General features: G+C 37.8%; 4 protein-coding genes across 9 annotated transcripts; 1 reads left to right on the top strand and 3 right to left on the bottom strand.

Moving 5' to 3' along the window:
• Nucleotides 1-19730: 19730 nt before the first annotated feature.
• Nucleotides 19731-30783, bottom strand: LOC121989518. Of its 3 annotated transcripts, none has more exons than XM_042543614.1 (18): nucleotides 30360-30783; nucleotides 28310-28491; nucleotides 27838-27945; nucleotides 27654-27728; nucleotides 27416-27563; nucleotides 25889-25971; nucleotides 25745-25800; nucleotides 24067-24203; nucleotides 23870-23960; nucleotides 23597-23662; nucleotides 23283-23505; nucleotides 21832-21933; nucleotides 21477-21562; nucleotides 21269-21391; nucleotides 20403-20472; nucleotides 20218-20309; nucleotides 20022-20126; nucleotides 19731-19955 (listed from the first exon to the last, which is right to left on the bottom strand). In XM_042543614.1, the coding sequence occupies exons 1-18, from the start codon at nucleotides 30686-30688 to the stop codon at nucleotides 19839-19841; spliced, it is 2193 nt and encodes a 730-aa protein (XP_042399548.1). In that variant the 5' UTR covers nucleotides 30689-30783; the 3' UTR covers nucleotides 19731-19838. The 3 variants fall into 3 exon arrangements, with proteins under 3 accessions (XP_042399548.1, XP_042399549.1, XP_042399550.1); XM_042543615.1 differs by having other exon boundaries at nucleotides 27838-27942; XM_042543616.1 differs by lacking the exon at nucleotides 30360-30783 and adding an exon at nucleotides 28902-29591.
• A 179-nt stretch (nucleotides 30784-30962) lies between these two features.
• On the bottom strand, nucleotides 30963-40742 carry LOC121989517 (peptidyl-prolyl cis-trans isomerase CYP40-like). 4 transcript variants are annotated; one of them, XM_042543610.1, is made up of 10 exons: nucleotides 40379-40742; nucleotides 36071-36571; nucleotides 35714-35801; nucleotides 35558-35610; nucleotides 32633-32737; nucleotides 31847-31922; nucleotides 31698-31735; nucleotides 31539-31630; nucleotides 31326-31429; nucleotides 30963-31260 (listed from the first exon to the last, which is right to left on the bottom strand). In XM_042543610.1, the coding sequence occupies exons 1-9, from the start codon at nucleotides 40595-40597 to the stop codon at nucleotides 31336-31338; spliced, it is 1266 nt and encodes a 421-aa protein (XP_042399544.1). In that variant the 5' UTR covers nucleotides 40598-40742; the 3' UTR covers nucleotides 30963-31260; nucleotides 31326-31335. The 4 variants fall into 4 exon arrangements, with proteins under 4 accessions (XP_042399544.1, XP_042399543.1, XP_042399546.1 ...); XM_042543609.1 differs by having other exon boundaries at nucleotides 30963-31257; XM_042543612.1 differs by having other exon boundaries at nucleotides 31550-31630; nucleotides 40379-40741.
• A 1043-nt stretch (nucleotides 40743-41785) lies between these two features.
• Nucleotides 41786-45943, bottom strand: LOC121989516 (60S ribosomal protein L7a-2-like). The gene is made up of 7 exons (XM_042543608.1): nucleotides 45825-45943; nucleotides 45687-45734; nucleotides 45398-45599; nucleotides 42656-42825; nucleotides 42425-42553; nucleotides 42254-42346; nucleotides 41786-42171 (listed from the first exon to the last, which is right to left on the bottom strand). The coding sequence occupies exons 1-7, from the start codon at nucleotides 45825-45827 to the stop codon at nucleotides 42040-42042; spliced, it is 777 nt and encodes a 258-aa protein (XP_042399542.1). The 5' UTR covers nucleotides 45828-45943; the 3' UTR covers nucleotides 41786-42039.
• An 851-nt stretch (nucleotides 45944-46794) lies between these two features.
• Nucleotides 46795-48560, top strand: LOC121991530. The gene is made up of 7 exons (XM_042545523.1): nucleotides 46795-46950; nucleotides 47037-47123; nucleotides 47188-47403; nucleotides 47480-47650; nucleotides 47745-47798; nucleotides 47883-48026; nucleotides 48103-48560. The coding sequence occupies exons 1-7, from the start codon at nucleotides 46795-46797 to the stop codon at nucleotides 48493-48495; spliced, it is 1221 nt and encodes a 406-aa protein (XP_042401457.1). The 3' UTR covers nucleotides 48496-48560.
• The last annotated feature ends 23377 nt before the right edge of the window (nucleotides 48561-71937 follow it).

Here is a 71937-nt window from a genome sequence, read left to right as displayed (position 1 = left end):
GAGGTCGTTTCTTTTATACTGATTTTATAAAGAAACAAAGACCTCGGTTATTATGGAAGTGTATGCTCTTAATCCTAATATAATAACAAGCACATATATTTGATATTTATTTCTTTAATTTATCAATGGGTGAGATTTAGTTCGATGAATCAATAAGCCCGATAAGTTGGGAAATGGTATCACTTATAGTGTGTGTTGTTGATTATAGAAGGAAGCGTGTCCTAGAGATACTAGGTTGATAATGTCCTCAAGAGGAGCTCATAAGGATTGTCATGTTAAACCCTGCAGGTGGACCTAGTCCGACATGATGATAAGGTTGAGTGGTACTACTCTTGGACTAAGATATTAATTAAATGAGTTGTCAGTAACTCACTTAATTAGTGGACATTCGATATCTTAAACATAGGGAGACTAACACACTCATGATAAGAAGGAGCCCAAAATGTAATTTGGGATTGGTGCGGTAGTTCAATAATAGTTCTCTAGTGGAATGAATTATTATTGATAAAATTAAGTTGTGTGTTCGGGACAAGCACGGGATGCTTAATTTTATCGGGAGACCAAAACCAATTCCTCCTCTCGGTCCCTATCGTAGCCTCTTGTATATAGAGATTTATACCCACCACATACCCACCTTCTTACCCAACCAATAGGGGTCGGCCAAGCTAAGCTTGAAGCTCAAGCTTAGGGCCGGCCAAGCCTAAAGGTTGGCCTTAAGGTGGCCGGCCAATAGCTTGGAGCCCAAGCTTAGGTGGCCGGCCACATCATATTAAAAAGGATTTTTTATTAAAATTATTTCTTATGTGGATATCATAGTTTTAAAAGAGAGTTTAAAAATTAAATCTTTCCTTTTAAAGCTTTCTACAAAAGATTAAGAAAAGATTTGAAATCTTTCATTATTTGTAGATTGAAAGGAGATTTTATTTTTAAGAAAAACTTTCCTTTTTAACCATGATAATAATTTAAAAGAGAAGTTTAAAAATTAAATATTCTCTTTTATTAGTTTCTACAAAAGATTAAGAAAAGATTTGATATCTTTCCTTATTTGTAAATTAAGAGAGATTTTAATTTTTTAGAGATAACTTTCTTTTTATCCACATGTTTAAAAGAAAGATTTTAATTTATTAAATTTCCTTTAACCACCATGAAGGGAAAAATTATTTGAGAAATTTTTATAAATTTCCGAAAGCAAATAAGGAAGTTTTAATTCTTGTGTGAATTAAAATTTCCTTGATTAAAGGGATTAAGGTGGCCGGCCATTACAAATAGAAAAGAAAATTTATTTTTAATTAAATAAAATTTCCTTTTTAATGGAAAAAGAATTAAGGAAGTTTTTAATTAAATTTCCTTATTTGCCAAGACCAAGGATTATAAAAGAGGGGGTAGAGGTGCCTTCATGGGTGATCAACTCTATTTTATTCTTCCTCTCTTTTCCTCCTTGGTGGCCGGCCCTAGATTCTTTCTCTTCTCTTCTTCTTGTGGCCGGTGGCAATCCCTCTTGGAGCTCTTGATGGTGGCCGGTTCTAGCTAGAAGAAGAAAGAGAGAAAGGAGGTTTTGTTTCTTGCATCCCTTGGAGCTTGGTGGTGGTGGTCGGACCTCTACTTCTCTTGGAGAATTTTGGTGGCCGAAACCTAGAAGGAAGAAGAAGGTGCTTGGTGGTTCTCATCTCGGAAGATCGTTGCCCACACAACGTCCGAGGTTAGAAGAGGAATACGGTAGAAGATCAAGAGGTCTTTCTAGAAGGTATAACTAGTATTTTTTCTTTCCGCATCATACTAGTTATTTTTGGAAATAATACCAAATACAAGAGGCTTACGTTCTAGTATTTCGAATATGTTTTTCGAAGTTGTGTTCTTTTGTTTTTTTTTCCTTGTGATTTGATTGTTCTCTTTGGTTAACCTAAAGTTATTTTAGGAAATTAAATATTAGCTTTCTATTAAAGGTTTTGTCTAGTCGGTGGTGGTTGCTCCCATATCCAAGAAGGCCATGTGCCTCGCCACGTCAGTACTGGGAACCTTTTATGGAAATTAATATTTAATGGAATTAATAACTTAAGGAGACTTGGGTCGAACGTGTTAAGTTCCGCAGGAGATCCAAGTCAAAACCTAAAAGAACAAATAGATTAAGTTTTGGATCAAACGTGTTAAGTTCAGCAGGCGATCCAAAATTTAATTTAAAAGAACACATGGTAGCTAGGAAAAGGTTCAGACCTTTGTACAAAATTTTTGTACAGTGGAACCTCTAGGTTTTCCGAGTAGCAACCAACAATTGGTATCAGAGCTAGGGTTTTGCCTCTGTGTATTTGGTATTAGTTTAATTATGCACATGTCATACATAATTTAGGCAGGATAATAGTAGGATGTGCTAACTTTGTGGATGCAGGATCCAACTATTATGACTTATAGTTTTATGTGTGTGATTGGACCCTTGGACATGTCAAGGGCATTTATATGTGTGTGCATGATTGTATTATAAAATACAGCAGGAACTGTATTTAGTTTTATTAGGATTTTATTTTGATCTAGATACATGTACATTCCTTTTATGGAATATAGGATCAAAATTGTAAAATTCTATTTATGTCGCGGATCGAATCTTGCAAAGCGTGGAACCTTCTAAGGACCAGAGGCGCAGCGGAACAAGGAGCAAGATGGATGCGACAGCTAGACCCGGTGGCGGTGGCCAAATATGGCAGCAGCTTGGGATGACAACACACGGAGGACAACTAGAGATAAAAGCCATAATAGTTGAAAATTACATTTTCTATTTATTGCTTTTATATTGTGTTGTGTGTGCATGTTAGTTTACAAGTTTAGTAGGCTAGCATAGTTAAAATTCCTCATTAATAAATAACTAAGTGGGAGAGGGATTTTTAAGTAAATCCCATGGTCTCCATTACTGGTTTGTAAGTGATGAAAACAAGCTTGCGCGTTGGCTCTGAGTGCCTTCCTCCATAACGGATGAGCTTGTTTGCGGATCACTAGAACAGACTTCCATTTTTGGATGACTATAGGAAGTTAATTAAGAGCGTGTGATCTTCCCCAACGGAAGGGGCATAATCTTATTAATGGACTTAGTGTCAAGTAATGGTATACACTTAGACACATCTAATAGTATCCTCCCATCGGAGTCACTGCTATTATTTGTGTGACCAAATGAAACCAACTATTAATTTGTCATAAAACTAGGTTGACAAGATAATAAAATTAAAGGGTTAAAACCCCTCTTACAAATGATTGATTTTGTATACGTCCACACTAACGTGGCATACAAAATTAACGGTATTTGAGATAATTTTATTTGTCATAAAGTTACGTTGACAAGATAGTTAATGGGTAAAACCCTCCTCTTACAAATGTTGATTTTGTATACGTCCACACTAACGTGGCATGCAAAATTCACGGTGTTTTGAGGTGTTGGTAAATTTAAATAGTATTGTTAGAGGAATCAATATTATTTTAAATTTAGAGTCTTGACCAAATATTTGATTAAAGATAGACCAACTATTAATTTTATTCGTCATAAAGTAAGGTTGACGAGATAATAAAATTAAATGATAAAATTTCCTCTTTGAATTTGTATACGTCCACACTAACGTGGCATACAAAATTCATGGGGATTTTTAAGGAGTTGGTCTTAACCAAATATTTTTGTGATTCTTAGGAAGATGGTCAATCCCTAGCTGATATACTTTAGGATAGACTTAGTGGTCCCAATTATAATTGATTGGAAATAGGATTTGGACATTAAGGTAGACTGTCCTCTTAGAACTAAGAAAATATAAGTGTATTTAATTCATTAGTTGAAATATGTTTAGTGGTGTTATCTACCAGAACCTGGAGTGTAGATACAGATGCCATTAATCATGTCCGCAATTCATTGCAGGGTTCCAAGAAACCAGACAACTAAATGAAAATAAAAACACCGTCCACATGGGCACTGCTGTAAAAGTGGCAGCTGTTGCAGTGGGAGATGTTTATCCTTTAATAGGAATAAAATATGAATTATTAGAAATTGTCTTTACATACTAAGTTTAGAAAGAACCTGATTTCAGTTTCTAAACTATTATAGAATAGATATTGTGACTATTTTGATAACAAAGCTGTTATCAAGAAAAATAGAGAAGTTATCTATTCTGGTATGTTGGTTGATAATTTATAATCCAATAACTCCCACGATGCAATAAAAGGAAATTAATAACACATCTTCTAACTTAAGAGAAAGCAACCTTCAAAATGAACCAATTATATCTTTGACATCTAAGGCTAGGTTGTATTAACTTAAGGAGGATTCATTGGTAGCTGATGAACTTTTGGGTTCATTAGGAGTGTAATTCTTTCGAACCTGCGAGTCTTACTTGGAAGGAAAGTACCCAAGAAGCGTTTAAGTCCAAGGGTATGGAGTCAAAGATATGTTGAAATCGGTTCATTCTGATTTATGTGATCCTATGACTATCCGGACAAGAGGTAGTATTGAATATTTCATCTATTTTATAGACAACTATTCAAGATACAAATAAATTTACTTAATGTACCGCAAGACTAAGTACTTTGATTAGTTCAAAGAGTACAAGGCTGATGCGGAGAAATGTTAAAGTAAATGTCACTATGGTAAGATCATAGTGGCAAGTACCTCTTGAGAGATTTTAGGAGTCACTTATCAGTAGTTGGATTTCAACCCCAACTAACTGCACCTGGTACACCCCAACAAGGATGGTGTAGTAGAAAGAAGGTAAAAGACTCTTATGAAATAATTAGATAGATGATGAGTTATTCAGAAAATTACCAAATTTGTTTTAAGGATAAACTCTGATAACGAAAGTGAACATAGTACCTTCCAAGTTAGAACTCTCTACTCATATAGAATTGCTGAATAGGTGAAAACCTATTTTGAAGCATATTCGGATTCGGGTAATCCATCACATATGTTAAAGAGAGACAATGATAAGTTGGATAGGAGTTCACTTGTTTGTAAGTTATCCTAGATAAACAAAAGTAGGTTTATAGTCTTAAAAATCAGAAGGTCATTGTTAGCATCAATGACCGATTTTTAGAAAAGACTATATAATGAACCACGTGCTCATAAGTAAATTTGTTCTTAAGGAAATAATAAAGGACATGTCTAACCTAGTACCAACTGTACAAGATGAGATACCACAAGAAAACTGCAACACGTATCACAAATTGATACACAATTACAGAAAGTGTCTTGTTGTAGTGGGAGGGTTGTTATGAAACCTAAATAGGTTCATGTTTTGGGAGAGTTTTTAGACTCGATCCCTGGAGGACATGAACCTGATCTCCGGTCATATGATGAAACACTCCAAGATAAAGATGCAGCATCTTGGCAAAGAGTAATGAATAAAAGAATTAGAATATATGTATTCTAATAAAATCTGGAAGCTTGTAGAATCACCAAATGGTGTAAAAGCCGTTGGGTGTAAAAAGGTCTATAATAGGAAAAGAGGGATAGACAGGAAGGTAGTAACTTTCAAAGCAAGGCTTGATGAAAAAGGAAACTTTTTCACTGGTAGTCATGCTTAAGTCTATCCGGATTCTTTTATCTATTTGGCAAGTGGATGTCAAGACAGCATTCCTTAATGGAAGTCTTGAAGAAAACATCCATATAAAGCAACCAGAAGGGTTCATTGCAAAGGGCTAAGAGCATCTTGTGTAAGCTCAATCAGTCTATGGACTGAGGCAAAGCTTCAAGGTCTTGGAATATCCGGTTTATCAAAGTAATCCAGATCTATGGATTTAGTAACCGGATAAGTCTTGTGTATACAAAAGATGTGATGGAAACGTGGTGGTATTTTTTGTACTATACTTAGATAACATTTTTGGTAGTTGGAAACAATATCAAAATGTTGTCAGAAGTAAGGGTATGGTTGTCCAAACAATTCGATATAAAGGACTTGGGAGAATGTATATATTCTTGAGATCAAAGTAATAAGGGATCGCAAGAAAAGAATATTTTACTTATCCCAAGCTTCATACATCGGAAAAAAAAATCCTTGTTCGTTTTAAGCATACAAAACTCCAAGAAAGGTTTCTTACCTTTTCAGGATGGAGTAACTTTATCTAAAGATATGTCTCCATAGACATCAAAGGAGATAAAGGAAATATAGGCAGTTCTTTATGCTACTACTGTTGAAAGCCTAATGTATGCTATGCACGAGATCATGTTTTGCCAAAGGCATAGTTAGCAGATATCAAAGTAACCCTGGACAAGGACAGTGGACTGCAGTAAAGCATATATTGTAGTACCTTAGAGGCACTAGAGATTATATGCTAGCTTACAAGACAATTAATTTGGTCCTTGTGGGTTGCATGGATTTTGACTTCCAATCGGATAGGGACAATAATAAGTCAACCTCGGGGTTTTGTGTTTACTTTAGGAGGTAAAGTCATAACTATGGAAGAGTGATAAGCATAGGTGTTTTTCTGGACTCCACCATAGAAGCTTAGTATATGGCAAGCCTCTGAGGTAGCTATAAAAGCTGAATGACTCAATAATCTCAAGATAGACTTAGATATGATTTCTTATTTGTCCAAAGATTATTACAATTTATTGTAATAATATTGGTGCAGTAGCAAACTCGAAGAAACCATAAGTCTATAAAGGCAAGTAAACACAAAAGAGCGCAAGTACCACCCAATACGAGAAATCGTATAAACGAGGAGAAGTTGTTGCTATCTAGATTGCATCAGGTGATGACCTATAGATCCTTCCACCGAGGTCCTTAAGGTAAAAGCTTTTGATGGACATGTTGAAGGGTTAGGAATCAGATGTATGACAGTAGATATGGCAGCTTAGTCTTTTAGTATAAGTGGGAGATTGTTAGGGTGTATACTAAATGCCTAGCTTTTGGTATAAACATTTATTTAGTAATAAGAATCACATTGGTCAAATGTCTACATTTATGATAAATGTAGTTGTTCAATTAATTTATATTGTAGATAACATGGTGTGTGGTGTCACACACAGAGGATCATGTTATCAGTACCTTATAAATTATAAATAGTAGCTCACGACCAAAATGGAAAGGAACAAACCATTAGAAGGTCGTAGTGTAATTAGGTATCAGTTTATTTTGACTGTATAATTACACTAGTACACTTAGAGTGTATTGAGTAGGACCATTTGAGGTCGTTTCTTTTATACTGATTTTATAAAGAAACAAAGACCTCGGTTATTATGGAAGTGTGTGCTCTTAATCCTAATATAATAACAAGCACATATATTTGATATTTATTTCTTTAATTTATCAATGGGTGAGATTTAGTTCGATGAATCAATAAGCCCGATAAGTTGGGAAATGGTATCACTTATAGTGTGTGTTGTTGATTATAGAAGGAAACTGTGTCCTAGAGATACTAGGTTGATAATGTCCTCAAGAGGAGCTCATAAGGATTGTCATGTTAAACCCTGCAGGTGGACCTAGTCCGACATGATGATAAGGTTGAGTGATACTACTCTTGGACTAAGATATTAATTAAATGAGTTGTCAGTAACTCACTTAATTAGTGGACATTCGATATCTTAAACACAGGGAGACTAACACACTCATGATAAGAAGGAGCCCAAAATGTAATTTGGGATTGGTGCGGTAGTTCAATAATAGTTCTTTAGTGGAATGAATTATTATTGATAAAATTAAGTTGTGTGTTCGGGACGAGCACGGGATGCTTAATTTTATCGGGAGACCAAAACCAATTCCTCCTCTCGGTCCCTATCGTAGCCTCTTGTATATAGAGATTTATACCCACCACATACCCACCTTCTTACCCAACCAATAGGGGTCGGCCAAGCTAAGCTTGAAGCTTAAAGGTTGGCCTTAAGGTGGCTGGCCAATAGCTTGGAGCCCAAGCTTAGGTGGCCGGCCACATCATATTAAAAAGGATTTTTATTAAAATTATTTCTTATATGGATATCATAGTTTTAAAAGAGAGTTTAAAATTAAATCTTTCCTTTTAAAGCTTTCTACAAAAGATTAAGAAAAGATTTGAAATCTTTCCTTATTTGTAGATTGAAAGGAGATTTTATTTTAAGAAAAACTTTCCTTTTTAACCATGATAATAATTTAAAAGAGAAGTTTAAAAATTAAATATTCTCTTTTATTAGTTTCTACAAAAGATTAAGAAAAGATTTGATATCTTTCCTTATTTGTAGATTAAAAGAGATTTTAATTTTTTAGAGATAACTTTCTTTTTATCCACATGTTTAAAAGAAAGATTTTAATTTATTAAATTTCCTTTTATTAACCACCATGAAGGGAAAATTATTTGAGAAATTTTATAAATTGAAAATAAGGAAGTTTTAATTCTTGTGAATTAAAATTTCCTTGATTAAAGATTAAGGTGGGGCCATTACAAATAGAAAAGAAAATTATTTTTAATTAAATAAAATTTCCTTTTTAATGGCAAAAGAATTAAGGAAGTTTTTAATTAAATTTCCTTATTTGCCAAGACCAAGGATTATAAAAGAGGGGGTAGAGGTGCCTTCATGGGTGATCAACTCTATTTTATTCTTCCTCTCTTTTCCTCCTTGGTGGCCGGCCCTAGATTCTTTCTCTTCTCTTCTTCTTGTGGCCGGTGGCAATCCCTCTTGGAGCTCTTGATGGTGGCCGGTTCTAGCTAGAAGAAGAAAGAGAGAAAGGAGGTTTTGTTTCTTGCATCCCTTGGAGCTTGGTGGTGGTGGCCGGACCTCTACTTCTCTTGGAGAATTTTGGTGGCCGAAACCTAGAAGGAAGAAGAAGGTGCTTGGTGGTTCTCATCTCGGAAGATCGTTGCCCACACAACGTCCGAGGTTAGAAGAGGAATACGGTAGAAGATCAAGAGGTCTTTCTAGAAGGTATAACTAGTATTTTTTCTTTCCGCATCATACTAGTTATTTTTGGAAATAATACCAAATACAAGAGGCTTACGTTCTAGTATTTCAAATATGTTTTTCGAAGTTGTGTTCTTTTGTTTTCTTTCTTTTCCTTGTGATTTGATTGTTCTCTTTGGTTAACCTAAAGTTATTTTAGGAAATTAAATATTAGCTTTCTATTAAAGGTTTTGTCTAGTCGGTGGTGGTTGCTCCCATATCCAAGAAGGCCATGTGCCTCGCCACGTCAGTACTGGGAACCTTTTATGGAAATTAATATTTAATGGAATTAATAACTTAAGGAGACTTGGGTCGAACGTGTTAAGTTCCGCAGGAGATCCAAGTCAAAACCTAAAAGAACAAATAGATTAAGTTTTGGATCAAACGTGTTAAGTTCCGCAGGCGATCCAAAATTTAATTTAAAAGAACACATGGTAGCTAGGAAAAGGTTCAGACCTTTGTACAAAATTTTTGTACAGTGGAACCTCTAGGTTTTTCGAGTAGCAACCAACACCCATACCGCGCATGCTTCGGCTTAATGAAGAGGATTTGCGTGATTTTCGAGAAGATTTAGACAAGCAAACATCCACGTTGAGCGACAAGACAACCAAAACGAAGAGCCGAGCGGCTGAATTTGGCATAAGGGCCGAACGGCTCAAGGGATATTATAAGGCGACGACCGCCCGCTCGGACACATAGTCCAGTCAGTCGGACTCACTGCCTCCTTCGACTAAACTTGAAGGGAAGGCAAGTGATCCGGCGGTAAGAATGGGGGACCCACTTCCTGAAGGGTCCCAGCTTGAGGACAGATGGAGGGCTGACTAAGCGGTTAATGGCCGCGCCGAGCAGTTGAGTAGGTCCGAGCGGAGCCAAAGATAACCCAGCCATGGGCTTGGGTTTCCGACGCCAAGGCGGGAAGACTGAATGACCAAGCGGGTGTCCGCCCGGCTGGGACCGAAGGGCCGAGCGGGTGGTCCGCTCGGCCAGGATAAGGGCAAGGATACAAAGATTAGCCGAGCGGCCTATTCGTTCGGCTCAGGATATGGGATGTCAGCAAAGGCATGTCTGATGATTACGCCGTACACAAGAGTGCACGATGGAGGATCTCGCCGTCACATCATGGAGAGGTTGATACAGTAGCGGTATGGCCTTATGAATGCCCTTCTGACAAACCCATACCTGAGCATGGTCGAAAGCAGGTGATTGCTTTGATTGGCGCGCCCAGGCTCCTTCAAGAGGTCTATATAAGGCCTCCATTTCTTCATCGGAGGTACGCGGGTCTTAATCTCTGAAGCCACCTCTTTGTTATTCCTCGCCTGACTTGAGCGTCGGAGGGCCGTCGCCGGGACACCCCTCCCGGCTCGGTTTGTTGCAGGTTCACCGAAGCACTCGAGGATCCAGCAGGGAGCGCCACGTCCCCAGCGTCCGTTGACTTCTGATTCGGACAGGATCATCAGTCTTTCTCTTAAAGACCCACTTGCACCGAATGAGTTTTACCCCTTCAGGTGGATCAACCAAAGTCCATACTTGGTTGGTGTACATGGATTCCATCTCGGATCTCATGGCTTCTAGCCATTTCTTGGAATCTGGTCTCATCACAGCTTCTTGATAGGTGGTAGGCTCATTCTCTATGAGCACAATGTCATCTTGGTCAGACAAGAGAAAAGAGTATCTCTCAGGCTGACGACGTACCCTATCAGACCTGCGAAGAGGTATGTCTACTTGAACTGGTTATTGTTCCTCAACTCCTTGTGGAACATCATCCACAACACTTTGTGGTTCCAGTTCAATTTCCATCGAGGCATCAGTGCTATTGTTCGCATCTTGAACTTCTTCAAGATCGAACGTGCTCCCACTAGTCTTTCTAGAAACAAAGTCCCTTTCTAGAAAGACTCCAGTCTTTGCCACAGTGCTGACTGGGAGTGTAGAAGTAATATCCCTTAGTTTCCTTGGGATATCCGATGAAATAGCACTTGTCGGATTTGGGTCCTAATTTGTCTGAGACTTGACGTCGTACGTAAGCCTCACAGCCCCAAATCCTCATGAAAGACACCTGGGCATCTCTCCCAGTCCATATCCTATATGGTGTCTTTATCACGGCCTTGGATGGAACTCGGTTGAGAATGAAAGCTGCCGTGTCTAGAGCATAGCCCCAAAGGTATGTCGGAAGATCTGTGTGACTCATCATAGATCGTACCATATCTAATAAGGTACGATTCCTCCTTTCGGATACACCATTCCACTGTGGTGTTCCAGGAGGAGTGAGTTGGGATAGAATCCCACACTCAGCTAAATAGTCACGAAACTCATGGCTTAAGTATTCACCACCTCGATCTGATCGAAGTATCTTAATACTCTTGCCAAGCTGGTTCTGTACTTCATTCTTGAATTCTTTGAACTTTTCAAAGGATTCCGACTTATGTGTCATCAAGTACACATAACCGTATCTACTGAAATCATCAGTAAATGTGATGAAGTACCTATAACCGCCTCTAGCAGCGACATTGAAAGGGCCACATACATCACTATGTATGAGTCCTAACAGATCAGTCGCTCTCTCGCTGTGCCCACTAAAGGGAGTCTTGGTCATCTTGCCTCGTAGGCATGACTCGCATATCTCATATGATTCTAAATCAAATGAGTCCAGCAAACCATCCTTATGGAGCTGGGATAAGCGCTTGTCATTTATATGACCTAAGCGACAGTGCCAGAGATAGGTGTGGTTCATATCGTTCGATTTGAACCTCTTAGTACTAACGTTATAGATAGAGCTCTCAAGGTCTAGAATATAGAGTCCATTCATCAGAGGTGCACTACAATAGAACATATCGTTTAAATAGACAGAACAACATTTGTTCTTTATTATAAACGAGAATCCTTTCTTGTCCAAACAAGAAATTGATATAATGTTCTTAGTCAATGCAGGCACATAACAACAATCGTCTAACTCTAGTATAAGCCCAGAGGGCAGAGATAGAAAATAAGTCCCTACAGCAACAGCAGCAACCCGTGCTCCATTGCCTACTCGTAGGTCTATCTCGCCCTTTGTCAATGCTCTGCTATTTCTCAGTGCTTGTACATTAGTACAAATGTGCGAAGCACATCCGGTATCTAATACCCACGACGAAGAAATAGAGAGGTTGACTTCTATAACATTTATACCTGAAGTAGAAATCTTATTTCTCTTCTTGTTAAGATCTTCCAGGTGTCCTGTGAAGTTCCTCTTCCAGTGCCCTGCTTGTCCTTGATATAGTTGACGAAGATGTGCAACCATATCGTAAGCACCCATCAACTCATGTTGCTTCTGAAGCTTAGAGTTCATGGTTGCGAGCATTAGACAAGACACATCTAATGCGTCATCTTGATGCTTCTTGTAAGCATCCCGGTCAGCTCGCATGGCAGTGGCAGGAGGAGCCTCCGGAATGGGCTGCTCCAGAACGTACAGTTTACGTTCCTGAGTGAGAACTATTCTCAGGTTCCTGTACCAGTCCAGGAAATTTGCTCCGTTGAGCTTGTCCTTCTTAAGGACAGATCGCAGAGAGAAAGTGTTCGTATTCGACGTCATGGTTATCTACAACAGAAAATTTGCAGAAATAAATATCATATTCTTTAAAAATCATTTAATTAGGCCTTTAATTAAATGATGCTCCCACTGAATTCTATAATTCTTGTGGGACAAGATCCACATCATACTAACCCTTGAGTTAGCTTTGGCTAATACACCCAAGGCTTAGTATGATTGGTAGGTAACGATTACTAATTACATCTCTATGCAACTCTTGTTTATAGAATCAATATCCACATTTATATTAAAACTCGAGTTAGCTTTGACTAATACGCCCGAGAGTTAATATAAACGTGATTTTGTCCTACCTTTCCAACTATTGGAAGAATGCCTATAGTTGACTCGATCCAACCGAGTAACTAGGAATACTCAATCTAATTGAGTTTGTATTCACCCATGCGTTGATAGGCGGGACCAAGATTGTCCCTCCATACCCTACCAAGATAATATGTATTGCTCTGCTTTGGCAGATTCAACAATACATGTGATCGAGGTAGTGATAGGTATCACGGCACGGTTAGGCATTTAGAGTTGGTTCGATCTAGATCTAATCTAATCGAGAAGGATGCATCTTGTGCACGACTTAGATCTAATCTAATCGCAAGGGTGCATCATGTGCACGACTTAGATCTAATCTAATCGTTAAGGCACTAATTAATTAATTAATTATTAAACATGCATCAGATACATAACAATTAATTAATTAATCTATTTGTGATTTAGTCATGCCCCTACTACGATCTTCTCAAGCCAATGAGAAGATCGAATGGTCAACCTAGGGTCAACAGCTTCTCCAAGCTCCTCCCTTTGACCACCTTGTGTTGCTCGTGCCCGCCTCGGAACTCCGTCTCGTGTGGACCCTCCACCGCTCCAATTTGTACATTACAATTTGAAACTCAAGTTACATTCGAGTCTAAATCTAATTTACAACCAGAATAAGAGAAAGGCACGACGCGCAGGCCGTGGAAAAAAAATAAAAATACAGCACACACAATCATATGACGGCACGCAGGCCGTATTATGAATTACAACACAAATCCAATCTTATTGGGTATTTTGGGCCATGACTATCAAAAATTAATATATAATTCAAAATTATATATTTTTCATAATTTTTCTGTAATTTTAAAAATAATTTTTACAATTTTTATGAGTAAAATTTCCCGGCGGTCCCGTTTAGCGGTTTCGGGCGCAAGGGGCCCAGGGGCAGCGCCCCTACCCGTGATCTAACCATCACGAGGGTTCCTTTGCGATCCAACAGTGCCTAAACCCGCTGTCCCAAAACGATTTGGGTCGAGACATTGCCGTTTCGGAAAAATCTTCCCGGCGGGTTCATTTTTAGCGATTTCGGGTGCAATCGCGAAGCAAATTCCCTTGCAGGGTTAGGGGCAATGGCCCTACCCACGATCTAACCATCGTGAGTTGCTCCTTTGTGATCTAATGGCACCTGACCCCGCTGTCCCAAACGGATTTGGGGCAAAAACGAAGTCGTTTAAAAGAAAACTTTCCGGTAGCCGAAGCCTACAAGTGCCGAGACACTTGTGCTTCGCTTCTACGGAAAAATTACTCATAAAAACTCTAAAACTCAATTTTTACAGAAAATCACAGAAGATATATTTTTCATAAAAATACAAACGAACTCGTACAAGTCTTTGCACGTGGCTCTGATACCACTGTTGGGTTCTTGGCTTTTTCGCGTCGCGGAAACCCCGAGTCACCCAAAGCCATGGATCTCGTGCAAAGATTCGTAAACAAAATTATCGAAAAACCTTTTTCTTGTACGAGTTTGTAAAAACTTTAGATCTACACTAAAGTTAAGATCATTACCCTTGTAGCGAAGCCCTTCGCGTTCCCGCTTGTCCAAGATGTCGCCGGATCTCTAGTTGTCAAAGTAGACAACCTCTATATGTATCCACACGGACACAAGTAGAAGGAGATGACCAAAACACAAGGTGTGCTAGCACCAATGGAGTGTTCGGCCAAGGAATGGGAGAAGGAGAAGAGAGAGCACCCAAGGGAGAAGAAGAGTGAATGAATCAATGAGAGGAAATTCAAAAAACCCCTTAGCCATCAAGTGGTCGGCCACTCTAGGAGGTGTAACCCCCACATTAATTCCAATTAATGTGGAGACCATTAAGAGTTGTAACCCCCATGAGGTGGCACTCTAGGATGATGTGGATCAACACTATTGGTCCACATCTTGCCACCTCACTAAATGACATGGCAACAAGTGTAACCTCCTCATTTAATGTGGGCCGATGGAGGCTTGTAACCTCCATGAGGTGGCACACATTGATGATGTGGAGCAATCCTATTGGTCCACATCTTGCCAACTCACTAGTGATGTGGCAAAAAGTCAAGTCAAACATGACTTTTTCTCTTCCTCTCAAATCAAGTCAAACTTGATCAAATCTCTCTCATGGTTGATCTAATCCAACCATATGATTCAAGCCAACTTAATATAATGAATCTAATTCATTAAATTAAGTTGATTTAATGAGTCATAATCTAAATTAGACTCATTGAATACATGAATCAACTTGAGTCCAACTCAATTAGCCCAATTTGGATTACTCTTAATCCAATATGATTCATCAAATGAATCTAATCCTCTTGGTTCATCATATGAACCAAATCTCCATCTAATTGTCCTTAGTGTGTGACCCTATAGGTTCTTGTAACGTTGGCAATGCCCTAAACCCATTTAGGAGCATAAGTAATGAGCGGTATCTAGCAACACATCATTACTACCCAAGTTACAAGAATGTCGAGATCCGACATCACCTTGTGACTACCAATTGTGACTCCTCACAAAATATGTCAAATGTCCTTCTATCCTTGACATCTAGATTGATCAATGTGAGGCATAGACCGTGTCATCCTCTATTCAATCTAAATCTTGAACTTCAAGTAGACTCACTCGATCAAATGAGCTCAACATCTCATGTTGACTCATTTGGGCATGGCCATGCACTTCGTAGTCTAACTCTATCAAGAATATTGATGTCGCTCCCGTCATATGGGAGGGATAGATCCCATCTACATCACTCACATCCCTCTGCATAATTTATTACATACCCAGTAATCGCCTTTATAGTCCACCCTGTTACGGGTGACGTTTGACAAAACCAAAGTATATAACTCCTTATGTAGGGATCCATGGTGACTTCAGGTCTAAGGACTAATAGTCATACTAATAGCCACATGAGAAAATATATGACACTCATATAACGATCCATGATACTTTCTCATGGCGGGTCATTCAGTATACATTCTCTAATGCATACCCATGTGTCAGCTTGATATCTCTATATTCATGACTTGTGAGATCAAGTCATCGAGATGACCTACATGCTAGTCTTATTGTATTAACATTGTCCCTGAATGTTAATACTCGACTAGGAATGATTTAGAGTAGTGTTCCCTATATCATCTCACTATCGATTCAACCAATCGATTGATATAGGTAAGAACCTTTCTACTCTAGGACGTTACTATACTTATTTTATCTGGCACTAATACAAATAAGCATAATAACCAAAAATCAAATGCCTTAATATATATACAAGAATATGATATACATGAGTTCATACAATCATCAAATGATTGGCTCTAGGGCTCTAACTAACAGTAGAAGCGCACTAAAAGAAACTCTCCTTTGCTGAAGGCGGAGAAGCCTTTTACACTTTCAAAAGCTCAGAACTATTGCTAGGAAACACTACAGATTGAATGCTTGAGTTGTTGTTGAATTCCTAGCTCCAGGGGCCTTTATATAGGTCCTGGAAATCCTATTCCGAGGCTCCAAGGCGCCTCCAACGAGGGTCCAAGGCGCCTCCATGGGGGTCAGCGGATAAAACTTTATCCGCGCGCAGAACGGTCACTTTGACTGGTTGAAGGTGCCTCCAACCTGGCTGAAGGCGCCTTCAACCTGGTTGAAGGCGCCTTCAAGCTGGAGGCGCCTCCAGTCAAGTTAGAGGCGCCTCCAAGCTGGCAGCTCAGCTCCTTTGACTTCGTTTCCAGCTTGTTGCGACTTCCGATGCTCCGATCTTTTGGGTGATTGTGGTCAACCGAAATAGGGCTCACCCGAACCCAATTTCCGGCCTTCCTCGAGCAGCCTTCCGTCCTGGCTTAACGTCCCTCGAACGCCGCGTACGCTCTTCACGCCCACCGGAGTACTCTTCCGTAGCTCTCTCGTCCTTCGGACACACCGAGCCCGTCGGCTCCCTTCCCGTGTCGTCCTTCTCGCTACCTGCGTCTTCCGCTCGACTTCCTGTGCTCCTAAGCTCCTGCACACTCAGACACAGGGATCAAATACAACGCAGGACCTAACCAACTTGGTTGATCACATCAAAACTACCACGGGGTCCAACAGATTCATCTTGATCAAATTTCCAAGAAGTTAAACACACCTCACCCTCTTTTGAACTTTGTTGTAAACTTAGCTGTGCTTGAGTTGTTTCAACAACATGTGGGTGTTTTTTACATGAGGTAATATGAGATCTCAAGCTTGTTGTCCCATTTCTATATGGATCACAAATTTTTTTTTTATCACAATATTTGCATTTGGCTTTCATATCTGATGCATCATTAGTACACTTTATAAAATGATCTCATACTTCACTTCTTGGTTTCATTATTTTTCTTTTAGTTACCTTGCCTTTATAATCTACCATAGTTTTCGTTCCCACTGAAGGACCAATTTCATATTCTGGTATTGAGCAACTATTATTAACATCCATATTTGATAAATCTCCTTGCATTGATATCGGATAAATACTTATCACAATCTTCTCATGTACACTGTTCAAAATTGCAAGTGTAATAACACTGTTTAAAATATAATTAACTAAAACTAAAAGACGAATTTGAAATTCAACTATAACTAAGCATGATAATACTTATCAGGATATCTAGACATTGTTAACTACTTGAGTTCAATTAAAATTCATATGTCAGTACAAGATCAATGCAAAGATTACTAACTAAAGTTGTCAAGACTCAAGATGTAGCTGAGACTGAAAAAGAAAAGAGAAGAATTAAAACTAATAATTTGCATATTCTGAAAATAAAAAGTAAAAACAAGAAGCCAAAATCCATACATAGGAACGAAAACCCTTAAAATGTAGTAACTATCCAATCAATAGAACACAAACTAACTACGACTTAATGAATTTCCTGCAAATATCTCTAATTTATATAGGCGGTCCTAGCATGAGGACAAGGGGACTCCCCTTGGGAGCAATGAGCACTTGAGCAGTGAGAGTGACGAGAGAAGGGAGGGTTGAACAGGGAGGATCGATGGAGATGTTGAGTCACAGCCTCGCAGCAGCCTTGCAGGTGCTTGGCCATGGGAGGACCAACGGAGAGATGCGAAGACATGACGGAAGGAGAGACGAGAGAGGGTTGAGCAAGGCGGACCGGCGGAGTTGCAGCCTCGCAAGTGATCAGCGGCGAGAGTCAGAAGGGATCGAGCATTCGAGTGACGCGGTGGGAAGGGAGGAGACGCGAGCAGCGAGCGAATGAGAAATTCAAGGATTTAGGTTGAAAACTTTAAAACCCTAGCCACCACTCACCAGGTCCAGGCCCAGACCCACCCGGGACCCGCCCACGTTGATGTCTACGAGACAGACTGCGACTCAGAGTCAGCGTTAGTGCGTAAGTGCATTAGCATTACCAGGTTTTAAATATGGTTTGGATTAAATAATTTGATTTTTCGATTTAACTGAATAGGCAACTTTAAACTCGAACCTGAACCGGAAAAACCAAAAAAATCGATTTTATTTAATCGAATTAACTGAAATTCTGAAATAATCGAACCGAATTTAAAAAATCAACCAGTTTAGTCAATTTATTCAGTTTGACTGAACTTTTACTCACCCCTAATAATGAGTCGTTTAGTGTGTTGGCTGCTGTTTCATTATTCTTTTCAGTAAAAAAAAAAAATTATATGTAAAATCCGTTATCTAGACGACTCTCAAGACTGCCCCTATTGAGAGTATTTAAGCTACGTTCGGTTGGACGTAAAGTAATTGAGCTTGTAATGTAATCAAATTTGTAATGTAACGTAATGTAATCTTGATTACATTACTACATTTGGTAATGAAATGTATGTAATCTTTAATTACAAAAGTGATTACATTCTTTTGTTTGGTGTCCATTATTTTTATAAGGAATGTAATTCGTATTATTATAAAATGACAAAAATATCCTACGACTTCTATCGGCGGGTGCTACATCTCTGTCGGAGCTTGCGGTGGCCGCTGTCGTCGGTCGCTGGCTGCCGCTAGTCATCGGTCATTGCCGGGCGCCACCGGCCGATCGCCGGGCGCCATCGGCCGATCGCCGGTCGCCACCGGCCGATCGCCGGTCGCCGATCGCCGGTCGTCGGCGGTCGCCGATCGCCGGTCGTCGGCGGTCGCCGGTCGTCGGCGGTCGCCAATCGCCGGCGGTCGGTCGCCGATCGTCGACGGTTGCCGGCCGCCCGGGGGCGGTGGTGGGCGGTGGCAATGGCGGCGGCCAAAGATGGGCGGCGACAGAATAGGGGTATATTTGACATTTAAATTTTTATTAAAAGATGACCTCGTAATGTAATCAGATTATAATGTGTTTGTTTTGTAATTCAGATTACAAAACTTCATTACATTTTGTAATCCAGATTAAATTACATTATAAGTTAAAAATGAACCAAACAAAATAATCAACTTTGTAATGTAATCTGGATTATATTATAAGACAGATTACACCTACTAAACACACTTTAGTGTTGTTGGTGTTTCACTGTAGACAACGTTGATGCAATTGATGGTTAAAATGCAGCAATATAAACTATCATACGATAGTTTTATTTAATAGTGAAAGGGACTCTTTTAATTTTTATCCTATTTAATAATCCAGAAATACAGGTGGTTAAATTGCGCTTATCCATTTGAAGAAATATAGGTAAAGGAAATTGTTTTTTTATTTTTATATTTCTACTAAAATTGACAGATAATAAAAGAGAATAATAACATCTCATAAAAACAAATGAAATTTTCTTGCATAACACATTTTAAAATAGTTGAAACAAATGAACTTGGATAATGATTAAAAACACAAACAATCTGTTTTAGCTATGTAAAACCTCTTCTATAAAGTTAGAAGCTTCATCAACCCTTATGTGGATGAAAAGGAATCATAGGCCTGTAGTTTCATGTTTTATGGATCATGGAAGGAGAATAATTGTTCGATCCACATGACAAAAGTTTATGTTTACACGTCATAACCACATTATAACATGCTATTTCTGAATCGTCTCACTTTTACATCAAGAAGATCAAATTGTATTTTTTTTTTTCATAAATTTTCGAGGTCAGTTAATTTCTCTATGGACGTTTACATAATATAACTAAAATTACTGCTAACATACTAATTATCAAAGTTATCAATTTTGATCGGAATAATAGGATCTGCAACTTCGAAGTGCCCAACTAAACGAGCAAAGAATACCATCTCTTGTTCCAGTGTGAATTTGATGTTCTCGGCCTGTGGAAAAATAAATGCATCAGCAACTCAAAGCCTGAGTGAGATATCAAAGTCTACATGGATCACCTTTCTGAACCCATGCTGTTCTCCTTCGTATTCAACTAAAGCAACAGGCAAGCCCTTGTCCTTGAGAGCCTTGTGTATCGTACGAGCCTGATCAGGTGGCACAACCTGCATACAAAATCAGAAGTCAGGATTTGAGGGGCCATGGATTTGTCAAATAATCAGAATTGCTAATAAAAGTGGAAGTTTAAATTAATGCCTTATCATCTAAGCCTTGGAACAAAATCACTGGGCAGTTAAACTTATCGACATGGTTAATGGGAGACCGTTCGAGATAAGCCTTCTCATCTCCTGTAAGTAGCAGAATAGAGAATAAACCATGCGTGTATTTGTCCATTGCAGTCAAAATGTGTTCAACAATCTAATTCAACAAAATGTACTCACCAACAAGATTATCAACGTAGTGGGATTCAAACTTGTGAGTTTCTGCCCTCAAAAGAGACAAATCGGCTACCTTCAAAGGGACAGCAAAAAAGTGAATATTGGTTGACGTGAAATATAACACAAAAATTGTGAATAAATAGCTCATGTCAGAAAAGATTAAAATAACATATTGTTTTTTTTTTTTCATAAAATAGGAACACTATTTACTAGCAAGAACATACAGGAATCCGCTAATTCAAAAAAAAAACCCACAAGGCAACTTGTAGCATGAACATCTGTAGTTTAGGGAGTATGGAGACGTGTAGAAAGAATTTTGCTGGAGAATCAATAAGCGAGCAGTGTTTGGTCAATCAACAACAATAACCACTATATCAAGTTTTTCTTCTATTAGGATCTACATACAATTGAAAGTTCTCAGTATTATAATGCTTCCCCTTAAATTTTGAAACATAAGAAGAAACTAGAATGGTCCACTAGTTAGGAATTTAGTTATAAAAATATGCTTGCTCAAGATATCACCAGTCAAGTGTCATACTAATACATGTAATTCTTTGATTCTGCAACAGCAATCTCAGTAAACAGTGATGCTCATAATTGATAATACATGCACATACCCCTTTTGCTCAAAGCTTGCAGGTCGAGATTTGGGCAAAGAGGTCATGGTCAGTGGAAATTAGTTCGTTATGACAAAAGAAATGGAACAAATAAAAAAATGGGGCCATGCTTTAAAATCTGAAGAAAAAAAATAATAGCTCCTGCCAAGAATATAGGAATAAATAAGTGGAAGAAAAACAATATGGTTAAACTTAAGAAGATTACCTGTGACACCTCGGATCAAAGTAAAACTAAATAGAATAGTGCCTTACCCCATACAGAGAAGCACCAGCTTTAAACGTCTCTTTAAAAACAAGAGAAGCTAATGTGGTGTATCCACCAGCTGATCCTCCAGTTACACAAAGTCGTTCTCCATCAACCTTCCCGCTTTCTACCTTGAAAAGAAAGATATTCATTTCCTTAATTATAAATCAAGTGGTTATGTTTAATTAATATAGGAAAGAGCAACCAATGACTTACCAGAAACTTAGCGCAGCTGCAACAATCATTGACATCAACAATACCCCACTGTCCTAGAAGTCTTTCTCGGTATGCTCTCCCATAACCTAGAAAGCCATTTAGTTTAATCAATAAAATGAAAATTCTTTACCAACTTAGATTCTATAACCACAAGTTAAAATAATAAACACCACGAAATTTTAGGTGGCAATTTTGAAGCGATAAAATCCATTATAACTGGCTACTAAAATCAAACTGCCATAGCAGTAAGCACCCATTAATATATGGTACTAGAAAATAATAGAGTTGAGTAAAAGGTTCAGAAGAAGTTCAGCACGATAACAGGAAAAAAAACCAGAGAGTTTAGATATACAACCAGTACTTCCTCCATAGTTGACATCGACAAAAGCCCAGCCTCGACTAGTCCAGTACTGGATTTTAAGATCCAGTCCAGAACTTGTTTCACTTGTGGGCCCTCCTGCAAGATTGTTAAGAGACCAAATGTTGCAATTTTTTATCAAAATAGACACTCAGATCAGATCTTCACAGATAAATTTAAGCACTAAATTTAAGAAAACAAAAGTCTTTTTGTCAATTTAGGATATTCTACAATAATTGCACTTTGACACTTGGCCTACTTGTTTAAATGATGATGTGCTTATTGCACTACAAAGTGAACACATCAATAAGCTCACATCAGGATCTTAGGCCTATGGATTCCCTATCTTACATTTAAGAAGCAACAAGCACAAGATTATGATATCCAAATGGTACATAATCCAGAAAATTCATCACTGAGATAAAGTATGACCTCATTGAATGAAATGAATTTAACATATCAAGTATAGACTCACTAAATCAAATGAATTTGGCGTAACTGAGCCATTAACCATGTGAAAGATTTGCAACACTAAATCAAATGAATGTGATACTCTTATTGTCATCGTCATCAACATCGCCAGATCAACCATGAACCATTGAACCATTTAGCGTGGGCTTCATGGACCATATTTCTCCATTGTATATATGTTAAGCTGCATAATTAGTAATATTCAAAACTCTAAAGTCATTTTCAATTATATTAACTCTTCTTTTGCTTATTTTACCTCAAACCTTCAGTTCTAGTTGATTCAACTTTCCTACCTATAATTCATTGATCATTTTTTAATACATCCATATCATCTTAACATCTTAAGATGTTTTCTCCCATTTTTATCATTTATTCGAGCTACATGTAATTGCTCCTGAACAACAGCAGCATTGTTTTTTTTTTTTTGAGTATCATCACAAATCTAAGTGTTCCCAAAGTCCGACTCACAACCTAAATCATCTCTAATTTATAGCAAGATGTAGCTAAACTATTACTTGAGCTCATTAACATCTCATCATGCTTAGAATTAGATCTACTTTTATATAATTATCACAACCTCTTTGAAGGAGAGATACCCATCAACTATATCCAAAGTGCTCAATCCCAAGTTACTCATTCAAACTTATAAAAAAATTCATTAGGCCACAAATCACCATGTGGAACTAAATTGGTCTATCACATATGACTCAAAATGTTTCTTCGTTTCAACCATCCATTTACATGTATAAAAGAATGCTGACATTAGGTACATTTTGTGTTTATTAGCTGTGACTAGCTCCTATTAAGGTCTCTGTTACAACTTATACATCTGCAGAAATCCAATGACAAACACATTGTAAAAAGAATGCAATTCCCAGATCAACATTTAAGTGACAAGGGCAGCAAGTAAAATGTACAAAGATAAGGGGTAGCAGTTTCCAAGAATGTGTGTGAAAAGAAATAATTAAAAGACAAACCATGGCTTTGAAGCAATAATGGTGGTTTTTCATCTACGGATGCTTTGTAGGCAGGACTTGAAGGAGGGTAAAAGTATGCATAAGCATTCTGACCAGGATGCTCAGTTGGAAACTCAATAACTTCTGGAGAGCTGAAGTATGAATCATATTTTGTTGCATCTGGGGAGGAAGACCAAAGTACTGAAGATTTTGTTGCATTTGATTGGTTCACATCCAGAGTCACCTAATCAAGTAAAAGAATGTAGAGAGCAGCCAATCCTAGGGTAAGTGTGATCACATATATGCTAACAAATTTAAATGGCACATTATCAAACCTTGACAATCGACAGTGGATGGGCTGCAGATGCCCCTTCAACATACAAACAAGAGCCACAACTAACCTATTAAAGCCAAATGTATCAAACTTTGATGCCTAAACAAATATGTTAAAACTTGGCACTTAGTAGTAACTAAATTAATTGTATATTATTTTGAGGGGTGCATATCATGTTGTAAATGCTTGCCTCATCAGGTAAGGAAATAGTATATTAATTCTAACAACAGCATAAGAGAACCATATAATTAATGGTAAAAAATTATAAACTTACTAAATTTCCAATATCAGTAAGGTGAATATCAAGCAATGAGAACCAATTTGTACCATAATCCAAGATTCCAAGGTATGAGCTCCCATTCTGTCTGCAAAGCCGAAAGTATTCTGATCATACTAAAAGAAAGACAAATATCCAAAGGTCCCAAAGTCAGTATAAAAGTAGAGTGTACTTCAATAAATGAATTTAGAAACCTGTAAGTGCAGATAATTTTGCTACTATCCCCATCTTTCCAAACAAAATCATATGAACTGATGCCAAATACCCAGAGTGGCTTGGTAAATTCAGCATCCAAAGAATAAATAGCTACCACTTCATTTTTCTTTTCATCCTGTGACACAAAGATGCAATGAACAGATAATCAATAACAAAAGAGAACATCAAATGGGAAAAAATGAGGTGAAAAATATATTATTCCACAGAACTAGCATGCTCAAATAATTTGCTAATGGGGTGATTTTTAAAACAATCTTACAAGGTCATCTTGAAATTTAATCATAATTTTAAAAAAACGAAAAAAAGGGGCTATTCTTCCTTATCATCATACACCTTACATCCACCAAACATAATTTTGTCTTCAACTCAAAGTCTGAAAAGGTTGGTAAGGTGTTTTTCACTAGACATCTAAATCTTACAGAAGAACAATCTCTCATGTTATTACTCAAATTGTGTCCCCATCAAATGTTTTATTAAGGAAACCTCACATCAAATTTTTCATTGAGAAAAAAGAGGGCCATGAATGCTGCATGTCATCTCTTAATGGAACTGAAATTAGTTCTCCTATTCACACAATTCATTTCTTTAAACTCCAACAAAAGGGGGAAAAAAGAGATAAATCATAACTTCGTGACATTTAACAGAACAACAAAGTTTCTAACTTGTCATATATTGAATTGCCCAGCCAATTTGAAAGGGATCAACATGGTAAGAGAATGCTAAATTATTTATCATTTCTTAGAAAAAAAAAAGAACCTAGTTTTAAATTTTTTAAAATTGACTTATTTACAAAATTGCTATTTAATACCCCAACCTAATCCTCATCCCCAATCCGTATTTTATCTTCTTCCGCATGAAGAAGCGCTATCACCCTCCCTTTTCTTCCTCATGACAAATCCCAAACCTTTTCAAACTTTCCTCCTGTGTTGGCACTCAATGCCTACTCGTCCATACACCTATTCTGTGGTAAAACACTCATATGAACAAGGACTTAGATCGTACAACCTCACCCTGAAAACTCAAAACTCCCCTAACCAATGCATCTATGAGGATGCACCAAATTGACAAAGGAAAAAAGAGGAGGATTCAATTATGACAACTCACCAATAGAGATGAAATTGGATCACCCAAGAATGTGAGGGAAGAGAATTCCTGAGGGAAGAAGGAGCAATGTTGTAGGATCTCGTGCATTATAGCTGGAGATGATGGCCGCATATGGCAATCGAGCATGGCAATGGCAATCATATACAATCACCTCGAGCATTATTGCTATAGCGAAGACGACAAACATGGAGTAGGCATGTGGATTAGGCAGAAAGCTCAGAGGGTTTGAGAGTTTGTCGCGAAGAAGAAACGGAGAGTGTGTGAGGAAGAAGATAGAACAAGGGTCGGGAAAGAGGATTAGATTAGGAAATTAAATAGAAATTCATAAATGAGCCATCAAAAAATTAAATTTTCAACTAGGTCCCTAATTTTTTTTTCAAAAATAATAAATAATATAACACTAAAATTATACATAAGCAAACCAATAAAATTTAAAGGATACTTTTGGCTTTAGCTTTCCTATATACATTCAATTGTATACTTCAATGTACATTATTTTGCCAAGAGGTGTGCTACTAAGACTCCAAAACGTAAAGCTAGAGCCAACTTTACCCATTTGTATAAGTTCCAGAAACCGCTTCCCCGATCAGTAACGAAGAACAACTCCCCTGCAGAGTTACACAAAAAAAATAGCAAATATAAACAATACGGAGACAAGGATAAATTCCTATGTTTCATTACATACAGAAAAAATACCTTTGGGTGACCATTTGGGTTCAGTTGGAGATTCAACTATTGAAGGATCGCCACCAGCAACACATATCCGGTTGGACAGATCTCTGTGAGTAGAAGAGCCACACTAAATTATATGGATAATTTAAGTAGATCGTAAAAAATAAACAGAATTTAAAGCTACATATCAACAAGAAAAGGAGAAGAGAATCTAAGCTACCTTCATCTTGATATAACAAAGGTTAAACTCTAGAGGTCTACCTTAAATTAGCAAAGTATAGAATCGAAATGAGAAAATCTTGTTTTAAGAAACTAGAAATATTTCATAACAATCTAAGTATGCACTGTAAAGTCTGTTATTCTCATACCACTTTGAAATAACATATTATGGAAAACTCTAAAGATGAATCAGATTCACAATAGTTAATAAAAAACTTTAGTAGCATAACTATTTGCTGTAACAAAAGTCTGCCAAGAATGGATATAGTTTTATGTTAATCATGAAAAAAAAATATATCCAAAGAAAAATACTGGATGAAGCAAGTTAAGTCTGTCCAAGAATTTCCATGTAAATAAGAAAATGATGATATGAATTGTACTGTATAATAATTGATAACATAATTGAATAATTCAAGTATGAAGCAACTCTGGTTCAGCATGTACAATGTTTATTAGTAGATGTCCAAGAGCAATACCAGAATAAATAAACTGATGCAGACCAATTATCATGAAAGATCAGAGTGCATCATTCTCTAGGATAACTAATTGATGACCTCAAAGACGTGTGATATAGAGTACAGACGTTTTCAGATGTTTTCTCAGAATTTGTTCTTTTTATATATTTTTTGTTTTTTGCTATTGTAATTAATGTATGAATCAATTGGTGAGGTTATCCATACACAACACATACAATCTTTGCCCAACTATATAAAATTGGCTACATGAATCTTATCTCATCATTGAACGCTATGCAATGCTATAATTGATAAGAGTACCACGACAAACTCCATTTTTTTTCATATTTTATTACCTTTATTTTGGGCATAAAGTCTATATAAGTGAACTCAGGTTGTGAAGTGAGATATTAATGAAATTATTTTCTTAGATCTCTTATTCTCTCTTCTTTTCCATCTATTCTCCACCAAAGTGATCTTCTCTTTGTTTTTTTATACTCTTATTCTATTTCTCTTCTAGAAAGGGAGCCTTGGAGCAACGGTAAAGTTGTTGCTTTGTGACCAAAAAGTCACGGGTTCGAATCCTGGAAACAGCCTCTTGCAAAAAGCAAGGTAAGGCTGTGTACAATGGATCCTTCCCCGGGACCCCGCATAGTGGGAGCTTCGTGCACCGGATTGCCCTTTTTTATTCTATTTCTCTTCTCTTTTTCGCCCTGCATCAACGTGCCCATCCAGCATGATAGAAAGATACCAACAGGGCAACTCTTTCCTTCTTTAATGGAAATGCTAGTTCAGATGTAAAAAAGATGCAAAGTCTTCAAAGCAACTAGAGTAAAAGTTATATGCCTAATACAATAACAACCAGCACAATACTCACCCATTCTCAGAGAAATACCCAACCCAAAGTTCAGCTTTGTCCCAAGGCATGTTAGGATGGCTCCACTCTATCCATGCCATTCTCTTTCCATTTGGATCTACCCGTGGATAGGCATAGAAATCATTGCCAATGACCAGTTCCTTTGGTTCTTTTGTACATGATTCAGAAAACAAAAAAGTGCTTGAATTTTTGTCACTGTAAGTAAGTGCCGAGTGAAGAGAAATTAAAAATGTCTTACCATCAATATTTATCGCATTCAGATCTATAGAAGCAATTATAGTACTGGGGTTGTTTAAGCTACCTTTTCGGTGATCTGTAAAGAAAACATGTACCAATAGAAGATAAACAGTTGATTTATAAAATGAAATTTTGACTTCCAATGTGTCCAGCAAAAAGGGTTTCTAGACTAGATTGTAACAGACCTTCCATGACAGTAAGATAGCGATTGAAGTGAGGATCATAACTTCCATCAGCAAAACAGACTAAAGTCTCACCATAGTCGGGGGTAATTGGAATTGGTGCAGAACCTGCTAGAAGTGAACAGAAATATCTTGTACTATTTATCAGACTATTAAAATAAATAAGAAATAGAGTAGTATTAGTGCACCAAATAAGTAGGAAACCTTTTTCTGCTTGATGTGCTTTATATACATAAAAAGGTTAAGGTTTTACACAAATCATGGTAGCTCTAATGACAATTTCCCAGTTTGTTCTATGTGGTGTTTTGTATCCTTTTATGGAGCAAGTAAGCCAAAACACTGACATAATCACTTTTCAAGTTCATGTTCTTAGTTTTTCATCCATGAAAATGCCTCCCATCAAAAGCCTTTAAACCAAAAGCAGAGAAACATCAAAAAGAACCAATAAGGCAAAAAATAGGAGTAATAGTCATACTTCCAATAGTTAATTTGTATAACCGTTGATCCTTGTAGTTTGAAAAAATAACTGTATCATCCAGTACAGCAAAATCGCCGCCACCATACTCTTGGGCCAATGTCCTTGATGCAAACTCTGGAGGTATGATATCCATTGGTTTTTCTTCCATACTTGCTGATTCCTTAACAAGCACAGCTCGCCTGAATGCATAATGTAGTTAGTAGTTCCGATGACAAACATGTGAGAAATTGCAATGTTAACTTGAGTTTTCTAGAATATCATTTCTTTTATAAGAAAAAATGACGCAAAGAGAGGCATCCAATCGGTGGGATGATTTTGAATTTAGATTGTCCTCAACTTGGAAACTGAAAGTTGGTACTCGACAGTTGCAACTTAAATTAAAAAAATTACACAATAATGAGTGGCATTTACTCATCCAATCAAATAGGTACAGCAGGTAAACAGACCCTGAAAAGAAATTAATAATATGATACCATCAACTATTCATACACAAAGCAAGCTAATAAAGAAAAAGTAGTTGGGATGAGAAAATGAAGACATAAAGACAATTTATGTATATAGGGCATTGTTATGATTTGTAACTTAATACCAGTCCCATTTGTTTGCAGTTTTGGAGCCACAAGCGCCAAGTTATTCTTGTTGAACAAAGCTACATCATGCCTGATCCTGTCCGAGTCGCTGAATCGACGGACGCTGGGCACGTGGCACTCTCCTCTATCTCCGACCAGCTGCACAGACCTCCGGCGAACCTGCACAGAAGTCGGGCCGGGGAGGAGTCCCCGGCGACGACCCTCCGACGCTCAAGTCAGGCAAGAAGAAGACGATGAAATAGCTCCGAAGATCAGAGTTTTCATACCTCCGGCGAAGTCTGCGGGCTCTTATATAGAGCTCTGAGGAGGCTGATGCACATACACCGAGGCACACCCGTGTCCTCAGCCCATACCCAGTATGGGCTTGTCAGAGGAGCTTGCCTGACCCCTTACTGCTACAGTCCGAGCACGTCTCTGATGGGACAACATAATCTTCTGATGAGATAGCATAATCTTCTGTCTTGTCATTCTAGCCCTTCTGTTTCCGCACCGAGCGGGATGCCGCTCGGCAGTCGCATCACGTCCGACCGGACTAAGGTATACGTCCGTTCGGAGTATTCCTGGTCATGTGCTCTAGACTGTTCGCAGTGTTGATACTTTATTCCTTCGGCCGAGCGGGCCATCCGCTCGGCACTACTATACTGTTCATCATGAGCGTCGGAACCCCGACTTCCCGCCGGGGTGTATTGCTTCCGCTCGGAAGCTTCAGCCGGTCGTCACCATCATTATCCGCTCGGCCAAGCTTCTGGTTGGCCTTTTATCTTTCGACCTCCACGTGGCGTTGACTCTGCTAAATGAGGACTCGCATTCTTACTGCCGGATCAATGCCAATATCAGTGCAAAATCCTACCATCACCTAATTTCTTGATTTGAGAATGAGCTAGCCCGTCCCTACCTCCTTGAGTCTAACAAACAAGTGCTGCAAAAGCTTAGCATTCAATTAGGCAAGGCTTCTTCTAGCACACTAAGCCAGTTCTTGACTCCTTAATAGCCTTGAAGAATGTTTGAAAATCACATCTAGGTTGTGGAACTATACTAATGTATGTTGCCAATTCTGCAGCTTTTCCAAACAAACCATACACAGGAAATGAACACTTTGTTACAAAGTGGGGAACCATCATAAATCCAAATGCCACTTTCTTAAACCACTTGTAGAAATAGCAGTCAGTTTTTAGTGATTAACAGTAAATGTGAGGTCAAGTAGCAAGAATTTATAGCAAAACAAATTTTTTTTCACCGTTCAAGTTCTAGTGTGTTGCCTTATCTAGGCATTATTGCGCGACCAGACTACAAGTCACTTAGTTGACTAATGAATCTTCAATTATATCCATACGGCATCAACAGGGTTTAGAATAAAAATTAAGATCGTAGGCTAAAGATAAACTAGAAATGCTTCACATGATCTCGAATTATAACCAAATGATAGCAAATCGAAAGGTAAACCCTCCTCCACTGACCCTCCTTCGTCGGGTCGAGTCTCGATCCAAACAAGCCGGCCGTCTCCGGCGACGGCCAGGCCTCCGAGCTTCTTGCCAGAACTGGAGACGACGTCGGCGGTAATCGGGGACTTCCAAGAGCCATAAGGCGAAGTAACCTTCTCGGCGGCGTCGGGAAGGGACGAAGTCGAGGTCGACGCAGCGGCCATGGCAGTGAAAGGTCGAAAGCGCCGGATCAGGTGTTGCCTCGTGCGTGCGGGTCCGAACGGGAAGCGAAGATGGGCAGAGGAGGCGAGCAACAGCGCAGAGTACCGAGTGGCCCAGAGAGCCGTCGAAACGGCCGCTGCCATGCGATGACTAGGGATATAAAATTGGAGCCCGTTCAAAACCAGAGAGGCTCGGAGTCGTTACGAGTCGCGTAGTGGGTTGGTTTGTGAGTTTCGTATTAGACGATGATAAAATAATGGATAAGATTGCAACACTACCAAAAAAAAGAGAAATAAAGTGAAAACAGATATTTTTTTCTTTCATTTAAATTATTAAATTTCGTTTTTATGTTCCTCATATATAAATAAAGCCATGCTGGATTCAATAATGGATAAGATTGCAACACTACCACAGGAATATTGAACACTAACCGATCCCAAAATTATTGATTGCAACATCTATTAACTTCCAGTACGACCGGTAAGCTTCGAGTTACATGTATTTTAACGTGTGTCGATGGGAGAAAAGTTTTTATCACCAGAAACTCAAAAATGTCCTCGATGTTTGGGTAACCCGTTTATCCATCACTAAAATGCCAGAATTACAGATGAACGTCAAAAGTTTAGGAAAAAGAAATTGATCTGGAATTTTTTTTTCCTCTCCATGGACCAAGGTATCCGAAAATTTGACTTCTCCTCGATTGTATACTTGCCTGCTGAAAAGTGTATCATCAGATTAAGAAAAAAAATTATACCCTCTGACAAGTAAATAATCGTGTACCTCAAATTTTCTAAACTTTGATCAAAACATTTGAAGCAAATATAGGAAATGTACTAAGAAATTCGTCCACAGAATTCAGAGCAGACTTTTCAGACAATTTTATCCTGCAAATAGGGAAATGGAATACCCTCAGCTAATTTAATTACAAAGAGAAGACTTTCTTCAAAGAATTCAATTAGAATAAAAGTAAGCTTCTACACCCAAGAATCTAACATTTGGATCACCTCAGTTGAAGCATCCGACTTGGCAGAGGTCTGGAACATTCTGGAGTAAGCCTTCCGTTCCTGATCTCGCCTATCAGCAATCTGGAGGCAAATAAGTAATTAAAAGGAAAAGAGTTTACCAATGGCTCATAAAATAGACATTAAATACCTTCTTTTTTGCAGCTGCAAGCTCCTTCTTTATGCCCCCTTGAAAAGTGCCAGACAATCAAATCAATAACCACCATGTAGCACAGATTTTATATATTTATTTATTTATTTTGTACAAGTTGATGAAATTGTAATAAAAAAGATAAGTACCATCAGTGGGCTCCAACTCTAAGGCTTTTCTGAAGCTCTCAACAGCAGCATCCACATCGTTAAGTGCTGTGTGCGCCTTGTAGAATTTTAAAGGAATAGTTTGTTTAGTACTAAATTTGTCCAGATTGTAAAGAAGTAAATGGTTAAAATGAAGCAAATGAATGTCCAAACAAGTAACTTGCATTACGTAAACTCATGCAAATAAAATGCCCTTAAATGCTGGTAAAACACAAATGATAAGTATTCCTACATGTAAAGCGTGCACAAAACAGACCCCCGAAATAACAAGACGAAATAACAAGAGTATAAATATAGAACAGCATATTTTATAGGAATACATACTGCATGATCAACACATGTTTTTGTATGAATCTAAATATCGACACAAATAAAAGACAATCTAAGGTTACAGTCTGATAGTTCATATCTCAAGCAAGTGCATGTCCCATATCCAAACTAGAAGGGAAAAAAAGGAAGCTAGAATACATCTAAGATCCAGGTCAACTTATCATGCCCTCTCTAGTACAGATTGTTCAAAAGCAGTAACAAACAAAACACTGCAGATTAAATCATTATTCCGTCAATTAATGCAAGATCAGGTAGTTACAATCTCGAAAATTCCAAGCAGACAAACAATATTGAGAATTAGGTCATTAAGATCTACAGTTTTATATATATATATATCATCCCCAAGGTTTGGCCAGTTTAGAAATAGACAAGAAAATTATAATACAGTTTGGAGATAATTGCATAATAAATATGAACCATCAGAAAGACAAGAATAACCTGCCCTTGCCGGAAATAAGCTTTTGCATTATTCTCTCTCTCCCGTATTGCAAAGTCGGCATCTAATAGAGCACCTTTCAAATCTCCTAACTTTAACTTGCAAGCCTAAGAAAAATGACAAAAGAAAAAGAAAGTGACCACAAGCATAGGACAATTCATAACTCTGACTGTTTGAAACTGAGAACAGATAAATGAAACTTATTCAGCCATTGAGCTCTAACGTCGACCATTTTTTGAACTACCTAACTCAGCAACAATATCTTGAACATTATAATACTAAGATAATGCACCAAAAGTAAGCTAATCATCAATAAACTTAGTAAAGGTAATTTACTGCAAGTATATGTACTGTATCCCAGACTGAATATATCAAGCAGAATAAACAACTGTTAGATGCAAAATATTGGCATCTTTCAGATCCTCCCAATAATGAAAACTGTGCAGAAATCTTTTCATAACAACTTGAATTATTGAAGTATGAAAACTGAAAACGAAAATTTTTTATTGCTTATCAAATTCCCTTTCTGATGAAAAATCAAAAGGCCAGTGGCTGTTGACATTTATTTGGTTAGTGGACTTTTTTATATGCCCATATGCGATGCTACAATACTAACAATATACTATAATGTATTTATCTTATTTGATGATATATAAGTAATATATAAAATTTGATTTTTGTTTTATATTTTGTTATTATAAATAGCATTAAATAAGATACAAAGTCGGTCCAAACCATATGCAATTTTTTCATTTTCAAATAAAAATCTAGGACAATGGCAATACTTTTGGATTATCAAACAAGATTGCAATTTCCATCTATTTTAGAATTGCTATGTTGCCATAACCAAGGTCTGAAATTCGTTCCAAGTTAAGATTTTGCTACCCTACCTGAAGAAGATAAATTGGTGTTGCACCGACCCAAATACAGTGATGAGCAATGAGGATGAGACAAGGTCAAAAGAGAAAAAAGATAGAAGAGGCTATTACCTTATAGTGGTTGTAGTCGCAAACCCTAGACTAGACTTCAACATGGTCAACTCATGGGAGTATCCCACCTTGTCACCATCCATGTGAAGCCCGTGAATCCTTGCGTGAAGGATTTGATGTCACTGCGATAGTGTCAACATTGCAAAAGCCTTGCTCAAACTCTCCGACATTGTTGCAATTGTTGTCGGTGCATAAAAGCCTCGTGAGAACTGTCTAAAGTCGTTGCAATGTTCACAGACGTCACAAGCATGGTAGAAATCGACCTTGTTGTGATGTTCACACAAATTCCTAAACATGGAGTACATTTGGTTGATTCGAACAAGTTCCACATGCTAGTTGGTACATTCGATCCATGGTCATAGCAAAGAAGTTTTTAAAGATTTTCATTTTATAATTTTCAATTTCTTAGAGAATAAATTTTTGATGAACCAAATGTGGCTTAATAGTAGCTACAAGTATTTATTTCAAAGAAAATAACTAAGTGATAGAACCTAAAATGAAATAAACTTAAAAGTAATTGAAGAAGAATAGAAGATGATTGGTGGTTCTACCTCCGCCAATTGATGAGAAAGCAACAAATTAAAATATTTGCCCAAAAGGCAAAAGACAATGAAAGTGAAACATAGAATGGCCACTTAGTAACAAATCTATACATAAAGAATTGATTCACAGAATGTATCCGTTATCCTCCACAATGCATTACTAAGATAGCATGAAAGATAAAAAAAAACTTTAAAATAAAGGCATCCAGCAGATCTTGCAAACATAGTTATTAAAGGCGCTCACCTAGCTGCACCTAAACACAGCCAAGCGAGCCTCTTGTTTCTGTGGGCCTTGTGAGAGGCGACAGATGTGTTTGAGGCATGATTTCTCTTGCCTCGTTGAAGCGAGACGCACAAATGCAAATTATGTAAAAAAAACTTTTTAAAGTCCAGTTCATACCTTTAATTACCCTTTTATTTAATTACGTAGCATGTATGCGACACTTATTTCTCTGCTTGTGAATGAAACTGTAATATTTTTGAACATGTAAGTATAAATATTTAAGGAAATACTAAATAAATTTATTATAAAAAATAAAATTAAAATAGTTTTTTATTTTGTGTGAAGCTTTATTCCAAAAGAATAAATAGGTTGAAGAAAAAAAGACTAAGTGATTTAGTTTTATTAAGTATAATAGGGCTTTGAGGTGTCGATATGATATGCACAACACTATGTTATTTCTTTGGATGAGATAGACAATAGCAATGAATAGTTGATAGGGGGATTGAATGATAACACTCATGGGGATTGAATGATAACACTGAAGTAAATGTTTTAATATTTGATTATGACAATTTGACTTGGAGTGAAGTTCAAGTCAACTTATTGATGAAGAGGAAGAAGTCGGTATTGAGGAAACCGATGAAGATTCAACTATACAAATCTAAAACATCTAGTGATGATGATAACGATATGATTAAGATGATGAATATTTTGATGATTTAGATATTTGAAGTTTTTTTAAATTTGAATTGTGTATAACATATTTATTTGCTAGTGAATTTTATATTTACGTTATTGTTTAATATTTTATGGACTATAGTTTTGTTAGTGAAATATTTTGACAAAAATTCGCTTTATATGTTTGAATTGTAAAAATTTATACCTAGAGCATCTTAAAGGTGTGTGCCTCACCTTGCATCGTGTGCTTTAGGTCCCACAGCACCTATGCGTTTTTTGGCACCTCACGCCTTAAATAACTATGCTTGCAAAGAGGAGTAGTCATATCAACCCTAAGCCAATTTTGTCATATTGGTACATATGCAGGTATGCTGCCAACAAACTCGATAAAAAAAATTGCAAAATCGTAAATAAAATAACATAACGCAACCATGCCACGCGCACTGAAAATAATAAATAAATAAACCTTGCATTAATAATTAGAAGTCGACTTACAGAACTATTTGTCAATATGATGGACTTTGTCTTCCTCAACAATGAACTCTTCTCTGTCAAATCCAATATGAATAGAAGAAAGAGTAAACAATTGGGAAAAAAAACACCAATAACAGGTTTAATAGCACTAAATAACTCTTGAAGAGAATAACTTGCCTTCATTGATCTCTTCTTTTTCCCAGCATACATCCAAGTAGCGCAAAGCTTTCCTGTATTTTCTAAGCGCCATCTTGTAATCTTGTTTCTGCAAGATTGAAAACAACAATCTTGAAGCAGCACATTAGAGCAATTAGAAGAATTGATATGCCCCATAAACTCCAAAGGTATCATACAGTGTGGGACCGCCATACTAACAGTTAGTCAAGTTGGGTAAGGATCATGAAACATCCATTATAATATTCCAAATAAAACAAAAAAAAGAAAACTGAGAAGGTTAATTTAGACATTCATTCTTAAACTAATAATAGTATAAAACAAATAGCTCGTGAACAAGGCAGCAGCATCAAGTTCCACCTTGAAATAATTGTTTCCAAATATTTTGGCAGCCTCCACAGCATTCATCCACCAAGAAACCTCAGTTGGCTTGTCATCTACATCAATTGGCCAATCAGGGTACGAGTCGCCATCTTTGAAAAAATTTGTTACACCATCATCAGCATCCTCAGGAAGTTCTCCACAGTCCGTAATCACGACATCCATGGTAGGATAATCAGCATCACCAACAGGAGTGTGCTCAATTGAACGAACCACTCCCATGCCCTTAAGCACCTTCCCGAAAACAACATGTTTTCCATCTATATGAGATGTTCGAGTTGTAGTAATAAAAAATTGAGACCCGTTTGTGTTAGAACCAGAATTGGCCATTGAGAGCATTCCTTTTCTTTCATGTTTTATTATGAAATTTTCATCCTCAAACTTAAGTCCGTAAATGGATTCTCCTCCAGTTCCATCACCAGCAGATATATCTCCTCCTTGAATCATGAAACCCTTTATAATCCGATGAAAACATGATCCCTGAAATCAACAACAAAAATAAGAACGAGTTGAGTAATATGAATAATTTAAAAAAATAGTTATATTTTGGAATCAACAGGTAATTGATCTTTTCAAACTATAATACATTTCATACATGTAAAAAAAACAATGTTTGGAAATTTTCAATAACGTATCTGTCACAACTTTTACTAAGACAAATAAGCAAACATCACATTAACTCCAAAGCCATAGTGTCTATGAATTCTGAGTTTCTACCGAAGAAAAGAAAGATGGACCATACAATCACAAGCAAATAGTTTTGTATATGAAAAGTAAAATGAAGCAGAAGCTATCAACGTGACTTTTTGACTTTCCAAGCATTCAACACCAAACCCTTTGATCCCACAACTCTCTGATGTCTCTAATCATAAAGTTCAACATGACAATCTAAGTAAACCTTGAAATACACCCACACTACGTCATGATAGTCAAACATGAAAAAAAGTTGTCATGGGGAATATGTTTCATGTAAACATGCAAATGTCTATTTTTATTATTGGAATTTTTATTATAATGGTATTTGGTTGCATTGATACAACTTTTGTAAAATCTATTCTTTTTGTTGTTCTCTAAGTTTTTATAAGTCTACAAGTCACGTTGTTAAATTTTTGGATCATAATAATATGGGATGGATGAATTAGTTTAACTTTCAAAGATGGGTTTTTTATGTCTACCGAGTAAGGCATATTACTTTATAATTATCCCCTTACTCTCTTCTTGGTATAATTCTTATAAGGGAAAAAAATTCCTTGATGTGTTTGGTCTATCTAGTGTAGCAGTGACTACTAATCATCCATTTCATTTTCCTCATTCACTGGATGTCGACAGTATTTAGTATCAGAGCCTAGGGCGGATGGCTAAATGTAATAGATCTGACCTCAATCTTCCAACGATCCATGAACATGATTTGCATTATGTAAAGATAGTGAAACTAAGTGGATAAGTTGTGCTTCTCCAAGAGCGCCTTGTATAATGGATCTAACCTCAATCTTCCAACGACTCATGAACATGATTTGCATGATGTAAAGATAGTGAAACTACGTGGATAAGCTGAACATTGGGAATGTTGTTGCTTTGAATGTTCCGAAGCTTCAAGATCAAAATGTTAAAAAAAATGGGGATAACCCCTTTCATGTTGCTACAAATAAATATGAAATGATAAAGAAGCTCTTTCCTGACAATGTACTAGAAGGTGAAATAAATTTCAATGAAAATTTAATTTCAAACTGAACATCCTTGATTTTAAAGTATAGAAGTCATCTACATCTTTTTATAGATTGGCTCAGCTCCATTGAGTGTCTTTGATTACAAGGATGTACCTAATGATCCTACTTGTTATCAAATTTACTAATAATGCTTCTATTTGGTGGGAACATCGTCGAAGAGCTCATGAAGGCAAGCTACTCAATAGAACATGATAGAAAATGAAGAAACATTATTACTGAAGAACTATTTGCAAATCACTAACCTCAGTGTTGTCCTCTGTTTTGTTGGAGAATTCACAAAGGAGTTCAATCAACTTATGATCAAATATAGCATTCCCAAGCCAATGGAATAAATAATAGTGTGCTATCTTACATATTTAAGGCAAAAGAGGAGTTATGTCATCAATGCTCAACTTTTTTATTCTTAAAATGATATTCTTATGTTAGCTACAGATGTGGAGAAACAACTCAAGGCAAAAGAGGGCTCAACGGTTTATGAATGTTGGTGGGCCTCAATCTTGTGTTCATGGAAGAATTTCATAAAGCACAAAGTTCCCCAGCCCAACACTACTTATCCTGATAAGCCTGATAAGCCCGCCACAATCAAGAGATATATATGGGCATCCATGGAATGTTTAAATGCAAAAGCTATGGTTATACTATTTCATATTATTCAAAAAGAAAAAAAAAATGTGACTTCAAAGTATGATGGAAGATTTAAGTGGATAATCTCACGTATGGTCATATTTGTGAAACTTTTTTTGCTCATCAAGCTTTGAAAACTTCTCCAATTCAAGATGATAATGATTGTCTTCCCAACAACATTTTCCATACTAGATTTATTTCTCATGGCAAAGTTTATGGTAGTATCAATGATGGAGAAAGTTGTAAGAATATGCAGCTCAAATTATGATAGAGAAATTATGCTCAAGGAGGCGGAGCAGCCTAAACCCTATAAATTTTGCTTGGCTTCAAAAGGTCAAAGAACTAAAAGCCAATAAACATTGTCTTCTTGATTTTCCATTCACATTCATTACAAAAAATAAAGTATGGCATGACATACTTTATGCATGATCAAAAGAAAGGATACCGACTCTTTTGTTAAAGTTGGAATAAAGATAACCCTAGACTCTTTCAAACTAATGTAACCCCAAATCTTATAAAGAATAGGATAGTTGATTTCTTTTAAAATTTTGATTTGTTATGAAATCAGAAGGCTCTAGGAAGGCTTATGTTATTTCTTATTTGAAGAAATGGATCAAATTTTTTCAAGTGTATATTTTTTCGAATAAGCACAAGCAAGTGTTCTAAATCAAGTGGTGAATAATTCTTGGTAAAAACATGATTTGTTTACCACTATGCAAGTGAAGTAGTGGATTTGTCACATTCAAAGAATTGTATGATGGTGATACAATAAATTTTGAAAGTAAGCCGTCCTTCTCAAACATCTAAAAAAGCGGCAATAGGGAATATTTTGCATGCAGAAATACAAGCATGCTTGTTCTGATAGCTAGAATTTTTTATTGTTTTGAAATGAGTATTTGAGTTGCATAGGCACCCGTTTTCTTAATCATTATATCTTTTTATACTCTCTAAATTTGCCTATGTATATAACAATCTCATTGTAGATCTTTCAAATGATGACAGTTTGGAATAAATGAATTAGCATTTTTTTTAAAGATGAATTTCTTTGTATGTTTAGAGTAAGTTGGATTCCTTCTCAATCTCTCGAAGGTGGATTCCTTCATGCTTCCCCCCTTTCTCTCTTATTGTTGAACTGCTTTATGAAGAAAGCTTCTCCTTGGTGCAGTTGGACTCTCAGGTTTTTTGGGCAAGAATTGATGAGTTTTAAATGAAATAATATTCAAATATTCATGTTGTTGTACACTCACAAACAGAAACTACTTGCCAAATCATAAATATATATGCCTATTTTTGAAACCAAAAATAAAAATAGGCAGAATGTGAAGCTAAAGAATAATCCTAGAGTTGTATAAAAGATGGTGAGAAGACAAATAGCAAGAGTCAAATTCTGTCTTTCCTTTGTTGTATACATAGAATTTAGTTGAAAGAATCCTTCAGCTGTTTTACCACCTCTTATAACAGAGTTAACATACATGGAAGATATTTAAATTTGGTAATAGTTAATTAAAGCCTCAGCGATCTTGATCAAAAACTTAGGCGACAACATTATCTTCAGTTTGAAAAGGATGAGGTGATTCACACGGAAATTCGCTTTACTATACATCCGTAGATTTACATCCCTGATGCAACCAGATATGAAACTCGATAAGAAGAATAAAGCAAAAAAAAAAAAAAAAAAGGAAAAGATCGGGCCAAAAATAAACAAAACCGTCCAAGTCTTCGAATATCAACCAAATGCCAAGCCTGCGGTCCACCCGGTCGAACTTCAAACAAAAAGACAACAATATCCCCACCAAGACCGAGAAAAACAGTTGGCAAATACGACATATATGTCAACTCCAAGGGCAAACAAGACAGAGCAAGACAAATGGAAGCAGGTAGCGGTAGACTGCCTACAGATAGGTCAGAAGGCGACGACAAAGGCGGCAGCACTCACCTTGAAGTGGAGCGGAACGCCTGTGTTGGGACCGATGCCCCTCTCCCCGGTGCATAGCACCCTAAAGTTCTCCGCCGTCCTCGGAACCACGTCGGCGAAGAGCTCCACCACGATCCGCCCCTCCATCTCCCCGCCGATGCTGACGTCCATGTAACAACGAGGATTCCTCTTCCCCTCCGCCGTCGCCGCGGAGTCCGCATCGCGCCTCTCCGTCTCCATCCTGACCCAAGAAACCCTAACCTTACCTTCACTCCTAATCCTCCTCTCGCGAGAAATGGCCGCTCCCTTTACTCAATTCAAACTCACTCGTTAAAAGACTTTGAGAAACACACACACACACACACACACAATAGAGGTGCGGTCCTTTTAACTGCATGAACTAAATATGGGGCATGTGTACTGCTTGGTAATTATTATGATTATCTTGGGGCAGGTGGTCCCCATGTGGGGACCTTAGCGGAATGGCCTGCGCAAAGAGCCTGCAACAGATTTCTTTAGCCTGGCTTCTTCTGGAATCATCCATGCATTTTGACGTTACAATTTATTTATTTATTTTTTTAATTTATTTTGTTGTCGCTCTGTTTTTGGTGAAATTAAATTGCGGCAGATTTTAATTTATGTTCTGAGCAGGCAAAGCTTGTGAAAAGCGCTGCAATTTGTCCTAGTCAGGAAGGAAGGCCACCAACGCAGCGAGCGGTTGGTTGATTGTGCCCCCCCGTTTCAGTGGTGCGTGCAGCGAGCAGATTAGCAAACTGTTAACAATGTCTGAGCAGCGAGCAGATTGAAGGATCTGTAAGCTGCTACAATTATTATAGCAGTTGAATCGCATTGATTGCATAGTTAGTATAGCATTGATTTCATAATTACTATAACAGTAAATTAATTATTATATTTTAATAACAATGAATACATTTGTCCCAACATCCCGTCAACTTATCTCAAGATCAACACGAAAACGCCCCGTCAACTTATCTCAAGACCAACACGAAAGAAATAAATAACCGACCACTACTAACTTTCTATGATAAATGTCTTACGAGAAAACGTACACGTAAAGAGCAGAATCAAGGCCTAGACTAACGTTGTACCAACTAAATTAACTGTTAATATTTTTGAACGTTCCAAAATTTGACAAGAAATTTAGAAGAAAAAAAACAACAATAGTAAACAGTAGTAAAAGGCCCTTCTGATAAAAAAAAAACTCAAAATAAGATGCCCTTTTATTTTCAAATAAAAAAGCAATTTTTTTTTCAAATAAATCTATTCCACTTCGCAATAAAAAAACGTAGCTTTCATATTATGAGAACCTATATTGAATCCTGAAAATACACGCACAAAAAACAAATGTTAGTTGAAACTTAGAACATCAACAAACATGAAGAAATAGCCTTTCTAAATCACATGATCTACCACAAAGATGGACAAGTCAGCCACTTCAAATTAACCAGAGTATGCATTTCAATAGAATACAAGGAAAGAGACTTAGTTATCAGATAAGCAAGCACCAAAGTTCCAAGAAACTGAACTCCACGTACCAATAGAATTCCATGATTCCTCACTCCAACTACAGAATTAAGAAACAGCCTACGACTTGATGTCTAGGGTAACACCAGATAGTCGAGGCAGCATCCATCTAGGGTAACACCAGATAGTCAAGAAGACTAGGTCATTCTCTGAACAGCTTCCTTTGCTAGCAGCTTCTCTTTGGCCTTTGCTTTAGCCTGGGATTTGGAGCCCATGACTCCACCACCCCACTTCCTCCTGATCTCATCAAATTTGTCGTTGAAGTTGGCCTGAAGAAACTAAAAGTCAGTATAGGCGTTCTACAATGCATACAGCTATCCCAATCAGGTAAAGTTCAACTATTCTATTCACCTTGATAGCTTCAAGGATTTTACTAAATTCCAATTTGTCTTCGTTCTTAACAGTAGTCAGACACAAAACTGATGCAGTTTTCTTATGGACGATCTGTCGACAAATTGATATATTAGGATCAAAAACAAATAAAGTTTAGTAGATTGTCAAGAGTACAGAGAAGATACTAACCGCTCCAAGACGGGATTTCCCTTTGATAATACAGTAGGGAATTTCCATCTTCCTGCACAAGGCAGGCAACCAAACAACAAGCTCAATTGGGTCCACATCATGCGCGATCACAACCAACTGGGCCTTGTTCTATGATATATAAGTTGAAGATCACATCCGTCAACATTCTAAATAAAAATTACATATTGTTTATCTAGTATTGAAGTTAGGGAGAATAGTGAAGATAAATACCTGTTCGATAAGGTAAGTGACATGATTGAGCCCATACTTCACGACAATTGGTTTCTTCGACTCAACAGTCTTTCCCTCTGCCTCAGCTTGTGCCCTCATAAGAAGCCTTTCCTTCTTTGCAGCTCGATCTTCAGGCCTGTACTTCAAAAGCAATTTAAAAAGATTTCTCGCTGCAGAACAAAAATGATTCAAGTATTAGATCGATCAGTCCTCTTCTAGAGTGAAACCCAATCTAAAACATAAATCATAAAGCTAACAGGTAAGTCAAGTAGTCTACAAAATAAACTGACAGTAAAAAAATATTCAGGAAAAGTATATTATGAGTTTTACTAAATTAAAAGTAATTCATCTTACATGTGCTAGAACTAAGATGCACAAAGGCAAAGAAAGAAAACAATGCTTTCCATAGCAAAGAAGACCTTCAAATGATCTCATTTTTTTTGTCATTTTTCAGCATAAATAATCAAGCTTACTCATGTGTGTCTATATCATCCATAAATTGATTAGTATAATACATATGTTGTACTTTATACCAATTTTTTCAGATCATAACATTTCAAACTAGTCAAAAATATAGTATGGTTTAGATTTTCAGTGACATTAAATAGTCTATACCAGATAAACTATAGTCAATTAATTGTTAACTTGAGAAGATTTTGACATTTTTCTTCTTAATAAGAGCAAAAGCTATGAAACCTTAGGGTGTGTTTGGTTCAAGTTATCGTTCATAAGCTTGGTTATGTGATTACCTGATAATCCCATAACCAATTATATAACCTTAATATTATTTGATTCAAATTAAGTTATGCAACGACCTAGTTTTACATTTTACTGATTTATCCTTGCTTACTCTTCTTCTTCTCTACTGATTTACCATTACTGGTGCCGCCATGGCATCGCTGTCATCACCTTCACCGACCGGCAGATTCATCTTCCTCGATGCACAATCAATCCACCACGTTCTTCCCCTCTCTTTCCTATCTCCTTTGGCTTCTCCATCTCAGCAGGCAGAGCCATGACAGTGCCCCGCTGAAGGAGGGAGAGAAGATTTGCAGGAGGCAGTAGATTGTAAGAGTTAACGAAGCCACCATGTCCTCCTCGCCACCTCTTGCTTCCTCACCAGCTTCACCGACAGCTTCCTCCTCACTGCTCCTCTCGCTTCGCCGCCTCATCCGAGGGAGGGAGGGAGGGAGGGAGGGAAGATGGAGGAAGTGGGTGACGTGACGAGGGAGGATGAAGAGGGGCAAACAAAAAATCAAAAGGTAATTTTGGAAAAAAAATAATTTGTTAACCCTGGAATTGTGAAAACCCCTATGCTTAAAGTTTTTTGATTCCGGATTGTATTCCCAAATTGCTAACATGGCGGGAATCGCTCATGATCAGAAATCGCTCATTACCTAAACCAAACAATGTTTTTGTTGATAACCAACCAAGGATATCAACGATAACCCCCAACCAAACACCCCCTTAATGTGATCCATGAAGAAGGCGGATGAGGAGGACAAGAACACAGAAGAGCAACTGTCTTGTGTCCAAAAGTACAAGTCGCGAAGCACAATCTTGGGACTTGGGAAGGATTAATAAAAAAAATCAAAATTTAGCAAATTTTACTAGCCAGGATTAAATTGGATTACTTATAAAATTTTAGTGAAAAATAAACAAAACAAGACGTATCATAAAATACCCAAAGACAGGATCAAAAACAGAAATATTGTCATTGTCAACTTTTTCATCTCCGCCCTCAATCCCATCATATTATCTATCTTTATTTCCCTCAATGAAATCGAATTGTGTGAAAGTCACACTTGCAACCCAATCATTGCCTTGCCCCGAAAAACATAGGGTTCATCACGATCATGAAGAACATCCCCAAACACCACCAAAATTCAAACCCTGTTGTTATTGCTGTTGACTGCCCAACCATAATGAGTCATGCAGAATTGACAATTGAAACTCTCAGTCATTGAAAGACAAGTGTAGATGGACTGGAAGATAAGCAAAAATGCATGCATCATTGGGGATTGAGCGTCATAAATTAGCGTATTTAATCATAACTTTTTTAAAAAATAGTTTTTGAGTTGGTAGGTGATGTAGCTATATTACCTAAGTTGGTGTTGTACACATCAATGTCACTTCAATGAATTAACCACAGATGGATGGACATGGGTGATGATAGGTTTGTTAGTGTGGTCTAAAGCATGTTATATATTTTAAAAGTTTGAAATATTGTAAAGCTTTTGGAAAATTCACTCAAAGCATACAATAGATTCAGATATTAACCCTCTGCAATTTCATGATTACCAAAGGCACATGCTAACCAACTTACTAATACAAACATATAGTACATTGATAAGGTATTAAAAGTTGACAGAAGTTGATCCGCACAGTGACATTTAACATTTAACATACTCTAGTAATCAACGTGGCTACCTACACTGCATAGGCAATTTGATCAAACAAATTACACGACTGAGCATATCTATAGTTGTCTAAGCAATAAATATCAGTTAACCAGTAGAAAATAGCGAAATGTAAAACAAACAAACATCTTCATAGTTTTTTTAACTACCAAAGTAGCCAGATAACTATTTCTTGTAAGGGCACAAACATAAACCCAGGGAAGGAATGATGTTTAACAAATTGATCTGACGTACTTTAGCATAAAAGGAAGTTCGCAGAATGTATGCATAGCAGTAAAAAATAGATATAACGCATTAGCAACGAGAGTGAATTTCAAATCACCGAGGTTGCTATCCAAAGTCCGCGTGAACTGGTTCAGAGCCGGAGGAACCTTCAACCGCTGCTTCAGTATCCTTTTCTGCCTCTGGATCCTGACAACCTTCGGCCATTTCACGAACCTTTTCAGATCCTTCTTCGGTGGTATTGCTCCTCCGATTCCAAACTGTTTCGGACGCTTCTCAAACAGAGGATTCACAACCTTCTCCTGTTGTCCAAACACCACTAATCAGGACCAAAATCCAAATTTCAAACAATACACAGTGCATGACGGTTAACAAAAATGGAAATTTACATGTTTCTTCTTCGCAGGAACAGACACCTTCTCACCTCTTTTTGGGGCCTATAACACGAACAATCACACAAAGGGAGTTCATTAATCTCAAAACAAAGCCAAAAGAATCCAAGCAGAAAAAGGAGGACGACAACAAACCATTTCCTCTCGGCTTTGCAGTAGAGACGGCGTCGAGGAGCGGCAGAGACGGCGATCCTCTTATAGAGCTAGGGTTTATGTTCGAGTCAGGTGCAATGAATACATTTTAAAGGGCGAGATGTTTCGGAAGGAAAGACAAAAGCCCAAAAGCCTGTGTCCAATAATATTTAAGGAAGCCCAACAACTCTCTTTGTTTACTTGGAAGGATAGTAGAGGAAAGGGGTGGGGTGAATCATCAGTTAATCATCATCAAACGGACCACACCATTTAAATCAAACCCGAGCAAACCGAGGCGGATGACAACAAACTATTTTTTCCTTAAAGATTACTGGACGTCCTCTCGGGACGATATAATGGTTAGCATGTGATGGTATCAATTTAAGATTTAAAGCTTAGATAAATATCTTTTTCATGTATTAATTATTAGTCTAATGACTAATAGTAATCTATGATTTATCTGTCCCGAATAATACAGATGGTAATTACATTAGAGGTTCCATGTGAGATTTTAAGATCAATATTCAACGATGAAATATGTATTAAGTTCATGACCTCCTTCGTACATGGGTCATTGCATCAAGGCCAAAGCCCCCACATGAGTTATCTCTCTATAGATAGTTGAGGGATCAATCATGTGAAATACTTACGGTCAGCAGCGTGTGTGATATTTTTCCATATGCCATGTATAAGGAGAACTGACTAAACAGTTTAAAAATAATACTTTGTATATTTAAAAAAAAAAAGAGAAAGTTGCGGTACAAATCTTATTAGTAGTATTATATAAGTTATTGCTTGTTATATTTATGTAAATATAGTACGCATATATATAGTACACAGAATTTTGATATACAGCTGTATTTACAAAATTACATATTTTATATTTAATAATAATAATATACAGATCTAATTAGAATCCTTATAATATAAATAGATATATGTACATGAGAAGTAGGAGCAAAATAGTTTCATCATGGCATTCATGTGCCTGATTTACTTGTCATTGCTCTTCTCTCTTTTGCTTTGTTCAATTGAAGGAAGAAACATTCCATTAACCGAGGAAGAAGACCTGGAGTTAGACAAAGAACTCCAAAGTCTCAACAAACCCCCTGTCAAAATCATCAAGCAGGTGTCAGTCTTATTCACTTTGATAGTATTATTTGTCAAATTCATGATAATTTTGTCTCTCTCTATATGTTTACTTCGCTGCTGCAGACCTTCAGTGGAGATCTTTTTGACTGTATCGAAAAGTACAAACAACCTGCATTCGATCATCCTGCGTTGAAAAACCATAAGCTACAGGTATATATAACAAATAGATTTTTTAAACTATCCAACAAATAGATTTATTTTATTATGTTTACAGATGCGACCAAGTTTTCAAACGAAGAATAATGTGACTATGGATGAAAATTTTAAATCACTTCTAGATCCAGGCTTCAACGATACTTGTCCTCCGGGAACTGTTCTCATTAGGCGAACTCGAAAAGAAGATCTAATCATATCGAAAGAGCTAACCAAATACTTTAGAAACTATGGATCCGGATATCGTGTTCGTGATGATTCTGTGGGCCAGAATTATGTAAGTTCCAAAAACTCACAAATATCTTTCCTTACAATTAAATCGAATGATCATCCTGTTGTATCCGTGGGTGAAGTATGCAATAGTTCGGAGCAAGAACAGTAGTTTCTATGGCTTTCGATCAAAGATCTCTACGTGGGCACTACCAAATGTAGGGCCAGATCAAGTCTCTGCCAGTCAAGTATGGATTATGGGAGACATCGATGGTCCTGATGGAAGCCTGAATGCTATTCAATCAGGATGGCACGTAAGTTACCTGATGCATTCATATGCATACACATTTCTGATCGTAAAATCAATTTGTTGATGATGTGTAATTTCTTTCTTATTAATTATTTCAGGTTCATCCCCAAATATATAACGATACGTTCACTCATTTTTTCATTTATTGGACAGTAAGTATACTCTAAATTAAAACAACTAAACTACGTTTTAGGTGCTTGACTAATTACCTTACATATGATAATGTATATATTCAGACTAACGGTTACCGGACGGGCTGCATGAACTTAAATTGCAAAGGGTTCGTGCAAGTTTCAGCAAACTATGCACCTGGATATGCCTTCCCCAAAGTTTCTCTGTACCGTGGCAAACCAGAATACTTAGACCTACTCATAGCAAAGGTAGTGTTATTTGTTTAATTATATAGCTAGTATTTTTGTAAGTAATTATTTAAACATGTTAATGAATGGATTGCAGGATCCTAAAAGTGGTAACTGGTGGTTGACTCTTCCGTGTGGGGGGCTAACTGGGAGTGTAGATATTGGATATTGGCCGAAGGAGCTTTTCCCGAATTTAGAGATTTCGTCATATATAGACTTTGGAGGTCAAGTTTATACGCCCAACAATGAAGCGTCTCCTCCCATGGGGAGTGGTAGTTTTCCCGAAGAAGGGTTTGGCAGAGCCAGCCATTTTATGCAAGCGCAGTTCATTGGGACAGACCACCAAGCTTTCACTCCGAGTGAGGGCTCAGTGTATACAGAGAATGACTCGCTGGACAATTACTATAAAGTTTCTGGGGATCCTCCAGAAAGTGGTGATTTCAATGTTTATTATGGCGGACAGGGTGGGTTGATTGCTGCTACTGGGTAGTATACTGATTGTGTCTATCACTGATATAATTGTAATTCATCTCTTCATCGAATAAGAAAGGAAAGGTTTTGGTGGTGACTTGTTCTATCATTCTTCATGGACAATTTTGTATCTCCATAATCTCTATTTTAAGTAGAATTTATGTACTTGTAGATGAACCAAGTTAGAATTTAAATAAAAAATATGACCATCTACAGAAAGTAATTATAAAAAAGGGGTAAAAGATTCAAAAAGTCAGATGTTTCAGGGCTGTAAATAGACCAAATGCGAGATTTAGGGTTACAATCTCTTCCAGCGCACCCCGACCACAAGAGGTTCTTCGTCCTCAAGCCACGATCCAATCCTCCACTTAACTTTTAGTCGTAATTGCTCTTGTTAATTGTTGGAGTTTTCTATTCATTTTCCCTGCTCTTAGTTGTTACATTTGAGTTTGGTACTTTAGCTTCGTTTAATTAATTCCTGTTTATAATGTGTTTGATGAAATGCTTCTTACAATAGTGTTGCTTTTAGTCATGCAATTTTCTTTTATTTAAATTCCTGCAATATTTTCTTTATGTGTTTCAAGTTGGTTAAGCTTGTTAGTTGGTTGTGGATCATTTCTCTACTGATTTCATTGTGGTCATGGATTAGTTTCATTTCCTTTGTCAAGACCTTGGTCGGGTGCTTAGGTTCTCATTAAGTGCAATTGCACTGGAATTGATCTTAGGATTTAATTGAACCCCCAAAATCCCACGGAACCTTGTCTAGAAATTAATATTCACCTAAGAGATGATCCGCACAATGCCTTTATGTTACACTAATGTAGCAAGGTTCAATAATTAAATTGCAACCATTGCACAACATAGAAAGCGGTTATCAGGTGTATTGACTGTAGGTTTGGATAGGCTGGTTAGAGGGGATGAATAGCTCGACAATTAAAATTTAACAATTGTCTTATTGCCCAACTTAATAAGGACAAACACACATTAATTAAATAATATAAAAGACATAAATAGAAAATATGAGACAATTATTTACTTGGTTATAACATGAATGATTGTTAATCCAAGATGTTAAAATGCATCCTAAGTAGCTCCTTTTACAACGGTCGGAGGCAAAGTAGCTCCTAACAACTAAGATTGTAGTCAAGATTCAAAATTATATGGGGCTAACCTTCGACTATAATTAATATAATAAATTAATTAATTCAAAAATGATAAAATAAAAAGTATGTGAATATTAATTTATGAAATATGAAATAAAATATTTAATATTCAATACATTCAAAAGTAGAGAATGAAAATATTATTGAAGTTATGATTTTAGATTTTTCTTAAAATCAAACTTATTAATTACTATATTCTTATTAATTCTTACAACCAACTTTCAATAAAATGACTATAGAATCTGTAAAAAAAAAAACTCTTCTTTCATCTTGTTAAGAAGAATTATTTTAATAAATTTCATAATTAAAAAATGAAAATGCTTCTTTTGTTGACACAAACTTCTTTCACCTAAGTGGAATAACAAATCTTTATTCTCTTAAAGAACGAAACAAAGTTTTAGTAGTTGAAAAATAGCTCATTGCATTAAAAAATATCTAAAAATTTCTTATGTAATATTTGACAAAGCAGATTTGTTTTCCCCATTATGATTTGCATCAAGTGTAATATAAATATGAAATCAAAAGACTTTATCACAATCAATAAATTACTTGCTTCACCACAGATTGAGTTAGAAGACTCATCTTCCATCATGTTTTCTAATATAGTAATCATAGAGCTATACATATCAATCATACTACAAATTAGATCAAAATTAGAACTCCAACAAATCTTTCAAGTCATAATAAATTTTCAATTTGATTAGATCCTCGACCGGTATCACATTCACCGGTAGCTACTATATGCGCAACTTCAATTCTTCGAGCATAATGTATCTCAGCATGAAGTTTAAGATATGCGTTAATAAAATTACAAATGAAATTAAATTTTGAAAAAAAAATAACTATATATTTTTTTTTTTCAAATTGTAGTTAATGCTAGTTGAAATCAGTAAGCGAAATAATGTACATAAATGCACATGAATAATCTTTCAAGAAAAGAGCTTGTAATTCATTACAAGAGTCACCTATATTACTAACATCATCATATTTTTTGTTCTTGTATATTATAAATATACAACTCATAACTACTAAGAGCATCAGATATTTTTTCTTAAATGATACAGCTAATTAAAAAAAAACAAAACAAATAAACCAACTCATGGAACAAGAAGTGAGGGTATTGAATTAATATTGGAACAAGAAGTGAGGGTATTGAATTAATATTAGATTAGATTCGAACTAAATCTAACGAGTAGATATGGAAATAAATATTACTTTGGTTTAAATCGGAATTGATTTGGATTTAATTTGGTCAAGTTATAGATCAAGTGATAGATTAAATTAGTTCGATTGATTTAAAACAAATTAGGATGTTTTTGAAAAACTTTCTTTTTTTCTCTTCCTCTCTTTTGCATACACGCAACAACCCACCACCTCGCGTCAACCCTCTTCCACATGACAACAACTTCACTCGACGTGTCTCTCTACTTTTTTTTTTTCCTTTCTTATCTACTTCTCCTTCTCTTTTTTCACCAATAGTAAATTGCAACCCCTTTTCAGCATCCCCTCTCCTCTTAACTTTTAATAAAAGTAAAAGTTAGGTGGGGCTTGAGTCCACCCTAACCCAAGGGTGGCTCCGCCCTTGCTTACAGCGATTAAGAACAAGAATAGTAAAACAAAGTTTCTAAATGAAAGGACAAGTGTGTTGTATTTGACTTCGAGCGCCACGATTCTATTTATAGCCACTGATCGAAGCTAGCTATTGGTTGACATGACACCTCCTGGGCTCCTGGATCCAGTCCAGGCGCCTAGACTTGGTCGACTCGATCTACTCTGCAACGGCTTCTTTCCAACGGATCTTCGCTTCCAAGGCGCCTGGACCTAATCTGGGCACCTAGAGTCGGCTAATGTGAACTCTATATTGATACTCTTCACCGAAACGGCTCGCTGATGTGGTGCAACAGTCCAAGCGCCTGGACCCGATCCATGTACCTAGAGTAAGGGCACCTAGACCTGGTTTGGTTGCTTGGACATTGTCAACTTAGAGTTGATCGTTTTCTCATCCGATAGTTTGATACTCCGGTCATCCAGAGTTGAACTCACCTGAACTCAACTCTGATCTTCTCCTCTAGCAGACATCTTCCCCAACTTCTCGTTCTCGGAAGCGTCGTGCACGTCCTTCTCGTCCACGTGTACTCTTCCGTAGCTTGTCATCCTTAGATGCACCAAGCTCATCGACCCGTTTCTTGTGATTTTTTGATGATGTCACCATAGCATTACTATCACTAAAAGTATATTATAAGAGTGTTTATGTGTGTCCTTAAAGAGTATTATTCTAGTAGTGGAAATACCCAACTAGATGATCAGTTGATCACCTCTTCACTCAAGCCTCATCGTGAATACTAAAGATGAAAGTCTAAACTGATCAGTTTGCCTAGGAGATTCAAGCCAAAATCGACACCTCTACTTGAGAGAGCATGGAAACTATTCATCTACCAAAAGGAAACAAAAGATAGGTTTCTGGCATACCAACAACATCTCAACTCTATGCTTTAGTTGACTAGCACCTCTTATCTAATTAGTAATCTATATTCCTTGAATTGTTGAATTGTTATAAGATAGTTCTGTTTGAGACAAGAGGAAGCTAACTCCCATATAATGCCTAAAACCTAATACTACATTTGTTCACAGATGGGAAATGGCAAGTAATTATGAAGAGTCAATCTTAGGGAATGGAATAGAGTTTGAGGAACTGATTAAAATCTTGAGTCATTTCATGTGAGCACGATGATGCATCCAGACATGTCGCACAAGCCTCGTGTGTTCGCAGTCATTGCGGAAAAGTAGAACACAACGGATGGGTGATTTTAACTTAGGCTTTAGTAAATATAACTCCTAATTATGAGTGAGATAATTTAAATAGATTTAATTAAATCCTAATAAAATTATCTCATTAGTTTAATGTCGCACACCCCGTGAGTACTTTAAAAAAAATTATTTTGATTTTTTTTTGTTTAATACTATAACCCAACCCATAACCTCTAAAAGCAAAACTTTAAAGGAAAAATCCTAAATGACTTAACTGTAAGTCAAAAAAATACAAAAAAAAAAAAAATTGGGTGTAGCATAATCTCACAAAGGCGCACACTGCGTAGCGCCCAGGCGAGAGGCAACCTCAACCGCACCACATTTGTGAAAGGTGGTGGTTTAGGCGGCGGTCAAAGTCAATGCAAGTTTAAAAAAAAAACCTCCTCCTTCTGCCTCAAACTGCTACTATTGCCCGTTGTCACTGCCATAGCTATTATCGCTGCTGCCGCCATCGTCTGCTGTCATCGTTAGGTTAGGCTTTAACTCTCAATTTTGATGATTCAACTTCGGATGCGTGTCAAACCCAAGCGTTGCATTCAACTGGCTTGGGTGACATGTACGACGAGCCTGAGTGACTCGGGCGACGTGGCCGACATGCTCGTGCGATGCGTCTAATGGGCCCAAGTGACGCTTCTAGGCCCGTCGTGGGGCTTAATTGATGCGTCCAAGCTCGCACGATGGGTCCAGACTCAACGTCAAGCCTAGACAACAGATCGGACAATCGATTCAGGCAATTTCCAGAGAGCACAGAGGCGCTTTGGATCGATCAACCGATCGATCCAAAGCCTCCCCAATCGATTGAGAGCAATTCAATCGATTGGGATCCGACCGTTGACGCTAGATAAAGTCGTTGTGAGCATCTTCTTCAGCACTTCTTTGCCCGATACTTCTCTGATCTTCACAGCAATTTCTCCAAGCTCTCACCGCCAGTTCTTGAAGGTTCTTGAAGGCAAGTGTTGGTGCACGTCCAAGTTAAGAGGCAATCTACAACAAGAAGAAGAAGCTAGGGTTTCTAGTGTAAACTAACCATTGTAGGAAGCAAACAACCATTGTATTTCCGCTGTGCATACTAACCATTGTAGGAAGGAAACATTGGGTGAGCCTCTATTCACCCCCTCTAGCGGACGTCAAGGTCCCATCAGATTTTACATAATATATTTTATCTTTGGGTATATAGTACTGGTTAATTCCTACTTGCGTGGTTAGGCACGTTTTTGGAACCCAAACTTTAGTTTGTGTTTTGTTTTAAGTTACAAGTGACATAAACGATTTATTTGTTGAGCTGGACTTGTATACAAACCCAGATTTATTGTATACACTTTTTTAATTTTTTAGAAATAAATCCAAGTTTTTTTTTTCTAACATCCCTTTAAGTTTATTAATTTCAATTTTTAATATTGAGTTTTCCGCCTCAAGCTTTACAACTTGATTTGGATTAGAGTTTTCAATTTGTTCCTTGAGGCATTGATTTTCCTCAAAGAGTATTTTATTTTGATTTTCTTATTCAGTTAATTTTCTATTTAAGAACGAAATGACTTAAAAAAAACTTTTTACTTAAATTAAAGCATACCTCATCGGAACCTTCGGAAATAAGTATGGACTCGTAGCTTGATTCGGGTTCAGACCCATCTTCTGATTCGTCCTTTGATTCTGATTCGCGGGCCATCAGCACAAGGTAGCTTCGGTGCTTCTGCTCTTCGGCTTCCGATTCCTCTGAAGATGATTCGTCTCATGTTGCTTTGAGTGCCTTCTTTTTGGTTGTCTTGGGTTTGTCGTTCTTCAACTTTGGGCACTCATTCTTGTAGTGACCCTTCTTGTTGCATACAAAGTAGGTCACATTTTTTGGTTCGGTAGTGGAGTTGATCTTCTGCAGGTCATTTCTGCTGAAGTTCTTCTTTCTCCTGGTGAACATTTTTCTTACCAAGTTCACCAGGTGTTCTTCATCTTCTGAGTCTTGGTCGGACTCACCTTCAAGTTCAGATTTGGTTCTTGACTTTTCCTTAGAGGAACTTGCAAAAAGAGCAACACCTTTCTCGGTTCTAGCGTCAGTTTGTTCGTGTAGCTCAAGTTCACAAAATAGTTCAAATAACTTTAATTTTGAAAGATTCTTTGAAATTTTGTAGGCATCCATGATGGATGCCCACAATTCATTCCGAGGAAATGCGTTTAAAGCATACCTTAGTAGGTCACGGTTCTCCATTTAGTGGTTGATGGTGTGAAGCCCGTTGAGTATGTCCTTTATCTGTTGGTTAATCCTAGGAAAATGTACCGGTTTTACTGTACAAAATTTTTTATACAAGTGTCGAACCTTTCCTTAAATAACCTATTGTGTTCTTTAGAAGTTAAATAAGGAATCGCAGACGGAACTTAACATCATTGATTCCAAATTTAACTTATCTGTTCTTAATGTTTAGATTTGAATCGCAAGCGGAACTTAACACTATTAATTCAAATCTACCTAGGTTATTAATTCCATAAATATTAATTTCCAAAATTGGCTTCCAGGACTGCATGGCGAGGCACATGACCTTCTTGGATATGGGAGCAACCACCACCGCCTAGGCAAAGCCTTTTAAGGAAAGCTAATATTTATTTCCTTAAATAACTCTAGGTTAACCAAAAGGAACAATCGAATCACAAATTCGAAAAAGAAGAAAACACAAAATCGAAAAATAAATTCGATAAAACTAGATCTAATTGCCTCTTGTATTTAGAATTCTTACAAAGAGAAAAATTAGCATAATGCGGAAAACAATTGCTAATTATACCTTCTCTTTGTAAGCTAATGACCTTGAGATCTTCTGCCGTATTCCTCGCCTCGCCTTGGACATCGTGTGGGCGACGATCCTCCAAGATGAACACCACCCAAAAGAATCCTTCCTCTTCCTCTAGAATTCGGCCACCACCACCACCAAGGAGAAGAGAGCAAAGGGAAAGGGAGAAAGGAGAGGGTCGATCACCAAGAGATCACCCAAGCAAAAGAATAAGGGTTGTGTCTCATGAAGCCCCCTCACCCCTTCTTTTATATTACTTGCCCAAGGCAAATAAGGAAAAACCTTTTACAAAAAATAAAATCATCCAAGAGTTTTTCCTTTTCCCTTTTAATTTTTCCTTTTCTTTCCTCTTGATTGAATCAATCACCAATCAATGGTTGTGATCAATCCTATTTGGTTTAGGATTGGGATTGGCCGACCCCTTGCTTGGACACCAAGCAAGGTGGCCGACACCATTTTTAGGAAAGAAAAATAATAAATTTTTTTTATAAAATTTTACAAGAAGAAAACTATTATAAAATTTTACAATCTCTCTTTTCTAGAGTTAAAAAAGGAAAGTTTTTAAAAAATTAAAACCATGTTTTAAAATTTAAAACTTTTCTTATAAGATTTCCTTTTTTAACCTGATAATAGAAAATTTTAATTTTAAAACTTATCTCCCTTTTTTTTCTTAAACCATGAGGACGGTTAAAAAAGGAAAGTTTTAAAACTTTTAAAACTCTCAATTAAAACATGTGGCCTAATTCAAATAAGGATAGTTTTAAAAATTAAAATCTCCCTTGTAAAACTTATAGTTTTCTACAAAGAGAAGATTTTAAAAATTCAAAACACCCCTCCTATTTGAATTAATCTTGGCCGGCCCCTACAAGCTTGGTCACCAAGCAATAGGGTCGGCCCCTATAAGAGGATGTGGCCGGCCATTGCTTGGTCACCAAGCAATGGTCCGGCCCGCTTCTTGGACACCAAGAAAAGCCTTACATTTGGATGGACTTGAGGCTATAATGAGGCTACGACAGGGACCTAGAGGAGAAATTGGTTTTGGCCTTCCGATGAGCTTGAGTATCCCGTGTTCGCCCCGAACACACAACTCAAGTTCATCGATAATAACTCATTCCACTAGAGAGTTATTATCGCACTACCGCACCAATCCCAAATTACATTATGGGCTCCTTCTTATCATGAGTGTGTTAGTCTCCCTGTGATTAAGATTACGAATGTCCACTAATTAAGTAAGTTACTGACAACTCACTTAATTAATATCTAGCTCCAAGAGTAGTACCACTCAACTTTATTGTCATGTCGGACTAGGTCTACCTGCAGGGTTTAACATAGCAATCCTTATGAGCTCCTCTTGAAGACATTCTCAACCTAAATAACTAGGGCACAGATTCCTTCTATATTCAACAACACACACTATAAGTAATATCATTTCCCAACTTATCAGACATATTGATTTATCGAGCTAAACCTCACCCTTTGATAAGTTAAAGAAATAAATATTAAATATATGTGCTTGTTATTATATTAAGATTAAGAGCACACACTTCCATAATAACTAAGGTCTAGTTCTTTTATTAAGTCAGTACAAAAGAACATACCTAAATGATCCTACTCAATACACTTAAAGTGTATCAGTGTAATTTATTAGTCAAGATAAACTAATACTTAATTACACTACGACTATATTGATAGTTTGTTCCTTTCTATCTTAGCCGCGAGCAACTGTTTATAATTTATAGAGAACCGACAACATGATCTTTTGAGTGTGACACCACACTCCATGTTGTCTACTATATAAATTAATTGAACAATTACATTTAATAAATAAATGCAGATATTGACCAATGTGATTCTTTTATTTCAACAAATAAATATTTACAAAAGCTAGGCTTTTAGTATACACTCTAACATTATCCTCATGTGGAGTTGACTCACCGATTCTATTTCTTGCATTTTTATATTAAATAACTTATTTAAATAAAGATCTCGTTTGGTTACCTTTGCGTCGCTAGTCCCCTCATGCAATTCGATGAGCTTGTCCCACAGTTCCTTTGCATTTTCGGGTGGACCGATACGGTTCAGTTCCTTCTTCGTTAGCCCGCATTGGAGGGTGTTGAGAGATTTGAAGTCTATTTGGACTTTTTTCTTCATCTCTGGGTTCCAATGTCCTAGGTCCATTGGATTTCCAGAGTTGTCAACTGGTGCCTTGTAGCCTCTGGTGATGCTGAACCACTAGTCGAAGTCGGTCTTCAGATAGACCTCCATTCACTTCTTCCAGTATGGGAAGTCGTCGCTGTTGAAGAGGGGAGGACAAACGGCGCTGAATCCCTCGATTTGTGCCATAACTCTTGCACACAAAGAAACAAGGAAGAGGATCTCAAGACTTGATCTTTGATTTAGCAGTGTGAGAGAAAAAGGAAAATTTTAAGACTGAATTGGTGTTGCACCAGTTCAGTTTAATATTCTACGAAAAAGAATTTTCTAAAGAGGCAACTATACCAATTTGAATTATGTCGAAAAAATTAAAACTGACAAAAATAAAAAAAATTCACCCCTTTTACCTGATTGGTGGTTACACCAAGTCAGAGCGGTACTTGCTCTGATATCACTTGTTAGATCGTGACGTATGTGAGAGAGAGGGTGAATCACATGGTTTTCAAAAATGCTTCTTTTTCGATTTTTGAAAACACGAGTACATAGCGGAAAGTAAGAAATAAAAGAGAAGAAACACGAGAAGAACACAAGTGGTTTTTACTTGGCTTAGAGCCTTCAGCGACTCCTACTCCAAGACCCAGGTCCCGCAGACCTATCAATAGGCAATCCACGAAAAACCTCTTCCGGTGCCCCCGAAAGAGAAAATCGAGTACAAGAGAAGTTAGGTTTGTTGGCTGCTACTCGGAAAACCTATAGGTTCTACTGTACAAAAATTTTGTACAAAGATCTGAACCTTTTCCTAGCTACCATGTGTTCTTTTAAATTAAATTTTGGATCGCCTGCGGAACTTAACACGTTTGATCCAAAACTTAATCTATTTGTTCTTTTAGGTTTTGACTTGGATCTCCTGCGGAACTTAACACGTTCGACCCAAGTCTCCTTAAGTTATTAATTCTATTAAATATTAATTTCCATAAAAGGTTCCCAGTACTGACGTGGCGAGGCACATGACCTTCTTGGATATGGGAGCAACCACCACCGACTAAACAAAACCTTTAATAGAAAGCTAATATTTAATTTCCTAAAATAACTTTAGGTTAACCAAAGAGAACAATCAAATCACAAGGAAAAGAAAAAACAAAAGAACACAACTTCGAAAAAACATATTCGAAATTCTAGAACGTAAGCCTCTTGTATTTGGTATTATTTCCATAAATAACTAGCATGATGCGGAAATAGAAATTACTAGTTATACCTTGTAGAAAAACCTCTTGATCTTCTACCGTATTCCTCTTCTAACCTCGGACGTTGTGTGGGCAACGATCTACAGAGATGAGAAACCACCAACCACCTTCTTCTCCTCCAAGCAAGGTTCGGCCACAAAAGAAAAGCTTCACCAAGGAGAAAAACCAAAATACTAACCAAGCTCCAAGAGATACTAGCTTTCTCTCCTTCTTCTTCTTCTCCAAGTAGTATCCGGCCACCACAAGAGCTCCAAGGAAGGGAGAGAGGTTCGGCCACCACAAGAGGAAGAGAGGGAAAGGATGGCCGGCCACACCAAGGAACAAGAGAGGGAGAGGAATAATAGATGTTGTGTCTTGTGAAGGCAACCTCACCCCTTCTTTTATATTCCTTGGCCTAGGCAAATTAGGAAATTTAATTACAATAAATTTTCCTTAATTTCCTTGACATGATTTAATTGAGAGAAATAAAATAAAATTTCCCCAATTAATTTCAAGTGGCCGGCCACATCATTGGAAAACAAAAGAGGACAAGTTTTAATCAACAATTAAAACTTCCTAATTTGTTTCCGGAAATTTTAAAAAAATAAAATTTCTCTTTAAAATCTCTTCATGGTTGATAAAAGGAAATTTCTATAATTTTAATTTTATCAACATGTGAATAATTTTTAAAGAAAAAATAAAACATCTCTCCAATCTACAAATAAGGAAAGAGATCTAATCTCTTTCTTTAATCTTTTGTAGATCTTTTACAAGAGAGATATTTTAATTTTAATTCTCTTTAAAATATATCTTCCACATAATAATAAAAATTAAAATTAAATTTCTTTTTAATTTTATTTGGCCGGCCCTACTAACTTGGGTTCAAGCCACCCAATTTTATACCTAGGCCGGCCCTAGCTTGTTCTCAAGCTAGCTTGGCGGCCCCCATTAGGTGGATATAGAAGGTGGGTATAGGTGGGTATAGAACTCTATAAATAAGAGGCTACGATAGGGACCGAGAGGAGGAATTGGTTTTGGTCTCCCGATAAAATTAAGCATCCCGTGTTCGCCCTGAACACACAACTTAATTTTATCAATGATAATTCATTCCACTAGAGAACTATCATTGAACTACCGCATCAATCCCAAATTACATTTTTGGGCTCCTTCTTATTATGAGTGTGTTAGTCTCCCTGTGTTTAAGATATCGAATGTCCACTAATTAAGTGAGTTACTGACAACTCATTTAATTAATGTCTAAGTCCAAGAGTAGTACCACTCAACCTTATCGTCATGTCGGACTAAGTCCACCTGCAGGGTTTAACATGACAATCTTTATGAGCTCCTCTTGGGGACATTATCAGCCTAGATCTCTAGGACACAGTTTCCTTCTATAATCAACAACACACACTATAAGTGATATCATTTCCCAATTTATCGGGCTTATTGATTCATCGAACTAAATCTCACCCATTGATAAATTAAAGAAATAAATATCAAATATATGTGTTTGTTATTATATTAGGATTAAGAGCACACACTTCCATAATAACCGAGGTCTTTGTTCCTTTATAAAGTCAGTATAAAAGAAACGACCTCAAATGGTCCTACTCAATACACTCTGAGTGTACTAGTGTAATTATATAGTCAAGATAAACTAATACCTAATTACACTACGACCTTCTAATGGTTTGTTCCTTTCCATTCTGGTCGTGAGCTACTGTTTATAATTTATAAGGTACTGATAACATCATCTTCTGTATGTGACACCACATACTATGTTATCTACAATATAAATTAAATGAACAACTACAAACAAATGTAGATAATTAGACCAAATGTGATTCTTTATTCATAATGAATGTTTACAAAGCTTAGGCTTTCAGTATACACTCCAACAAGGTTAAGTGCAACACACTGCACTGTTGGTTAGTCCTAAGAAAATCGTACCGGTTCCACTGTACAAAAATTTTTGTACAAGTGTCGAACCTTTCCTTAAATAACCTATTGTGTTCTTTAGAAGTTAATTAGGAATCGCAAACGGAACTTAACATCATTGATTCCAAATTTAACTTATCTGTTCTTAATGGTTTAGATTTGAATCGCAAGCGGAACTTAACACTATTGATTCAAATCTACCTAAGTTATTAATTCCATAAATATTAATTTCCAAAATTGGCTTCCAGGACTGCATGGCCAGGCACATGGTCTTCTTGGATATGGGAGCAACCACCACCGCCTAGGCAAAGCCTTTTAAGGAAAGCTAATATTTATTTCCTTAAATAACTCTAGGTTAACCAAAAAGAACAATTGAATCACAAATTCGACAAAGAAGAAAACACAAACTCGAAAAAAAAAACTATTTCGAAAACTCTAGAATCATATGTCTCTTGTGTTTGGTATTTCCATAAATAACTATACAAAGAAAATTAGTATGATGGGGAAAACAATTACTAGTTATACCTTTCTTTGTAAGCAAAATAATCTCTTGATCTTCTACCGTATTCCTCTTCTTATCTCGGACGTTGTGTGGGCAACGATCTTCCGAGACGAGAACCACCAAGCTCCTTCTTCTCCAAGCTAGATTCGGCCACCAAGAATTCTCCATGAGAAGTAGAGGTCCGGCCACCACCACCAAGCTCCAAGGGATGCAAGAAACAAAATCTCCTTTCTCTCCTTCTTCTCCTTCTTCTCCTAGCTTGAACCAGCCACCATCAAGAGCTCCAAGAGGGGATAAAACCGGCCACTAGAGAAGAAGAAAAGAGGAGAGGGAGAGCCTCTAAGGGCCGGCCACACCAAGGAGAAAAAGAGAGGAAGAAAAGAATAGAGTTGTACACCATGAATGCACCTCTACCCCCTCTTTTATAATCCTTGGTCTTGGCAAATAAGGAAATTTTAATAAAAACTTCATTAATTCTTTTGCCATGAAAAGGAAAATTTATTTAATTAAAAATAATTTTCTCTTCTCCAAATTATTTGGCCGGCCACACTTCTCCCCAAAACAAGGAGAGTTTTAATTAATACAAAAATTAAAACTTCCTAATTTGTTTCTGGAAAAATAAAAATTTCTCCAATAATTTTAATCCCTTCATGATTGGTTAGTAAAAAGGAAATTTTATAAATTAAAATCTTTCTTTTAAACATGTGGATAATTTTCAAAAAGGAAAGTAATCTCTAAAAATTAAATTCTTTTTTCAATCTACAAATAAGGAAAGATATCAAATCTTTTCTTAATCTTTTATAGAAACTAATAAAAGAGAATATTTAATTTTTAAACTCTCTTTTAAATTATGAACATGGTTAAAAAGGGAAAGTTTTCTCAAAATTAAAATCTCCTTTCAATCTACAAATAAGGAAAGATTTCAAATCTTTTCTTAATCTTTTGTAGAAAACTATAAAAGGAAAGATTTAAATTTCAAACTCTCTTTTAAAACCATGATATCCATATAAGAAATAATTTTAATAAAAATCCCTTTTTAATATGATGTGGCCGGCCACCTAAGCTTGGGCTCCAAGCTATTGGCCGGCCACCTTAAGGCTCAACCTTTAGGCTTGGCCGGCCCTAAGCTTGAGCTTCAAGCTTAGCTTGGCCGACCCCTATTGGTTGGGTAAAAAGGTGGGTATGTGGTAGGTATAAATCTCTATATATAAGATGCTACGATAGGGACCGAGAGGAGGAATTAGTTTTGGTCTCCCGATGAAATTAAGCTTCCCGTGTTCGTCCTGAACACACAACTTAATTTCATCAATAATAATTCATTCCACTAAAGAACTATTATTGAACTACCGCACCAATCTCAAATTACATTTTTGGGCTCCTTCTTATTATGAGTGTGTTAGTCTCCCCGTGTTTAAGATGTCGAATGTCCACTAATTAAGTAAGTTACTGACAACTCATTTAATTAATATCTTAGTCCAAGAGTAGTACCACTCAATCTTATCATCATGTCGGACTAAGTCCACCTGCAGGGTTTAACATGACAATCCTTATGAGCTCCTCTTGGGGACATTATCAACCTAGATCACTAGGACACAGTTTCCTTCTATAATCAACAACACACACTATAAGTGATATCATTTCCCAACTTATCGGACTTATTGATTTATCAAACTAAATCTCACCCATTGATAAATTAAAGAAATAAATATCAAATATATGTGCTTGTTATTATATTAGGATTAAGAGCACACACTTCCATAATAACTGAGGTCTTTGTTCCTTTATAAAGTCAGTATAAAAAAAACGACCCCTAAATGGTCCTGCTCAATACACTCTAAGTGTACTAGTGTAATTATATAGTTAAGATAAACTAATACCTAATTACACTACGACCTTCCAATGGTTTGTTCCTTTCCATCTTGATCGTGAGCTACTGTTTTTAATTTATAAAGAACAGATAACATGATCTTCTGTGTGTGACACCACATACTATGTTATCTACAATATAAATTAATTGAACATCTACATTTGGTATATATAAATGTAGACACTTGCCAATGTGATTCTTATAAATGTTTATACAAAAGCTAGGCTTTTAGTATACACTCCACGTGGTTTTCAAAAATACTTCTTTTTCGATTTTTGAAAACACGAGTACACAGCGGAAAGTAAGAAATAAAAGAGAAGAAACACGAGAAGAACACAAGTGGTTTTTACTTGGCTTAGAGCCTTCAGCGACTCTTACTCCAAGGCCCAGGTCCCGCAGACATATCGATAGGCAATCCACAAAAAACCTCTTTCGGTGCCCCCGAAAGAGAGAATCGAGTACAATAGAAGTTAGGTTAAGTGCAACACACTGCACTTGTCCTTCCGACACCTTTTAGGAATTAGAATAAGGCACTTTGGGTTGATGTCTATCTGCCGGGTGCGATCAGAACTCCTTAGAGCAGTTGCCGGGCTTAACATCTTTACAGTAGAGTCGTAGCAGGAACTGGAAGCAATCAGAAGCTTCAATGCACGTGTTGATGTGATTTTCGGGCCACAAAAATCATCTTTTTGCGTTGCAGAAACCCCGAATCTCCCATGCCACCGGATCCGTGCGAAGTTTATAAACAAAAATTTCGAGTACGAGTTTACTAAAGCCTAGATCTACACTAGAGAAGAAATTTACCCTCGATGCGATGCCCTTCGCAATCCCGCTCGTCCAACGGTTAGCCGGATCTCGAGATCGTCAAGCGTACTATCCTCTAGAAGTATCCACACGAATAAACTAGGTGGAGAAGACCAAACAAAGGTGTGCTAGCACCTTAGGTGGTTCGGCCAAGGAGGAGGAGAGGGAGAGCAAGAAGAGAGAGCAAGGAAGAAGATGGAATCAATTGGCTTGAATGAAAAATTAACACATTCATTCCACCATAAGTGGCCGGCCACTCTAAGGTTTGTAACCTCCTTTCTCATTTAATGTGGCCATTAAAGAGGAGATTTGTAACCTCCATGAGGTGGCACACACATGTGCTAAACATGATGATGTGTAACACCATTATTGGACACTTAATGCCAACTCACAAATGAGGTGGCATATAGTAAAGTCAAACTTGACTTTTCCTCTTCCTCTCAAGTCAAGTCAAACTTGACATTATAACTCCCATGGTTGATCAAATCCAACAATTTGATTAAAGCCAATTTAATATAATGAATCTAATTCATTTAATTAAATTAATTCAATGAGTCATAATCTAAATTAGACTCATTGAACACATGAATCAAATTGAGTCCAACTCAATTAGTTCAATTAGGATTACTCTTAATCCAATTTGATTCATCACATGAATCTAATCCTCTTGGTTTATCATATGAACCTAATCTCCATCTAATTGTCCTTTGTGTGTGACCCTATAGGTTCCTATAACATTGGCAATGCTCCTAAACCCATTTAGAAGCATAAGTAATGAGCGGCATCTAGCAACACATCATTACTACCAAAGTTATAAGAATGTTGAGATCCAACATCACCTTGTGACTCCTAATTGTGACTCATCACAATATATGACAAGTGTCCTTCTATCCTAGACATCTAGATTGATCAATATGAGGCATAGACCGTGTCATCCTCTAATCAATCTAAATCTTGAACTCCAAGTAGACTCACTCAATCAAATGAGCTCAACATCTCATATTGACTCATTTGGGCATGGTCATGCACTTAGTGGTCTCACTCTATCAAGAATATCGATGTCGCTCCCGTCATATAGGAGAGATAGATCCCATCTACATCACTCACATCCATCTGCATAATTCGTTATATACCCAGTAATCGCCTTTATAGTCCACCCAGTTACGGGTGACGTTTGACGAAACCAAAGTACATAACTCCTTATGTAGAGATCCATGGTGACTTCAGGTCCAAGGACTAGTAGTCATACTAATAGCCACATGAGAAAGTATATGACTCTCATATAACGATCCATGATACTTTCTCATGGCGGGTCATTCAGCATACATTCTCCAATGCATACCCATGTGTCAACTTGATATCTCTATATCCATGACTTGTGAGATCAAGTCATCGAGTTGACCTACATGTTAGTCTTATTGCATTAACATTGTCCCTGAATGTTAATACTCGACTAGGAATGATTAAGAGTAGTGTTCCCTATATCATCTCACTATCGATTCAACCAATCGATTGATATAGATAAGAACCTTCTACTCAAGGACGCTATTATACTTAGTTTATTTTGCACCAATACAAGTAAGCATAATAACCAAAAACCAAATGCCTTTATATATAAGAATATGATACAATGAGTTCATACAACAATCATCAAATGATTGGCTCTAGGGCTCTAACTAACAATCTCCCACTAGCACTAGTACCAATCAGTGTAGGCTCTAAGCCCCAATGACCTAGTGTGACCATCATGCTTCCTCTGTGCCAAAGCCTTGGTCAAGGGATCTGCGATGTTAGCCTATGTAGGTACTCTGCAAATTTTCACTTCTCCTCTCTCGATAATCTCTCGAATGAGATGGAAGCGCCGTAGTATGTGTTTGGTCCGCTGGTGTGAGCGAGGTTCCTTAGCCTGCGCAATTGCTCCATTGTTGTCACAATAGAGCTCAATAGGGTCAGCGATGCTAGGAACCACCCCAAGTTCAGTGATGAACTTGCGGATTCAAACTGTCTCCTTTGCTGCTTTTGATGCAGCAATATACTCGGCCTCTGTCGTAGAATCAGCGACTGTGTCCTGCTTCGAACTCTTCCAGCTCACAGCACCACCATTTATACAAAACACGAACCCTGACTATAATCGATAATCATCCTGGTCGGTCTGGAAGCTAGCATCACTGTAACCCTTTACAGCTAGCTCGTCATCGTCTCCATATATCAAGAAATATTCTTTAGTCCTTCTCAAGTACTTAAGAATATTCTTGACCGCTATCCAGTGACTCTCACCTGGATCTGACTGGTATCTGCTTGTCATGCTCAAAGCATACGAAACATCAGGTCGAGTACATAGCATGACGTACATGATAGATCCTATGGCTGAAGCATAAGGGATCTGATCCATGCGGTCTCTCTCCTCTCTAGAAGAGGGACCTTGAGTCTTCGAAAGACTCACGCCATGTGACATCGGCAGAAATCCCTTCTTGGAGTTCTGCATGGCAAACCGAAGGAGTACCTTGTCAATGTATGTACTCTGACTTAAGCCAAGCAATCTCTTAGATCTATCTCTATAGATCTGTATCCCTAGAATGCGGGATGCCTCACCTAAGTCCTTCATTGAGAAACATGTCCCTAGCCAAGTCTTGACAAATTGTAGCAAAGGGATGTCTTTCCCAATGAGTAGTATGTCATCCACATACAATATGAGGAAGACAACTATGCCCCCTACAACCTTCTTGTAGACACATGGTTCATCTTCATTCTTGATGAAACCAAACTGTTTGATTGCATCATCGAATCGAAGATTTCAGCTCCGAGAAGCTTGCTTTAGTCCATAAATGGACCTATGCAGCTTGCATACTCTGCCAGTATGTTGTGGATCTACAAAACCCTCAAGTTGTGTCATGTATGTTGGTGCGGGAAGCATCCGACGATCGAACTCGTGTTTTGATAATGGCAAAGAATTCAAAGTTAAGATGTTTTGTATCTAACATGTTGAATGAGTGTTTCAGGAAAGTCCTAACTGCAGTTAGGCAAAGGGATAAACCCTAGGGGGTGGTAACCCTAGGTGGAAAGTCCTGGTGTCGCGAACCAGGTGAAAGACTGGACTAGCCGGGAAGCGGATGTCCAGCAGAAAGTCCGGAAGCGTCGAGTGCTGAGCAAAAGTCCAGTCGATCTGGAGGATCGCACTGGCAACAGGTAAATCTCCTGAGTGGAGTAGGTGAAGACGCGTTCCCCAGACAGAGGCGTCGAGTCGACCTAGGGTTTCGGGTGGAAACCCGAAGTCAGACAGAGACTGTCATTATCACTTCTATTATGTTTTATGTGCTAACTTTGTCGCAGGTATATTTGGGATTAATGTATCTTGCGGGGACCAAAGTGCAAAGATTAACCCTCGGATGAACAGGTCAGGCGCCCATGGAGCCTCGAGGTGCAAGAATCCTGGCTGAAGCAAGCTTCAAGGCGCCTTGGATAGGCTTAAGGCGCCTTGAACAAGTTGATGAAGCCGCCCTGGAGAGGTTGGAGGCGCCTTGAACAGGATAGAATTCGACCAGGTCGGTTCTGATCCACACGGGTGATGCGGCCAGCCTGGAGGCGCCTTGGAGGGGTTTAAGGTGCCTTGAACACTGTTTATAAAGGGGATTCGACCAGCAGCTTGAATACACAACATTCAAGTCCTCCTTCTGTGTTTAGCTGCTAACGAACTCGTCCCGAAGTGCTGCAACTCGACACCGACAACCCGAAGCTTCAATTTAGTATTTTCCATTGTCGGTATAAGATTATTTACTGCATTACTTGTAAATCATCTCTGTATACTTTCGAACTTATAGTTGTTGCCCACCGGAAGCGATCAAGGATCGCGGGCCTTCGAGTAGGAGTCGCCTTAGGCTCTGAACGAAGTAAAATCGACCTGTGTCTTTTTTGTTGTTTTCTTTATCTATTCCGCTGCGTTTTGTTTGTTTTTATTCCGATACGAACGAAACTTCCGCGAGCGCTATTCACCCCCCCCTCTAGCGCGATCTCGATCCAACAATGTACACATCCTCGAGCAGGTTTCTATTCAGAAACACGGTTTTGACATCCATCTGTCATATCTCATAGTCATGGTATGCTGCAATAGCAAGCATGATCCGAATGGACTTAAACATCGCTACTGGAGAAAAGGTTTCATCATAGTCAATACCATGAATCTACTTGAAACTTTTAGTTACCAAGCGACCCTTATAGATAAGTCCATCCATGTCAGTCTTTCTCTTAAAGGCCCACTTACACCCAATGGGTTTTACCCCTTCAGGTGGATCAACCAAAGTCCATACTTGGTTGGTGTACATGGATTCCATCTCGGATCTCATGGCCTCTAGCCATTTCTCGGAATCTGGTCTCATCACAGCTTCCTGATAAGTGGTAGGCTCATCCTCTATGAGCACAACGTCATCATGGTCAGACAAGAGAAATGATTATCCTCAGGCTGACGACGTACCCTATCAGACCTGCGAAGAGGTATGTCTACTTGAACTGGTTGTTATTCCTCAACTCCTTATGGAACAACATCATCCACAACACTTTATGGTTCCAGTTCAACTTCCATCGAGGCTTCAGTGCTATGGTTCGCATCTTGAACTTCTTCAAGATCGAATGTACTCCCACTAGTCTTTCTAGAAACAAAGTCCCTTTCTAGAAAGACCTCAGTCTTTGCCACAACTACCTTGTGCTGACTGGGAATGTAGAAGTAATATCCCTTAGTTTCCTTGGGATATCCAATAAAGTAGCACTTGTCGGATTTGGGTCCTAATTTGTCTGAGACTTGACGTCGAACGTAAGCCTCACAACCCCAAATCCTCATAAAAGACACCTGGGCATCTCTCCCAGTCCATATCCTATATGGTGTCTTTATCACGGCCTTGGATAGAACTCGATTGAGTATAAAAGTTGTTGTGTCAAGAGCATAGCCCCAAATAAATGTAGGAAGATCTGTGTGACTCATCATAGACCGTACCATATCTAATAGAGTACGGTTCCTCCTTTCGGATACATCATTCCACTGTGGTGTTCCAGGAGGAGTGAGTTGGGATAGAATCTCACACTCAGCTAGATAGTCACGAAACTCATGGCTAAGGTATTCTCCACCTCGATCTGATCGAAGTATCTTAATACTCTTGTCAAGCTGGTTCTGTACTTCATTCTTGAATTCTTTGAACTTTTCAAAGGATTCAGACTTATGTGTCATCAAGTACACATAACCATATCTACTGAAGTCATCAGTAAATGTGATGAAGTACCTATAGTCTGTTGGAGGATCTTGCGGCCGGCTAGAAGGGGGGTTGGATAGACGGCACCCCCAAATACTCGCTTTCTACACTATTGTTAGCTTGCGCAGCGGAATACAAATAAAAACAAACAAGCTAAACTAAATACTATAAGAAAGAGCAAGTAAACCGCTAACACGTTCGTTTAACGTGGTTCGAAGATTAGGGCTCCTACTCCACGGCTTGTCCTTGAGGTGGACGATCCCTATCCGTCGGTGGATTAGCCCCCGGCAAACTCCGGCTATCTCAAGTCGCTCCTTGTGGGTGGAGAAACCTCACCACAAACTCACCAAGACCTCTTGGATTACACAAGCACTTGAGAACTCTTGTGACTACTAATTAGGCTTTAACCAAGTCTAATTTCGTCGCCTTGGCCGGCCATACCAAGCTCCTTCTTATAGAGCTTGGAACAAATCAGAACCTGATTTGCGTTACCGACCGTGGTCCTTGCACCGATCGATGCCAACAATGGCTCTCCAAGCGGCTATCTACCGATCGGTACTAGTACCACGATCGATCCACCATTTCGCACAGAACCTTCAGCTCACCCCAATCGATCGGTTCGATGTCGATCGTACAACCCTAAACTTAGGGTTTCCCATCCCGAGTACATTTCTCTCGCACTCGGACCCTCACGACTCACTTGACTCTTCTTTGCAGCCTTGACCTCTTGCCTTCAAGCCAACTTCCTTTGGCTCTCGTCCCTCGGATGCATCCAAACCCGCGGCTTGTCTCCAATGCCATCCTTCGCGTATGCCTCGAAGTCGCTTCCCTCGGCCCTTATCCTCGCTGCCTTGTCCACGGTCCCTCGGATGCTCCATCCTTCACCGGACCCGAAGCCGTCAACCTGAGTCACATGTGTCACCTGCAGTCCTGCACAACTCAAGTATACATATCAAATAATGAGGGTAAACCTAACTTAAACACTTTGCCCAAACACCAAAACACATGGTCCCACGGACCATTGGGATTGCTTCAACAATCTCCCCCTTTTTGGTGTTTGGCAATACGTTTAAGTTAGGGAAAACATATAGCAAATAAACATGCTAAAACAATGGACTTACAATGCCAAGGCTACACACTTGGACTTACACCGCCGAATGGACTTACATTGCCAAGGCTACACACTTGGCAACCGCCGAAACAAAATGCAAACATGCATTGAAACCTATCATAAGGCTCCCCCTACACCTACGCTCCCCATTGAGCTAGGATTTTATCACAGGGTTTTTTAAGAACCTATCCCAAAGCTCCCCCTACACCTATGCTCCCCATTGAGCTAGGATTTTATCACAGGGCTTTTTAAGAACCTATCCCAAGGCTCCCCCTACGCAAAGGAACTTAAGGTTTTCCCAATTAAACCTTACTTCTCCCACTTTGCCTAACATCCAAAAAGTTCTCCAACAATATCCCAATTGTTGAAAATTTATCATCCAAACTGACCCTAAACTCATGTATTTATCCCCCATGGATCCCATACATCTAAACGAGTTGACATGGTCAAGATCAGCGCTGAAAAACACTTTCAGGCTGGTATCAGTCGACTGCCCCAAGTGCCAGTCGACTGCCCCCTTCGACACAACCTTACAAAAGCATTCTGTGGTCGAATCTACTGTTACCAGTCGACTGGTATCATCACCAGTCGACTGGTATCGACAAAATAAGCTTACAGAGACATTCTGTGCTCAAAAATACTGTTACCAGTCGACTGGTATCTTCACTAGTCGACTGGTACCCTATTTCTGAAAAAATCAGCATTTTCAGGCCAACTTCAGAAATGCACCAGTAATTCCCTAGATCTCAAAAAATTCCCAAATTTTGTGGAGAGGTCTATTGTACCCTTGTCTACTTGGGAAAAATACATTACAAAATGTATCTATCACCAATCCCAAGATTGACACAAAATCCAAAACTAGCTAAATGGTTCAATTGAACCTTGACCTAAAGTCCTAGTTTTGGCTTCCTTTTGATGTATTTGCCCATACCAACCCACAATGCATCCCTAGCATTGGTTTATATGGCATCTATACATCCAAAACCAATTATCATGCAATATGACCCTTAATGTCATATTTCCATGCATGAAACATAATTCATGTGTGTCAAATCCCTAGGTTTGAGACTCAAATCCTTCTCTAAACCATTTGGCACACTCCATGGCTCCTCTAGACCCCCAAGTAGAACCCACCTGAGATCCATTGGCCATGGGTCCCAATTTGACTCTTTGAACTCCCCCTAGAGCTCTTAACCTTAGCCACCTCCCTAGGTGACTCATCTATTGTGGCTATACCACAATGATGTCTCTTAGAAGATCTCCTTATCTTCTTGACCTTGGATATATCATCCTTGCCATAATCATATGCAACTCTAGCATATTTCTTTTTATTGGCCTTGGATAACTCTCCCTTGCCCTTATCATGTGACACCCTAGCACATGGTCTCCTTTTGACCTTGGAGGGACTAGATCGGTATCCCAAGCCCGATCTATCATTGTTGGGTTTTTGGCTACCCAACACTATACTTAATCCCTTAGATCCAATAGTGAATCTCTTAAGGAATTTCTCTAAACCATCAAGCTTTGCCTTCAAAGCTTGATTCTCCCTTTCTAGGTTCCTAACCCTAGAGTCAACATGTCCACCTTGGACATTCCTAGACCTACCCTTTCTAGGCATATGTCTCCCCTTCTTGGGATTTATGCCTTGGGTCTCCTTAGGTCTACTATTTCTAAATTTTTCATGAATGAGTCTCCTAGGGTTTTGATCTACAATTACCCTACTCCTATCATGATATTTGAAACCAAAATTTTACATGGGCATATAATGATTAACATTATTTTTCCTAACATGCATGGGAACATAAGAATTTGAATTTGAATTACACTTCAAATTAGGATATACCTCCCTTACCCTTGAAGCTCCCCCTTGACTCTTGCTT

Source organism: Zingiber officinale, chromosome 6B, assembly GCF_018446385.1.
Source record: "Zingiber officinale cultivar Zhangliang chromosome 6B, Zo_v1.1, whole genome shotgun sequence".
Lineage (NCBI taxonomy): Eukaryota > Viridiplantae > Streptophyta > Magnoliopsida > Zingiberales > Zingiberaceae > Zingiber > Zingiber officinale.
Note: the sequence above shows the minus strand (reverse complement) of the source record. Positions and strands in the feature narration are given on the sequence as shown.

Excerpts from the sequence above, each read along its gene's own strand:
- LOC121989518 (XM_042543614.1), bottom strand. The coding sequence starts at position 30,688 with ATGGCAGCGGCCGTTTCGACGGCTCTCTGGGCCACTCGGTACTCTGCG. Across the intron at positions 27,946-28,309 it reads ATACAAATTAACTATTGGAA|CAGGTTCTGCACCAATTCCA; the intron begins GTATGACTATTA and ends GTTCACTTCTAG. Across the intron at positions 21,392-21,476 it reads GCAGCTGCGCTAAGTTTCTG|GTAGAAAGCGGGAAGGTTGA; the intron begins GTAAGTCATTGG and ends TTTCTTTTCAAG.
- LOC121989517 (XM_042543610.1), bottom strand. The coding sequence starts at position 40,597 with ATGGAGACGGAGAGGCGCGATGCGGACTCCGCGGCGACGGCGGAGGGG. Across the intron at positions 35,802-36,070 it reads TTGGAAACAATTATTTCAAG|AAACAAGATTACAAGATGGC; the intron begins GTGGAACTTGAT and ends TCAATCTTGCAG. Across the intron at positions 31,736-31,846 it reads AGAGTTGGAGCCCACTGATG|GGGGCATAAAGAAGGAGCTT; the intron begins GTACTTATCTTT and ends GCACTTTTCAAG.
- LOC121989516 (XM_042543608.1), bottom strand. Across the intron at positions 42,554-42,655 it reads TCACTTACCTTATCGAACAG|AACAAGGCCCAGTTGGTTGT; the intron begins GTATTTATCTTC and ends TATATATCATAG. Across the intron at positions 42,172-42,253 it reads AAATCCTTGAAGCTATCAAG|GCCAACTTCAACGACAAATT; the intron begins GTGAATAGAATA and ends TAGTTTCTTCAG.
- LOC121991530 (XM_042545523.1), top strand. The coding sequence starts at position 46,795 with ATGGCATTCATGTGCCTGATTTACTTGTCATTGCTCTTCTCTCTTTTG. Across the intron at positions 46,951-47,036 it reads CTGTCAAAATCATCAAGCAG|ACCTTCAGTGGAGATCTTTT; the intron begins GTGTCAGTCTTA and ends TCGCTGCTGCAG. Across the intron at positions 48,027-48,102 it reads TAGACCTACTCATAGCAAAG|GATCCTAAAAGTGGTAACTG; the intron begins GTAGTGTTATTT and ends AATGGATTGCAG.